Source organism: Lolium rigidum, chromosome 4 (assembly GCF_022539505.1).
Source record: "Lolium rigidum isolate FL_2022 chromosome 4, APGP_CSIRO_Lrig_0.1, whole genome shotgun sequence".
NCBI classification, from domain to species: Eukaryota; Viridiplantae; Streptophyta; class Magnoliopsida; order Poales; family Poaceae; genus Lolium; species Lolium rigidum.
The window spans coordinates 125,522,663-125,594,751 of NC_061511.1; the positions used below are offsets into that span (position 1 = coordinate 125,522,663).

The 72,089-nt window shown below is 46.2% G+C and overlaps 2 protein-coding genes and 1 non-coding gene across 5 annotated transcripts; 1 reads left to right on the forward strand and 2 right to left on the reverse strand.

Annotated features, from left to right (window-relative positions):
• Positions 1-15,658: 15,658 nt before the first annotated feature.
• On the forward strand, positions 15,659-20,975 carry LOC124705553 (probable methyltransferase PMT8). 3 transcript variants are annotated; one of them, XM_047237260.1, is made up of 8 exons: positions 15,659-15,697; positions 16,610-16,975; positions 17,072-17,236; positions 17,541-17,723; positions 17,841-18,435; positions 19,057-19,169; positions 19,261-19,481; positions 20,276-20,975. In XM_047237260.1, exons 2-8 carry the CDS (start codon positions 16,721-16,723, stop codon positions 20,592-20,594), a joined length of 1,851 nt encoding a protein of 616 aa, XP_047093216.1. In that variant the 5' UTR covers positions 15,659-15,697; positions 16,610-16,720; the 3' UTR covers positions 20,595-20,975. The 3 variants fall into 3 exon arrangements, with proteins under 3 accessions (XP_047093216.1, XP_047093214.1, XP_047093215.1); XM_047237258.1 differs by lacking the exon at positions 15,659-15,697 and adding an exon at positions 16,193-16,532; XM_047237259.1 differs by lacking the exon at positions 15,659-15,697 and adding an exon at positions 16,193-16,514.
• A 405-nt stretch (positions 20,976-21,380) lies between these two features.
• LOC124705554 (putative pentatricopeptide repeat-containing protein At3g23330) lies at positions 21,381-24,702 on the reverse strand. The gene is made up of 2 exons (XM_047237261.1): positions 21,940-24,702; positions 21,381-21,814 (listed from the first exon to the last, which is right to left on the reverse strand). Exon 1 carries the CDS (start codon positions 24,637-24,639, stop codon positions 22,426-22,428), a length of 2,214 nt encoding a protein of 737 aa, XP_047093217.1. The 5' UTR covers positions 24,640-24,702; the 3' UTR covers positions 21,381-21,814; positions 21,940-22,425.
• A 649-nt stretch (positions 24,703-25,351) lies between these two features.
• Positions 25,352-25,425, reverse strand: TRNAN-GUU. Its single transcript has one exon. It is a non-coding gene; the product is annotated as a tRNA-Asn (tRNA).
• Positions 25,426-72,089: the final 46,664 nt, after the last annotated feature.

Consider the following 72,089-nt stretch of genomic DNA (forward strand, 5'->3'; position numbering starts at 1 on the left):
GGTGATTATGCTTCGACCGACATGATCTGCAACAAGTCGCTAATGTCGCATCCGTGGTGGATCATCAAGGCAGCGTGCAACAAATTTCATGGCCACTATGAGAAGGTCAGAACGAGGAAGGAGAATGGCAGGACCATGGTGGACTACGTAAGTGCCTCTCCCATCCTCTGAACATGTCAATTCGATATTCACGTATTGATGCAATGCCATATTATTTGCTAGATGTATGACACGCTCACCATGTATAAGGACGACAACGAGGACAATGATTTCGTGTTCATGCATTGCTTCAAGAATCTCCAAGGTGTGAAGAAATGGGACAAGGTCCGGCTCACTCTCAAAGTACCGGCGATGAGGAAGATGGATCGCTCCCCTCCACGGCGCCCTCGACCTATCTCCCAATCGGCAACAAGAAGGCCAAGGCCGAGAGGAATGGAGCATCATCATTGGCCGGATTTGATGCTACCATTGGGAAGATGGTTTCATATTTTTCCTCCAACAACAAAGAGAGGGGTGAAAGGGACGTCGCCATGTGGAGGGCCATGTTGGACAAGCAAGATGTAAAGTTGGGGCTTGAGGGGGAGAAGGTGGAAGCCGGTGATGAGGGTTAACCTCGGCAATCCCATGAGTATGGACTTGGGTATTAAAGAGAGAGAGAGCTAGTGGTTTCGAAGATTTGTTAGACAAACTAGATATCCGAAGAAAAGTAGATTGAAGGCTAAAGTCGCCGAGATTGTACTGGAATTATGGTTTGCAACAATGTGTGGTGTTACAGGTATTTCGATGCCCACCTCGGTGGCTCCTCCCAGCCCTTATATAGTGGGATAGGTCTCAGAGTCCATCCCCAGGTCGGTTACGATGACATATCTCGGTTTACCCGATTTGGCTAATACTTACCTAATTTCATCTAGTTTCTAGTCTTGGACTCTTCTTGGGCTTCATGGGATTTGTACTATCTTTCTTGGATCTGCGGCAGGGTTGATAAATATCGAGTACCCAATATGCTATACCCATGTCAGTCGGTAAAGTTGTGGTTGAGGGGGAGAAGGTGGAAGCCGACATGATGAAGGCCACGAATGAACACATTGCAATGGCCAAGATGACGCAAAGAAACCAAGATCTTGATGGCATACATGTCGGGCATCGATCAATATGCAAGAGCATGACACGAGATGTACCGCGAGTGCATCGGCAAGGTGATGGTTGCCCAAGCGTCGGTGGAAATGACGACCATGGCAACATCAGCAGCCACGGCGACATCGACGTGCATGGCAGCGGCAACACCACTGGTGATGAGGTCTAAGACCCCGTTTGTGGCCCGATTTTGCGGTTGACCCGAAATCCAAGGAGGGAGAGAGGGAGAGCGTGAAGAACATGATGAACACGAAGAACACGAGGAACTCACGCATGCACACCAACCCGATACAACCGATACTTACCCTCGTGGCTCGATGGACCACGCCAATAGAATCAACTCGGAAGAGACGCGAAGTAGAATCCCGGAGTGAGAGATCGGTGAGGGAGATGAATCAAGGAGTGGGAGAGAGAGTGGGTAGCACTAGAATCTCACACTCACAAATCCATACATCCATCAAGGGTTGCCTTGGATACAAAGGGGATGAAACCCTAGGGAGATAAAGCTCAAAGTCATCTCTAAGCCTAAATCATGTCTAAGGGGTAAAGGGGATGACCTAGGTGCTTATATAGGGGTACAAGGCGACTTGGGTCGAAAAGGTACGCGGTTGGTCGACTCGGGCCGTTTCCGGTCGAGTCTGACCCGTGAAATCCGGTCAGACCGGGTTTCAACCGGGTTGTAGACCGGGCAGCCTGGTGCAGGGGCCGGTCAACCGGCCGCCAACCGGGAAGTTCGCAAAAGTTTCCCGGTTTGGCGCCGGTACGACGCCGGTTGTGGATCCGGTCGGGGCCCGGTCCGACCGGCCCCGGGACCGGCCTGTCCGGCCCGGGGCCCGGTTGGCCGGCCTCTGGACCAGGCCGGGCCTCTTCCTCCCGCCTCTTCTTCCTCTTCCTTCTTCTCTTCTTTCCTTCTTCTTCTTCTCTCTTCCTTGCACCATGGGAGTTCCTTCTCTCCGGTTCCTCGATGACTCTTGTACCTAATGACATGTAACACACCGACATGAGGTAGCATTCCATCCAAGGTATTGACGAGGTCGAGTGTCGAGAGGAAGGAGTTCACCTTGACAAATATGGCGGGGGTTTGTGTTGTTGGTCCACTTGGGGGACTCCTTGGCCATGGTGTAGCGTCGATGATAGGCGGGGTTGCGCTTGTTGGTCCACTTGGGGGACTCCTTGGCCATGGTGTAGTGTCGATGATAGGCGGGGCTACATCATCTCCCCCCCTTGGGGAAGAGTCATCCTCGACTCTTGTTCCTCCTCACCGACGGTGTAGTCCATGACGCTTGTCCCATGTTGTGGTAGAGGGATAAAGTCGCGGTCGAAGTAGAGCTTGGGGAAAAACAACTTGCGAAAGGAAAGCTTGTGCATGCCAAATTTGTGATCGGCGAACAAAAGGCTCTCAATAAAACACGAAGCATCAAGTCGTTTCTCCAAGAGGCATTTGGCAAAAATGGGAACCAAAAGAGTGTTGATGTATCCAAAATGTGGTAGGGCAAAAATTTGTGCATGTAAGAGTTGTAAGGTGTCAAAAATGTGTGGTGTAGCATTGTCCCAAACAAGTGGAACAAACAAAAGGCAAGTGTCGGCGGCAAAATTTGAGGCAAAATTGTTATGTGCAATGGCAAAGCGATGGAGACTTCGAACTTGGGAGAGTATGGTTGGCTTGAGCCGAGCGTGAATATCCTCAAGTGTCAAAGGATCCATTTCAAATGCCATAGATAAAACGAGAAATCCAAAGACGAGCAACTTTTTGTGTGACATGTGGCACAAGATGCATAAGGTGTCTCTCACATGTATGACATGGTCCTTGAGATTCTCGGAGTGTATGATGATAACATCAAGACATACAACAACCATTGTGCCAACAAGATGTGTGAAGCTATGTTGCATAAGAGGCCAAAGAGGTGACGAGGAATTGGGCCAAATCGGAAGCTCGACAAGACAAGCCGAAAACACACGAGGGCGAAAGCTTTTGGGAACATACCCTTTGGTGTGAATCCCATGGGTAAGGCCCTTGTTGGGGTAGCTCTCAATTGCGCGTTTCGTCAACTCATGTTCCGTGGTGGTGGAAACGGTCGTCCGTGTACCTACACATGGAAGAAGCAAAACAAAAAAGCGTGTGTGCATGGTAGAGGAACACATCATCCATCATGATGTTCCATGTCTTGTGCACATCACCATTTGTGTCAATCAAGATAGTATGAAATGCATGGCGATGGTGCATATGACAAGAAGGTGTATTCATGGCATGTGGTAACTCATGATCATCAAAAGTAGAGAAGGCTATGGGGGCCATCTCATGGACAATGAAATAAGCATTTTTGCATACCAAGCATAAGAAAGAGCAATTGTTCACAATCTTGGATGCAAGGATCATGGAATAGTGCAAACATTTTGGGCAAAGCATGTTCAACATGTTATCATTGTTGTCGACAACCCTATGTAAAGAGCAAGTGTTCATCAAGGGTGGCACAACACAAGTATTATTGATGTCTACGGGTGCTTCTATTCTTGTAGACAGTGTTGGGCCTCCAAGAGCAGAGGTTTGTAGAACAGCAGCAAGTTTCCCTTAAGTGGATCACCCAAGGTTTATCGAACTCAGGGAGGAAGAGGTCAAAGATATCCCTCTCATGCAACCCTGCAACCACAAAGCAAGAAGTCTCTTGTGTCCCCAACACACCTAAGAGGTGCACTAGTTCGGCGAAGAGATAGTGAAATACAGGTGGTATGAATATATATGAGCAGTAGCAACGGCACCAGAAAAGTGCTTTGCCCAGGACAGTAAACAAGCAGTAGTAACGCAGCAGTAGTAACGCAGCAGTATTTAGGAACAAGGCCTAGGGATTATACTTTCACTAGTGGACACTCTCAACTTTGATCACATAACAGAATAGATAAATGCATACTCTACACTCTTTTGTTGGATGATGAACACATTGCGTAGGATTACACGAACCCTCAATGCCGGAGTTAACAAGCTCCACAATTCAATGTTCATATTTAAATAACCTTAGAGTGCAAGAAAGATCAACACGATTAAACCAAGTACTAACACAGCATGCACACTTGTCACCTTCACACTATGTAGGAGGAATAGATCACATCAATACTATCATAGCAATAGTTAACTTCACAATCTACAAGAGATCATGATCATAGCATACGCCAAGTACTAACACGGATGCACACACTGTCACCATTACACCGTGCAGGAGGAATAAACTACTTTAATAACATCACTAGAGTAGCACATAGATAAATTGTGATACAAAACACATTGCAATCATAAAGAGATATAAATAAGCACTTCACTATGTCATTCAACAGTGAATAAGTATTCTGTGAAATATAGCCTAAGAGACCCACACGGTGCACACACTGTCACCTTTACACACGTGGGACAAGGAGTCTCCGGAGATCACATGAGTAAAATTCACTTGACTAGCATAACGACATCTAGATTACAGGCATCATCATATGAATCTCAATCATGTAGGCAGCTCATGAGATTATTGTATTGAAGCACATAGGAGAGAGATGAACCACATAGCTACCGGTACAGCCCCGAGCCTCGATGGAGAACTACTCCCTCCTCATGGGAGCAGCAGCGGTGATGAAGATGGCGGTGGAGATGGCAGCGGTGTAGATGGAGAAGCCTTCCGGGGGCACTTCCCCGCTCCGGCAGGGTGCCGGAACAGAGACTCCTGTCCCCCGGATCTTGGCTTCGCGATGGCGGCGGCTCCGGAAGGTTTTCCGTATCGTGGTTCTTCGCATCGGGGGTTTCGCGACGGAGGCTTTAAGTAGGCGGAAGGGCAGCCTCGGAGGGGGCCCAGGGGCCCACACCATAGGGCGGCGCGACCCCCTCCGGCCGCGCCGGGTGTGGTGTGGGGCCCCCGTGGCTTCTCTCGGCGGCTCTCGGGTGTTCCGGAAGGCTCCGGGAAAAATAGGGACCCGGGCGTTGATTTCGTCCAATTCCGAGAATATTTCTTTACTAGGATTTCGGAACCAAAAACAGCGAAAACAGAACCGGCCCTTCGGCATCTCGTCAATAGGTTAGTTCCGGAAAATGCACGAATATGACATAAAGTGTGCATAAAACATGTAGGTATCATCAATAATATGGCATAGAACATAAGAAATTATCGATACGTCGGAGACGTATCAAGCATCCCCAAGCTTAGTTCTCGCTCGTCCCGAGCAGGTAAAACGATAACAAAGATAATTTCTGAAGTGACATGCCATCATAACCTTGATCATACTATTTGTAAACATATGTAATGAATGCAGCGATCAAAACAATGGTAATGACATGAGTAAACAAGTGAATCATAAGCAAAGACTTTTCATGAATAGTACTTCAAGACAAGCATCAATAAGTCTTGCATAAGAGTTAACTCATAAAGCAATAAATCAAAGTAAAGGTATTGAAGCAACACAAAGGAAGATTAAGTTTCAGCGGTTGCTTTCAACTTGTAACATGTATATCTCATGGATAATTGTCAACATAGAGTAATATAACAAGTGCAATATGCAAGTATGTAGGAATCAATACACAGTTCACATAAGTGTTTGCTTCTTGAGGTGGAGAGAGATAGGTGAACTGACTCAACATAAAAGTAAAAAGAATGGTCCTTCAAAGAGGAAAGCATCGATTGCTATATTTGTGCTAGAGCTTTTATTTTGAAAACATGAAACAATTTTGTCAACGGTAGTAATAAAGCATATGAGTTATGAAAGTTATATCTTACAAGTTGCAAGCCTCATGCATAGTATACTAATAGTGCCCGCACCTTGTCCTAATTAGCTTGGACTACCGGATCTTTGCAATGCACATGTTTTAACCAAGTGTCACAATGGGGTACCTCCATGTCGCTCGTACAAAGGTCTAAGGAGAAAACTCGCATTTTGGATTTCTCGCTTTTGATTATTCTCAACTTAGACATCCATACCGGGACAACATGGACAACAGATAATGGACTCCTCTTTAATGCATAAGCATGTGGCAACAATTGTTATTCTCATATGAGATTGAGGATATATGTCCAAAACTGAAACTTCCACCATGAATCATGGCTTTAGTTAGCGGCCCAATGTTCTTCTCTAACAATATGCATGCTCCAACCATTAAGGTGGTAGATCTCTCTTACTTCAGACAAGACGGACATGCATAGCAACTCACATGATATTCAACAAAGAGTAGTTGATGGCGTCGCCGAAGCATGGTTATCGCACAACAAGCAACTTAATAAGAGATAAAGTGCATAAGTACATATTCAATACCACAATAGTTTTTAAGCTATTTGTCCCATGAGCTATATATTGCAAAGGTGAATGATGGAATTTTAAAGGTAGCACTCAAGCAATTTACTTTGGAATGGCGGATAAATACCATGTAGTAGGTAGGTATGGTGGACACAAATGGCATAGTGGTTGGCTCAAGGATTTTGGATGCATGAGAAGTATTCCCTCTCGATACAAGGTTTAGGCTAGCAAGGTTATTTGAAACAAACACAAGGATGAACGGTGCAGCAAAACTCACATAAAAGTCATATTGTAAACATTATAAGACTCCACACCGTCTTCCTTGTTGTTCAAAACTCAATACTAGATGTTATCTAGACTCTAGAGAAACCAAATATGCAAACCAAATTAGCAAGCTCTAAGTGTTTCTTCATTAATGGGTGCAAAGTATATGATGCAAGAGCTTAAACATGAGCACAACAATTGCCAAGTATCAAATTATCCAAGACATTTTTAGAGTTACTACATGTAGTATTTTCCAATTCCAACCATATAATAATTTAACGAAGAAGAAACTTCGCCATGAATACTATGAGTAGAGCCTAAGGATATACTTGTCCATATGCTACAGCGGAGCGTGTCTCTCTCCCACAAAGTGAATGCTAGGATCCATTTTATTCAAACAAAACAAAAACAAAAACAAACCGACGCTCCAAGCAAAGTGCATAAGATGTGACGGAATAAAAATATAGTTTCGAGGGAGGAACCCGATAATGTTGTCGATGAAGAAGGGGATGCCTTGGGCATCCCCAAGCTTAGATGCTTGAGTCTTCTTGATATATGCAGGGGTGAACCACCGGGCATCCCCAAGCTTAGAGCTTTCACTCTCCTTGATCATATTGTATCATACTCCTCTCTTGATCCTTGAAAACTTCCTCCACACCAAACTCGAAACAACTCATTAGAGGGTTAGTGCACAATAAAAATTAACATGTTCAGAGGTGACACAATCATTCTTAACACTTCTGATCATTGCATAAAGCTACTGGACATTAATGGATCAAAGAAATTCATCCAACATAGCAAAAGAGGCAATGCGAAATAAAAGCAGAATCTGTCAAAACAGAACAGTCCGTAAAGATGGATTTTATTAGGGCACCAGACTTGCTCAAATGAAAATGCCCAAATTGAATGAAAGTTGCGTACATATCTGAGGATCACTCACGTAAATTGGCTTAATTTTCTGAGTTACCTACAGAGAATTAGACCCAGATTCGTGACAGCAAAGAAATCTGTTTCTGCGCAGTAATCCAAATCTAGTATTCACTTTACTATCAAAGACTTCACTTGGCACAACAAAACTCAAAACTAAGATAAGGAGAGGTTGCTACAGTAGTAACCAACTTCCAAGACACAAATGCAAAATAAAATTACTGTAGCAAAATAAACTCATGGGTTATCTCCCAAGAAGTTCTTTCTTTATAGCCATTAAGATGGGCTCAGCAGTTTTAACGATGCACTCGCAAGAAATAGTATTTGAAGCAAAAGAGAGCATCAAGAGGCAAATTCAAGACACATTTAAGTCTAACATGCTTCCTATGCATAGGAATCTTGTAAATAAACAAGTTCATGAAGAGCAAAGTAACAAGCATAGGAAGATAAAACAAGTGTAGCTTCAAAAATTTCAGCACATAGAGAGGTGTTTTAGTAACATGAAAATTTCTACAACCATATTTTCCTCTCTCATAATAACTTTCAGTAGCAACATGAGCAAACTCAACAATATAACTATCACATAAAGCATTCTTATCATGAGTCTCATGCATAAAATTATTACTCTCCACATAAGTATAATCAATTTTATTAGTTGTAGTGGGAGCAAATTCAACAAAGTAGCTATCAAATATAGGAGGCATATTGTAAACATAATCAAATTTATCCTCCTTAACAGGCGGTAACAAAAGACTACTATCATTATAATCATCATATATGGGAGGCAAAGTATCATCAAAGTAAATTTTCTCCTCAATGCTTGGGGGACTAAAAACATCATGCTCATCAAAGCCAGCTTCCCCAAGCTTAGAATTTTCCATATCATTAGCAACAATGGTATTCAAAGTGTTCATGCTAATATGTTCCATGGGTTTTTTAATTTTCGCATCAAACCATCCATGTCTTAAATCAGGAAATAGAATAAGAAGCTCATTGTTGTCCATTATGCCAAACTAGTGTAAACAAGAAACAAAAAGATGCAATTGCAGGATCTAAAGGAAATAGCTTCGAGTACTTACAACGGCGAGAATAGCTTAGTAGCCGAGATCCGGAGTGTGAGTACCTTTTACCTTTCCTCCCGACAACGGCGCCTGAAAAGTGCTTGATGTCTACGGGTGCTTCTATTCTTGTAGACAGTGTTGGGCCTCCAAGAGCAGAGGTTTGTAGAACAGCGAGCAAGTTTCCCTTAAGTGGATCACCCAAGGTTTATCGAACTCGGGGAGGAAGAGGTCAAAGATATCCCTCTCATGCAACCCTGCAACCACAAAGCAAGAAGTCTCTTGTGTCCCCAACACACCTAAGAGGTGCACTAGTTCGGCGAAGAGATAGTGAAATACATGTGGTATGAATATATATGAGCAGTAGCAACGGCACCGTGAAAAGTGCTTTGCCCAGGACGAGTAAACAAGCGTAGTAACGCAAGCAGTAGTAACGCAGCAGCAGTAACGCAGACAGTATTTAGGAACAAGGCCTAGGGATTAGACTTTCACTAGTGGACACTCTCAACTTTGATCACATAACGGAATAGATAAATGCATACTCTACACTCTTTGTTGGATGATGAACACATTGCGTAGGATTACACGAACCCTCAATGCCGGAGTTAACAAGCTCCACAATTCAATGTTCATATTTAAATGACCTTAGAGTGCAAGAAAGATCAACACGACTAAACCAAGTACTAACACAGCATGCACACTGTCACCTTCACACTATGTAGGAGGAATAGATCACATCAATACTATCATAGCAATAGTTAACTTCACAATCTACAAGAGATCATGATCATAGCATACGCCAAGTACTAACACGGATGCACACACTGACACCATTACACCTTGCAGGAGGAATAAACTACTTTAATAACATCACTACAGTAGCACATAGATAAATTGTGATACAAAACACATTGCAATCATAAAGAGATATAAATAAGCACTTCACTATGTCATTCAACAGTGAATAAGTATTCTGTGAAATATAGCCTAAGAGACCCACACGGTGCACACACTGTCACCTTTACACACGTGGGACAAGGAGTCTCCTGGAGATCACATGAGTAAAATTCACTTGACTAGCATAACGACATCTAGATTACAAGCATCATCATATGAATCTCAATCATGTAGGCAGCTCATGAGATTATTGTATTGAAGCACATAGGAGAGAGATGAACCACATAGCTACCGGTACAGCCCCGAGCCTCGATGGAGAACTACTCCCTCCTCATGGGAGCAGCCAGCGGTGATGAAGATGGCGGTGGAGATGGCAGCGGTGTAGATGGAGAAGCCTTCCGGGGCACTTCCCCGCTCCGGCAGGGTGCCGGAACAGAGACTCCTGTCCCCCAGATCTTGGCTTCGCGATGGCGGCGGCTCTGGAAGGTTTTCCGTATCGTGGTTCTTCGCATCAGGGGTTTCGCGACGGAGGCTTTAAGTAGGCGGAAGGGCAGCCTCGGAGGGGGCCTGGGGGGCCCACACCATAGGGCGGCGCGGCCCCCTCCGGCCGCGCCGGGGTGTGGTGTGGGGCCCCTGTGGCTTCCTCCGGCGGCTCTCGGGTGTTCTGGAAGGCTCCGGGAAAAATAGGGACCTGGGCGTTGATTTCGTCCAATTCCGAGAATATTTGTTTACTAGGATTTCTGGAACCAAAAACAGCAGAAAACAGGAACTGGCCCTTCGGCATCTCGTCAATAGGTTAGTTCCAGAAAATGCACGAATATGACATAAAGTGTGCATAAAACATGTAGGTATCATCAATAATATGGCATAGAACATAAGAAATTATCGATACGTCGGAGACGTATCAATTATCATAATCATTATCATTGCAAGCAAGCGGGGAAAAAGTGAAACTCTCATAGCATGGCATGGTCATGGTATCACAAGCAATCAATTCCACATGATCAACAATGTTATCAAGCAAAGCATCACATGGGAAAGTGAAAGTAGCATGTGAAGTAGCAAATGGATCATCGAGATCATGCATGCACTCAAAATTCATCATGTCCACTAGTGGGATCATGGCATCATCAACACCTATGTTGTTACCTTTGGAGGCCGACTCATTTGAGGTAGGTGTTGTGGAAGTAGGAGGATCCATGTGGTCGACATGTCCGTCTTGAAGCAAGCATGGTGGGATATCATCATCTTCATGCACCATGTACATCTTCTCCATGATCGGGAACTCGTCCTCCAGGGAACCTAGTGCAACATAAGAAGACACAAACGAGGGAGAGGTTAATGTGTTAGCAAAAGCGATGTCCTCCATGGACCTATCATCTACCTCTCTCAACTCACTTTGTGTATCACTCATGTCCTCCAAATGGAAGCACTCAAACTCACATATGGGGTGGGAGTCACTCAACTCACTATCACTCTCACTCAAGTGGGCAAGGTGGCTCTCATGCTCACATGGGATTGGTACCAACGCATCGATCAAGCATATAGGAGTAGGCTCGGCTTTCTCATCTCCATGCGCCTCCTTGGTTGAAGGGAAGTTCCCATGCTCAACCATCTCAACTCCATCGCCTCCCAAGTCGTCCTCCATCGTGGGCGCCGTAGTGTCGCGGAGAGCTAGGCTCGGATCCACATCATCCGTGAGTTGACCTTGTTGATCTTCATCTTGAAGTGTGAGCGCTAAAGGCTTCTTGGTGGCTTGTGCTTGTAGCTTGTCGAAGTAGAGCGTCTTGGCGCTTGGCGTTGTGCATTGCCATGCCACGTGACCCTTGGCCTTGCACACCTCACATAGGAGATTGGGACATTCCCGTGGAGGGTGGCCTTGTTGCTTGCACTTGTAGCATCGGCGTCCATAGGCATGTGACGAGGTAGGGGCCATTGTGGTGGTGGCACAAGAGGTGGAAGTCGCCTCATGAGGAAGGTATGCGCGATGTGCACTTGCCATCCTTGGAGTGGTAGACACCGAATGATGGTGTTTGTCGTCTTCATGTCGAGGATCTCGTCTTCGTGCATCATCACCATGGCTTGAGTGGTGTCGTCGAAGATCCGTGGAAGATGTTGGTCGATGGCGATCATGAAGTGGCTTGTGGCGGTGAAGCTCATGTGGTGACGTATGTCGATGTAGACCATGAGGTGGTAGTGGTCGACGACTAGCATGAGATGGTGTGAGTCGATGACGGTCCTTGCCATGCCGAGATGATGGCTCATGCGACTTGGCATGTTGCTTGCGGCGCCTTGTGGAGCTTGGAGAAGAGTGTCGATGACGATCATGTTGTGGACGCTCTTGATGCTCCATATGATGTACTTGAAGTCGACGATCTTGTGCATAAGCACTCTCATGGTGGCGCCTAGTGGAGCTCGGAGAAGTGTGTCGATGACGCTCATGATGGGGACGCTCTTGATGATCCATATGATGGTGCCATCGTGGAGGTCCTCTATCTTCATATGTAGCTCCATTGGCCAAGTAGGTGACTAGGTGAGGCTCCGCCATGGTGTCGATGTCGTAGGCGTGGCGTTGCTCCACCATGTCGTCCATGCTTGATGAGCCATTGTCGATGTAGAGCTCGTCGAAGTCGTCCTCAAGGTGGTGCTCTACCATGTCGTCCATGTCGATGATGCTTGGGGAGCCATGGTCGATGTCGAGCTCCTCGATGTCGGAGATGTCGGTGATGCTTTCGGAGCCATAGTCGGAGTAGAGCTCCACATGTTCCTCCACATCCGCGGTACTTGAAGAGGTATCCTCCTTGAAGTGCTCCATGTACTCCTCCGTGTCGTCTTCGTCGCTATACATGTTAGCACGACAATATCTATATGGTGTATGTGAGTGGAAGAACACTACCTCGCAACCTTACCGTGGTATGACAAGATTGGGGTGATCCAACAAACCGAGAGTTAGAACAATTGTATCGGGCACTCACACAAAGACACACGCAAAAGCTAGCAAATATGGTGGTAGGTGAGTGTGGTGGAAAGCCAAAAGACGAAATCCGAAATCAAGTGTATTGTCAAGAGTGGGTGAAATCCAAAGAAATCAAATGTCAAAGCGATGATCACTATAAACACGGAAAAGATGTGGAACACACACACGGGATAAGCGGGGTTAGTGCAACCAAAAGTGAGCGGAAAAGTGTATGTAAGGATGCTCGGTGTCACACTAACACAAGGAGAGGCAAAGCTTTGGTTGCAAATGGAGAGACAACTAGATTCACACGCGACCTCTCTTCTCTTTCTCTCTTTTGCTTAAAAGCTTTTTCTCTTTTTGTATTTGGTGGCACTTGCACTCTTTTGTATCTATGGTGGCACTTGCACTCTTTTGTATGTATGATGGCACTTGCACTCTTTTTGTGCTTTTCTTTCTTTTTCACGCTCTATGTTAGCGTTAGCTCGCTCTTGCTATCTTGCCACACGAGTTTTGCTTAGAAGCTTGACTCCACACTACACACACACCTCACAATCGGGGCCACGTGCAATGTCTCGCAACACTTGGTAAGCAATGCTCGATAGGATAGATCGCAAAAGAAGAGGGGTTACAAGGGGAATGCAAGTTATACCTAAGATGTTAGGCGGTGATGAACACACAACTTGCGATGATGGCGGTGATGTCAAGAGTACGGTTGCAAGTCCGGGTGCCGAGGATGTCGTCGCTTGCTTCGGAGCCGCGGGTTAGTTTCACAAACAAGGCACTCAAACCGGAACAAGCAAACACAAGTTAGCGGAAGAAAAGGGTCAAAGTAGCTTGGCGGTGGTGGCGGTGGTAAGCCGGTGGTGGATGGTGTCGATGCTCTTGCGGTTGCGGCGGTGGTTATGGGGCCGCGGTGGTGTGTACCGGTGGTTTGGGGGTTGACGGAGCTTGCCGGTGGTGGAGAGGAGTGGTGGTGGTCGGCGGTGGTGGTGGAAGTGGTGGCGCCCGGTCTGGGGCCCGGTCTGGCCGGGTCTGGGGCCGGCTGGTCCGGTTGGCGACCGGTCGACCGGGTTCTGGGCTGTCTGGTCCGGTTGGCGACCGGTCGACCGGGTTCTGGGCTGTCTGGTCCGGTTGGCGACCGGTCGACCGGGTTCTGGGCTGGCCCGGCCGGTCTGTGGCCCGGTCAACCGGTGCTCAACCGGACAGCTCATTTTCTCTCTCCTGTTCTTGAGCAAAACCAAGCCAAATCGACCAAATCGAAGGGAAACGATGGAATTGGAGGCTAATAGTTGGGAAATAGTAGATCAAGCACAACAACATCGAATCCATGGACCAAAACCACTCAAAACGCAACGAAATCGCAGATCCGTCCAAAGGCAAATTAGGGCTATTTTTAGGGAATTTTTTGGAAATTTTTTAGAGACGAAATTGGGTGGGTGGAGGGTCAAATCCGCGGAAACCAAAGGCTGCTGATACCATATGATGAGGTCTAAGACCCCGTTTGTGGCCCGATCTTGCAGTTGACCCGAAATCCAAGGAGGGAGAGAGGGAGAGCGCGAAGAACACGATGAACACGAAGAACACGAGGAACTCCCGCACGCACACCAACCCGATACAACCGATACTTACCCTCGTGGCTCGATGGACCACGCCAATAGAATCAACCCGGAAGAGACGCGAAGTAGAATCCCGGAGTGAGAGATCGGTGAGGGAGATGAATCAAGGAGTGGGAGAGAGAGTGGGTAGCACTAGAATCTCACACTCACAAATCCATACATCCATCAAGGGTTGCCTTGGATACAAAGGGGATGAAACCCTAGGGAGACAAAGCTCAAAGTCATCTCTAAGCCTAAATCATGTCTAAGGGGTAAAGGGGATGACCTAGGTGCTTATATAGGGGTACAAGGCGACTTGGGTCGAAAAGGTACGCGGTTGGTCGACTCGGGCCGTTTCCGGTCGAGTCTGACTCGTGAAATCCGATCAGACCGGGTTTCAACCGGGCTGTAGACCGGCGGCTCGGTGCGGGGGCCGGTCAACCGGCCGCCAACCGGAAGTTCGCAAAAGTTTCCGGTTTGGCGCCGGTACGACGCCGGTTGTGGATCCGGTCGGGGCCCGGCTCGACCGGCCTCGGGACCGGCCTCGTCCGGCACTGGGGCCCGGTTGGCCGGCCTCGGACCGGCCGGGCCTCTTCCTCCCGCCTCTTCTTCCTCTTCCTTCTTCTCTTCTTTCCTTCTTCTTCTTCTCTCTTCCTTGCACCATGGGAGTTCCTTCTCTCCGGTTCTCGATGACTCTTGTACCTAATGACATGTAACACACCGACATGAGGTAGCATTCCATCCAAGGTATTGACGAGGTCGAGTGTCGAGAGGAAGGAGTTCACCTTGACATATATGGCGGGGTTTGTGTTGTTGGTCCACTTGGGGGACTCCTTGGCCATGGTGTAGCGTCGATGATAGGCGGGGTTGCGCTTGTTGGTCCACTTGGGGGACTCCTTGGCCATGGTGTAGTGTCGACGATAGGCGGGGCTACATCAACTGGTGACGGCGGAGTCAGCGATGAGCATGGACAAACCGGAGATCGTGGAGCTGCCGATGGTCAAGGAGCCGGATGTGATAGAGGTGCTCACACCATTCATTGATCTATTTGGCCATGAAGCACAAGTTACCTTTATTTTTTTGTAGCCGGACTATGATGGCGATTTGGTGGCCGGATGTGTTGACCGACCCGGACTTTAAATGGCTATTTCAAAACTTGACTTGCATTTCATTTTCTACTGTGAGTTTCAATTTAGTTTGAACCAAAAAAATTATTGGGGCTATTATGGTATTGGCATCAAGGGAGCTACTCTCGGTACCACCAATAACGCTGGGCGGATGGCGCTGCCGACGCAAGGTGCATCTTCTCACCACGACGCGCACGGCACGGGCACATTCCCTCCGCTTGCTAATAAAACAGCGCCTCGTGTACCGTGGCCTGTTCATAAATAAAGTGGTTAACACGCGCTTGCTAATTATCTCTCGGATCTTACTGGTGCCACCATTAACACGAGCCACCAAGACTGAAGCCCTTGCCTGCTTCGCTCTTTCTCTCTCAGCTCCCCGCAAGTCGAGGCCTTCCGCTCCGCTGCCCCGCCCCGCCCCGCGACCGGAGCCGACGAGCGCCTGCGGCGGCAGCGGCGCACGGGATCCGCGCGAGGGTGCGTTGCTTCTCCCCCCCATAGCATTCTGCTCGCCCCCCCCCCCCCCCTCTCGCTCTCCCCGTCGATGCGCTGGTGGGGGCTGGCTCGACCTCAGCCCCGCCGTTGCCATGTCTGGTTAACTTCCCAGAGGAACGGCGGCAGGCTAGTAGCCAACTGAAAGCGCGCGGATTTTGGGGGCTTTGCGCGCTCCGTGTCGCGTCTGGTGGGATTCGCGTTTGGGTTTTTCTGCTACTAGTTCGTTTCTATTCGTCGCGTTTGTTAGGATTTATTTGGCTGGTTGTTTTGGACGAGAACTCGGGGGATTTTTAGCCCGCTGCTGCTGGCCTCGCGCCGGACGCACTCAGCCGTCTTCTCCGAGTGCCAGTGGAGCGGTGGTACTAGCGGCAGTGCCCGTCGCTGTCCTTCACGCTGCTCGCGTTTCCATTGGGTCGTCAAATCGAAGCTTTTTCTTTCTTTCCGGCTTATGCTTGGCTGCCTAATCCAGTCGCTTCGCGCGAGAGCTTGTGCGTGCTGATGAACCGAATTCCAAGCCACTGGAGACCGCCCCGCAGATCAGAATCTGCGAGTAAAATACTCCAGCTTTACTTAAAGTACTAGCAAGTGCTGCTCTTTCCTCTTCGTGATCTGCCCCCCACTTCACTCTTTACGACTGCCGCTCGCCCGCCTACCATTGGAGGGCACGGGAAGTTTGCATACTTATTCGGGGAATTTTCATCCTCCGTCTCGCACCAGTCTGGGGATTTGGGTGGGAGCATTTAACTCGTCCCAAGGATTTCAGTTCTTGTGGGGCTTCCATCTTCCTTCCCCCCTTCCGGTGCCTATCTCAGTTTTGGTTCGCTTCCTTCAACTGCCTTGGCTTTCTGCTACATAGTTATAGTGGTCTAATGGCTTCTTTTTGGTTTCCTGCAGATCCCTGCATCCAAGAACGCTACAATTGCTCCGCTCCTTTATGAATCTTGAGGACAGTCTATACTAGAGTGGAACTACTAGTGCTAGGATTAGGATTTGGGATCCTTCGAGATGAGGGGGAGAAATGACGGGGGGCAGAGCAAGAGGCCCATCGTGCTGTTCTGCGTCATGGTTGCGTGCCTCTGCCTCCTCTTCCTCTATTTCTCGGGCTCCAACGGAGGGCAGGCCGGGAGCGCGGCGCTGGAGTACGGGACCAAGTTCACGCGGTCGCTCGGATGGGGCAGCGATGCGGATGGCGACGATGGCTTAGACGAATCAATCTTTGGGACCGGCGAAGCAAGTGATGTTAAGCTCAAGAGCTTCCCTGTGAGTGTTCAGAACCAGTAATCAGTTGTCTGTCGATAATCTGTGCTATATGTGTTTATATAACTGTGAATGTCTTTTCTTCCCTTTGGTGCGTAGGCATGCGATGACCGGCATTCTGAGCTGATTCCCTGCTTGGATAGGAATTTGATATTTCAGATGAGGTTGAAGCTGGATTTAAACCTGATGGAGCACTATGAGCGGCATTGCCCTCCTCCTGAGAGGCGCTTTAATTGCCTGATTCCCCCGCCACACGGCTATAAGGTTCACAAGATTATCCTTTTTTTTTTCTTGTCATCTCTTTACAATATTTGGGTTCTGTCGCGGGGTAACAATGTTGCTGGTGTTGGGTTCACACACTAATCATTTCAACCATAATTTCAAGATAAACCACTTAATTTTGTGATCATACATCATGTGGTGAAGAATATGTCATATGCCCGTAGATGTAGTTGGCATGTACCTGCTGTGGAGCTGGACCTTCTATTACCTCCTGCTGACCTATGGTTCTGTTTAACTAGACCTTGACTAAGCCACCACATTAGAGTCATGAAACTTTGTTTTGCAGGTTCCCATAAAATGGCCAAAAAGTCGTGATATAGTGTGGAAAGCAAATATTCCTCACACTCACCTTGCAAAAGAGAAGTCAGACCAGAACTGGATGATTGATGCAGGTGAAAAAATTAAGTTTCCAGGTGGTGGAACGCATTTTCATAATGGAGCTGACAAGTATATAGCAAACATTGCAAATGTAAGTATGTTTGCACGTCTTCAAAACAATGCTCCGCTAAAAATACGCTACACATATTTGAGTACCATGCACTGTCGAGCTTCACTGTTGTGATTCATCTCTTCTACTATTTGACAGATGCTAAACTTCAAAGATAACATTATAAACAATGAGGGAATGCTTCGTACAGTTCTTGATGTTGGCTGTGGAGTTGCTAGTTTTGGAGGATATCTTCTTTCGTCTAATGTCATCGCCATGTCTTTGGCACCAAACGATGTACATCAGAACCAGATCCAATTTGCTCTTGAAAGGGGGATACCTGCATATCTTGGTGTTCTGGGAACAAAAAGGCTTCCATACCCCAGTAGATCGTTTGAATTAGCCCACTGTTCCCGTTGCAGGATCGACTGGCTTCAAAGAGATGGAATTCTTATGCTTGAACTAGATAGATTACTCAGGCCTGGAGGTTATTTTGCATATTCATCTCCGGAAGCATACGCACAGGATGAGGAGGATCGTAGAATCTGGAAAGAAATGAGTTCCCTTGCAGAAAGGATGTGCTGGACAATTGCAGAGAAAAAAAACCAGACAGTTATTTGGGTCAAGCCTCTGAACAATGATTGCTACAGAAGTCGGCCGCATGGTACAAATCCACCTCTATGCAAAAGCGGTGATGATCCGGATTCAGTATGGGGAGTGACAATGGAAGCTTGCATTACTCCATATCCAGAACGTGAGTGATTGTCCTATTCCAGTCTTTGGTTGCTTCCTTTTGTTGCTTACCTACTGGCTGGATACTCGATATTGTCATGCTTTTCTAGTGCTTTTTTGCTTACTTCAACCTAGTTGGCAACGTTAGATTAATGTTGAACTCTTAGTGAGTATTGGAGAAGATATTTTGAGTCATAGAAACATCAGCTGTTGGTATAGAATCAATCAGGAATGGACACAATGATATCTGATAATGAGATGTTATTTACCTGCTCACTGCACCCACTAGGATAAGATTCAAATATATTCTGCTGCTCAGCGACCATATGTAGTGCAAAGGATATTCCGTTTATCTTGTATTAGGGCCATGTTGGAATATCCTTTGCACTACATGTATCAAATATATTCAGGTAATGTTGGAATCTGGGAATCAAAATAATAACCAAGTTGATTACACTAAAGGGGGTAATGGGATGGTTTATGATCATTTAGAGCAGAATGAACGTAGCCTTCTGATCTCCACTCCCCCATACTTGTCAGTAATAGAAACACATGGAGATATACCATTTCTTTTCTTTTTCTTCACTACATTTTGCAGCTAATTTGCATCTCAGCGAAGTAACGATTGACTGTATATTTGCAGAAATGCACAGGGATGGAGGAAGTGGATTGGCTCCTTGGCCTGCTCGATTAACAACCCCACCTCCCCGTCTCGCTGATTTGTATGTTACAGCTGACACGTTTGAAAAGGATACAGTAAGTTGATCTTATTATCATCTAGTGTCTTCAGAATTTCGTTGGGTGCTAACAACTCAGCAAGGATCACTGACAAAATCTTTTTGTACAGGAAATGTGGCAGCAAAGAGTAGATAATTACTGGAACTTGTTGAGCCCGAAGGTAAAACCAGACAGTATTAGAAACATCATGGACATGAAAGCAAACTTTGGATCATTTGCTGCTGCTCTCAAGGAAAAGGATGTATGGGTGATGAATGCTGTGCCCCATGATGGACCAAGCACTCTTAAGATTATCTATGACAGAGGGCTCATAGGCTCTAATCATGACTGGTATGCCTCAGTTCACATAAGGGATTTCCATTTGAGATGAATGGTGTCTTAGGGCCATGGTCTTGTTAGATACATAAATTTAGTACTTGCAAGGAGCTTCTAATTTTTGTGTCCGCAACGCATTAATAAGGTTTTATCATGTGCTAAAAATAAGGCATTATAGTTGAAACAGTGCTGCTAACCTTGTTCAGCAATGGCTGAGGTGCTCATGTACCATTAAAACACTTAGGATAAAACCCTCCATTGCTCTGGTAGGGAATATTCTCCACTATAATTTACCCCTTGTATTGTATGAGTGACACCCCAATAAGTTCCAGGAAAGAACCTTGTGAGATCAGTAGGTCCATTATGCTATGGTGCTACCTGCCCAGCTTTCATCTCAGATATGCTGCTATCAAAACAAAATTGGTTGGGTTGGTTTGGCCAATACTGCTAACATATTGGGTCCTTTAGGGTCTTATTTCTGAAAGCATACACCAGTACACTGTTGCACTTTAGCACTTCCATTCGTTGTAGTGCTACTATGCACTTACTAAGTTTAGTCATATGACACACACAACTGGAAGCCCTTCTCTAGGCTTTCAAGACATACGATTAGTTTCCACGATAATATAGGAATGGTGAATACTCTTGAGTTACCAACTCATTTTTCTCGACCAGGTGAAGGGTTCATGATTTCTCTGCAATGTTATCATCAATTGTTTGCAATTTTGTGTGTGGTGAATTATACAGTTTCGGATTGTTGCTAGCAAGTTTGTTGACAGTTGTACTTAAATACAATGATGTATTTGCAGGTGTGAGGCATTCTCTACTTATCCTCGAACATATGATCTTCTGCATGCGTGGACAGTCTTCTCGGACCTTGATAAAAGAGGTTGCAGTGCTGAAGATCTGCTCCTTGAAATGGACCGCATCCTCAGGCCAACTGGTTTTATCATTGTGAGAGACAAGGCCCCTGTCATTGCATTCATCAAGAAGTATCTTAATGCACTTCACTGGGAGGCAGTAACTGTTGTGGATGCTGAGTCCAGTTCGGAATCCGAGGAGAATGAAATGATATTCATAATCCGGAAGAAATTGTGGTTACCAGGAGGCTCGCAGGACTCCACGTAATGTTGTCTTTTGAGTTTCTTTGGCACCATCAGCATCTGCAGCTCAGAAGCCAAGAAGCAAGCTCAGCTGCTCCCTCCAAATACACAATTCAGTATTGCTGCTCCAGAAATAGAATTTCTAGTCCCCTACCCACGTGAAGATAGATTATTTTTCAGCATATGGCAAAGCATCTAGAAGACTAAGCTCAAGCCTCTTCTTTTTTGTCTCTACAGATTCTGTGATGTCAGTTGATGTTCGTTCTCTAGCATGGTTAGGAAATAAAGCCTTTTAAATGTTCAGCTTCAGTTAGGTGCTTCTGGTCTATTTGTTAAAGTGTTATTTTGTAAACAGATCTGGTGTTTATTGTAAGAAGCGAAAATTTGTAAACATATTTTGGACCAATGAGGTTTAGCCTGGGATAGAGGTCTCAAGACTGCTGGAGTCTCATCCCTGAGGAATGTACTGCAGGTTTGTACCGAAGAAGAGTGGTGCTTCTGATGTATATGTTCCCTCTTTGTGTCTTTCTCTACGGATAGATACATCAGGCAATAATATCACCTAGCAGGTAACACAGATAGAAGATGAAGAGAGAATAGGTAGAAAATTAGTTAGGGTCTCTTTGTTTGCAAAATTCTAAAAATATAGGGATAAGAAAAACATAAATTATGATGGCATATACTACCATAGTAAATCCTACAGGAATTAAAAAAACAATAATTCGTAACATAACCTAGGCATGACATGGTTGTCACAAGAACAAACGAATTTTTATATGGGGCTGATTCGATGGAAAATTTCGTTCTAGAATGAATAAAAAGTACTCCCTCTGTCCTATAATATAAGATCTTGTTTGGTCTGTTGGATTGGAAACCATAAGAATTTTCATATGAAATTCCTTTGAACCAAAGACCGTGTAGCACATAGAAAAGCACAACTCACCATATTCTTTGTTTTTTTGAACAGCGAGATTGATTGCTGGGATATCAATGTTATTACAAGCATGCACGATTAGCTCCGATGAGCATGAAACAACTGGACCATGCGACATCCCCACAACTCAACTATCTCCTATTAAGGTGTAACCTCACTGGATCAAATCCCGGGAATAACAGTATTGGTGAACCAGTTGGCACTTCTCAAGTTATGTGATAAACAGAGTTGCTGGCAAATTATGCGTGACACTGTTCCCCTCTTGACCCAGGCAAAAGATCCATTACCTCATGAATCTTCCTGTGAATTCCCTATCATCAAAAATTTCTTTATTTGAGCATGGATAGGCTGGAAAACTGAAGAACAATCAGTCTCAACAAAGTAGGCTAGTAAATATCAAGCGAGTCAACATTTCGGCCCTCCCTGCACTAGTCACCGTATCAATAATGGCTAGAAACTGCAAACCTTGAAGTACAGTTGTATATCAGACAGACGGATGCTTACATAGCATATTCCGTGCTAGGGTTACCTGCTTTCCATCCAGACCATCATCTACCTGTAACTGAAGAAATGAATGACTATCCTCGCCACCATCATCAACAAGCTATCAGTGATATGAGCCAATCATGAAGTACATATGCATTGCTTTTACTGGATATCCGTGTAACATATATCTTCACTTCCTTTAACCTTCAACATAGTTCTGGCCATTGCCCCTTTTCCCCTCGGATCTTGGCAAAAGCTGCAGGCTTTCAGCCTCCCATAAACCACACCATATTTGAGCCCAGGGGTTCAATATGGCTCTCTTTTCTTTTTGACGGTCAAGATGGTGTCACTGATTGCCCTTATCACCCATATCAGATATTGCTGTAGTTTTTCATGGTCTATGAGCCAGTATTTTCGTGGCAAACCAACTCTTCATTTACCACATATCTCCACAGCTGCATGAGCCATCGTTGAAATGGTGATAGGTGCAACCATCTGAAATCAATATCTCCCGGTTCTTATCTCTTGAGATAAATTTGATTGAGGAATGACATTCTTTGCACATTCGAAAGTTCTTCAAGATCCGTATCGGTTCATGACCACACATGGAAATAAGTCCATAGCACACCGCAATCCGTTCGGTGTGGTGGCATGACAATGGATCAACTTCTACATTGCAATAGGGCTCATTGTCTTGAGGGGCATACCCAGACTGTTCCATCCTACTAGCCACGTCCTTCCATGTACTCAAAATATTCTCAAAATTAGGATGAGACAAATCTCCAGCCTCAAAAGAATCCACACTTGTGCCGAGATATAGCCAGCTACATTGTCTCTCGACATGCAACCCTTGCTCTGTCATAGCATCCCTCACAGATTCAGTTGAATCCCACAAACCATTGTTGGCATATATATTGGAAAGCAGCATGTAGTTTGAAGTGTTATTTGGTTCAAGCTCAAAAAGAGATTTTGCAGCCTTAGCCGCAACCTCCAAATTTGAGTGAAGCTTACAAGCTTTGAGAACAGTAGACCATAGGCATGCATCCAGCTCATGTGGCATCTTCTGGATAAGTTCTAGTGATTCCTCCAATAAACCAGCTGTTCCCATGATGTCAACCATGCAGGTGTAGTGTTTTAAAGTTGGTTTTATGCCATATAAATCTTCCATACTGTAGAAATAGTCCCGGGCTTCTTCCATGGAACCTTCTTGCTTACAAGCTGAAAGAAGTATGATGAAAGTAACAGGATCCGGTTGAATTCCAGATTGTTCAAGTGTTCTGAACAATTCTTTAACATCTCTGGGCATCCTATGAAGCAAGTAGCAACACATCATTGCATTCCATACTGCTACATCCTTTTCACCACAGCGCTCAAAAATAAACCTAGCATCCTCAATCTTACCACATTTCCCATACATATCTATTAGTGCACTTGTAAGAGTATCTGGATAACCATGAGGCCAGTTTTTGTGTATGTAACCATGCAGTTCTCTCCCATACCCCAACGCCATTGTCATTCCAGAGGACAAAAGAGCTATCTGCACTGTAACCAAGTTAGGAAGTAAATCAGAGTCGAGCATTTCATAGAATAGTTTCAAAGCAACTTCTGGCTTCTTGTTATGCTTGTAAGCTGCTAGCAGACTATTCCATGTGACAACATTCTTATTCCTGATTCCCTGGAAAACATTAGCAGCAGATACCATGTCACCAGCTTTACCATAAAGGTCAACCAATTTGCTGGAAACAAATATGTTTGACGTCAAACCACTCCTTAGAGCATAACAATGTACTTGCTTCCCGAGACGATCTAACTTGAGGTCTGTCAATAGGGAGAGGACACTAGTAAGTGTAGTACTGTTTGGCTGAATGGGGCCGCTATTATCAAGAAATGTCCAGTACTTTGCATCTGCAGTGTTCAAGAGCTGCATGTATCTGAAAACTTCCAGTGCATCAGCACAGAGGCCAAACTGATAAAACCCGGATATTAAAGCGTTCACTGATATCACATTAGGCTTCAAGCTGGCATTGATCATGGCTGCTAATAGTTCATTTGCTAGTTCTTTCTGGCCTGCTCTAGCATACGCAGCAATGAAGATGTTATACGTGACAGTGTCGGGCTTCAGTCCATCCTGCTGCATCAAGTTAAAAGCTTCACACGCCTTGTCCATCCTCCCATCACTCATATATGACTGAATCAACTCATTCCATACAGTGACGTTCCTCTCCCCATCAATGGCAGAGAACACGCTTCTCGCGTAAGCAGACTCCCCGCACTCCGAGTACATGCCGATCAAAGAGGAACCTATGTAGACGTTCAATTGGATTCCGCAGCGTACGACGTAAGAATGCAGCTGCTTTCCGACGCCCAGCGCCATGAGGCCGGTGCAAGCAGGGAGTATGCTAGCGACAGTCACTGCGTCGGGCATCTCAGTCTCGCACATCTCCAGGAAGATGTCGAAGGCCTCATCGTAACGCGCGTTCTGCACACAGCCGGAGATGATGCAGTTCCAGGAACTGACCCGCGGCTTGACGCCCCTGAGCCGCATTTCGTCGAACAGATCCAGCGCAGCGGCAATGTCACCGTTTCTGGCGAACCCGGAGACAAGCGTGTTCCATGAAATCACGTCAGGCTGCACGCCGCTGGCCTGCATGGATTGGAAGAGCTCGAAGGCATGGTCGAGCTCCCCGGCGTTGGCGTGGGCGCCCACGAGAGCGGTCCATGCGACGACGTCGGGTTCGGGGAGGGACGCGAACGCGGCGCGCGCGGCGCCGACGTCCCCGAGCGTGGCGTACATGGCGACGACCGCGTTCCCCACCACGGCGTCGTCCGCGAGCGGGGGCCCGGCCTTGGCGGCGAGCGCGTGCGCGGCGGCGGCGAGGCGGGGCGCGCCCGCCCCGGCGCAGGCGCGGAGCACCTGCGGGAAGAGGAACCTGTCGGGCGAGGCCCCCGCGGCGCGCATGGCCGCGAACGCCTCGCACGCCGCGCGCCAGCGCCGCGCCCGCACGCATGCGCCAATCTCCTTGGCGTAGGCCGCGGCTGCGTGTCGCGCGCGCTGCGGCGGGGCATGGCGGCTCTGGGGAGCCCCGTCGAGCAGCCGGTGCGCGTGGGTCGGGGCCTGGAGCGAGCAGCGCGGCGAGAAGACGCCGCGGGGAGACGGGGACGGCAGCATGGTCGTCGCCATTTCTTTATGGCGTCAGTGCACTGTGCTCAGTTGGGCATTCGCAAATGGTAAGGAAGAGAGAGAATCTGTGCGTGTGGACCATGGAGGTTGGGTCTTATGGGCCAAAAGTGAAAATAACGGAAATACAGCGTGGCGTAGCCCAAGAGGAAGCCGGGCCAGAAAAAAGAAGGAAACAAAATTTCGCTAGAAGGAGGGCTTGAACCTCCGACCTTGTGGTTAACAGCCACACGCTCTAGCCAACTGAGCTATTCCAGCTTTTGTTTGTTAAACAGGCTTAACATTATATAACAGTTAACGTACTAGCTTTTCCAAAAATGATTGTATGCAGGTGGTGGATACTATGAAAATGGTGGTTTTAGTTAATAATGCTTTTAGTTCTAATAATAATTCTTGTACTTGGATTGATGAACCCGCGACTTTCAAAATTAACAAGCTCGCAAATGATGTAATTGTGTCATGTTATCAATAAAGCATACCAAATGGCTTTTCTCTCAAAAAAAATACTACTTCCTCCGATCCATATTATTTGTCTCTACTATGGATGTATTTATAAGTAACATGTGTCTACATACATTCATATTATTGAAAGTTAATATGAACCAGAGGGAGTAGCTTCTCCAAAAGTAGTTTACGGCTTGGAACCTAGAGGATGTGCACACGGTTAAGACTTTCTAAACCCAAGGCTTATCTTTTTGTTGTGTATTTCTCATGTCATGGAGGGAGTGTTATATAAGCTTCGTTTAATATCCCAAACCAAACCAAAATGTACTTTTAGGCTCTAACCAAATATATTGAACAATATTGGAATTATGTATTTTAAAAATTATAAAAGTAATATTTGAACAAAGTTTAGAGAAAATATAAAATAAATACATAGATAATCAATAAATTATCCTTAAAATTTCACGTGCCACAAAAAGATTATGATAAATCCGTCATTTCGATCAAATGTTCTCCAAGAGCCCCCACCCTAGAGTTGTCACGGTTCACCTTTGATCCTCTCATCTTCTACGATCATGTTAAGGAGGGGATCACACATGTCATGATGTCACACAGTGTCTTCTTGTCCCCAAAAGTGAGTAGTCCATGAACAATTGGAAACCTGGCTTCCAACCCTCTTAATGTCCACTCGGTGTCCTTCATCGTTGATTCTTGAGCATTGGAAAAAGTGGGAATTCTTCCTACCTTGAGGGTTTGGAATTTTCTTCACAAGGGCGAACGAAGCCAGTAGATGCCATAAGTTACGCGGTGGCTCATAGCATAGTAATGTACATTGACACTGAAGTAGCATGTTGGAGCTTCCTAATTTTGCTAGACTTGCATACATATATATATGTGATATTTGCAATACATTTATGTCACTATGAGATCGAAGCATCCAAAGTAACAATGTCAAATCAATAGATCCTTGAGGCAAAAACTTTGAGAATGATAGTTGGATACTTGCATGTCCCCCACTGATACGTCTCAAACGTATCTATAATTTCTTATGTTCCATGCTACTTTTATGATGATACTCACATGTTTTATACACACTTTATGTCATTATTATGCATTTTCCGGCACTAACCTATTGACGAGATGCCGAAGAGCCGATTCGTTGTTTCTGCTGTTTTTGGTTTCAGAAATCCTACAAAAGAAATATTCTCGGAATTGGACGAAATCAACGCCCAGGGTCTTATTTTTTCACGAAGCTTCCAGAAGACCGAAGGGATTACGAAGTGGGGCGACGAGGCGCCGCCACCATAGGGTCGCGCGGCCTGGGTGGGGCCCACGCCGCCCTATGGTGTGGGCCCCCCGCGCCGCCTCCGACTCTGCCCTTCCGCCTACTTATAGCCGTCGTCGCGAAAACCCCAGTACCGAGAGCCACGATACGGAAAACCTTCCAGAGACGCCGCTGCCGCCAATCCCATCTCGGGGAATTCAGGAGATCGCCTCCGGCACCCTGCCGGAGAGGGGAATCATCTCCCGGAGGACTCTTCATCACCATGATCGCCTCCGGATTGATGTGTGAGTAGTTCACCCCTGGACTATGGGTCCATAGCAGTAGCTAGATGGTTGTCTTCTCCTCATTGTGCTATCATGTTAGATCTTGTGAGCTGCCTATCATGATCAAGATCGTCTATTTGTAACGCTACATGTTGTGTTTGTTGGGATCCGATGAATATGGAATACTATGTTAAGTTGATTATCAATCTATCATATATATGTTGTTTATGTTCTTGCATGCTCTCCGTTGCTAGTAGAGGCTCTGGCCAAGTTGATACTTGTAACTCCAAGAGGGAGTATTTATGCTCGATAGTGGGTTCATGCCTCCATTGAATGCGGGACAGTGATGACGAAAGTTCTAAGGTTGTGGATGTGCTTGTTGCCACTAGGGATAAAACATCAATGCTTTGTCTAAGGATATTTGTGTTGATTACATTACGCACCATACTTAATGCAATTGTCCGTTGTTTGTAACTTAATACTGGAAGGGGTTCGGATGATAACTCTGAAGGTGGAATTTTTAGGCATAGATGCATGCTGGATAGCGGTCTATGTACTTTGTCGTAATGCCCCGATTAAATCTCATAGTAGTCATCGTGATATGTATGTGCATTGTTATGCCCTTTCTATTTGTCAATTGCCCAATCGTAATTTGTTCACCCAACATGCTATTTCTTATCGGAGAGACACCACTAGTGAACTGTGGACCCCGGTCCATTCTTTTACATCTGAAATACAATCTATCGCAAACTCTGTTCTTTACTGTTCTTCGCAAACAAACATTATTTTCCACACCATACGTTTAATCCTTTGTTTACAACAAGCCAGTGAGATTGACAACCTCACTGTTAAGTTGGGGCAAAGTATTGTGATTGTGTTGTGCAGGTTCCACGTTGGCGCCGGAATCCCTGGTGTTGCGCCGCACTACACTCCGTCACCAACAACCTTCACGTGTTCCTTGACTCCTACTGGTTCGATAACCTTGGTTTCATACCGAGGGAAAACTCGCTGCTGTACGCATCACACCTTCCTCTTGGGGTTCCCAACAGACGTGTGTCAACTACCACGCCAATTGCAAGGATTTTTCTGGCGCCGTTGCCGGGGAGATCAAGACACGCTGCAAGGGGAGTCTCCCACATCCAATCTCTTTACTTTGTTTTTGTCTTGCTTTACTTTATTTACTGCTTTGTTTGCTCTCTATATTAAAAATACAAAAAATTAGTTGCTAGATTTACTTTATTTACTGTCTTGTTTGCGTTCTCTATATTAAAAACACAAAAAATTAGTTACTTGCATTTACTTTATTTAGTTTGCTTTATTTACTACTGCTAAAATGGGTACTCCTGAGAATACTAAGTTGTGTGACTTCACTAGCACAAATAATAATGATTTCTTATGCACACCCATTGCTCCACCTGCTGCTACAGCAGAATTTTATGAAATTAAACCTGCTTTACTAAATCTTGTTATGAGAGAGCAATTTTCACGGTGTTAGTTCGATGATGTTGCTGCCCATCTTAATAATTTTGTTGAACTTTGTGAAATGCAAAAGTATAATGATGTAGATGGTGACATTATAAAATTAAAATTGTTTCCTTTCTCCTTAAGAGGAAGAGCTAAAGATTGGTTGATATCTTTGCCAAAGAATAGTATTGATTCATGGACTAAATGTAAAGATGCTTTCATTGGTAGATATTATCCTCCCACTAAAATTATATCTTTGAGAAGTAGCATAATGAATTTTAAGCAATCGGATAATGAACATGTTGCTCAAGCATGGGAGAGAATGAAATCTTTGGTGAAGAATTGCCCTACCCATGGACTGACTACTTGGATGATCATCCAAACCTTCTATGCAGGATTGAATTTTTCTTCGCGGAACCTATTGGATTCAGCTGCTGGAGGTACTTTTATGTCCATCACCTTAGGCGCGGCAACAAAGCTCCTTGATGATATGATGATAAATTACTCTGAATGGCACATTGAAAGGGCTCCACAAGGTAAGAAGGTAAATTCTGTTGAGGAAACCTCCTCCTTGAGTGATAAGATTGATGCTATTATGTCTATGCTTGTGAATGATAGATCTAATGTTGATCCTAATAATGTTCCTTTAGCTTCATTGGTTGCTCAAGAAGAGCATGTTGATGTGAACTTCATTAAAAATAATAATTTCAACAACAATGCTTATAGGAATAATTCCGGTAACAACTATAGGCCATATCCTTCTAATAATGGTAATGTTTATGGTAATTCTTACAACAATAATAGGAGTGTACCCCCTGGTCTTGAATCCATGCTTAAAGAATTTATTAGTACACAAACTGCTTTTAACAAATCTGTTGAAGATCGAAAAGCTTGATAAAATTGATGTTCTTGCTTCTAAGGTTGATAGTCTTGCCTCTGATGTTGATCTTTTAAAATTGAAAGTTATGCCTAATGAAGATAAAGATATTAAGTCATTTGCTACAGCAAACGCCATCCAAGTTCAAATTAATGAAAATATTAGATTGATGGCTGAATTGCATGCTAGGTGGGAAAGAGAAGAAAATGCTAAAGAGAATAATGTAGCTAAAGTTTGGACTATTACCACCACTAGTAATGATAATGCTTCACATGTTGCTACACCCCCTACTATCAATGGTAAAATAATTGGTGTTGGCAATGTTTCTACTCCTAGTGCAAAGCGTGCAAAATTGCCTGAAACTGCTAAAACTGCTGAAACTGCTGAAATTGTTTGTGATAAAACTGCTGAAATTTTTCAAAATATTGGGGACAATGATCCCATTGTTGTAGATCATAATGGTTTAGATTTTGATGATTGTCACATCTCTGAAGTTATAAAGTTCTTACAAAAACTTGCTAGAAGTTCAAATGCTAGTGCTATAAATTTGGCCTTTACAAAACATATTACAAATGCTCTCATAAAAGCTAGAAAGGAGAAACTAAAACTTGAAACTTCTATTCCTAGGAAGTTAGAGGATGGTTGGGAGCCCATCATTAAGATGAAGTTCAATGATTTTGATTGTAATGCTTTATGTGATCTTGGTGCAAGTATTTCTGTTATGCCTAAGAAAATCTATGATATGCTTGACTTGCCACCATTGAAAAATTGTTATTTGGATGTTAATCTTGCTGATAATGCTATAAAGAAACCTTTGGGGAGGATTGATAATGTTCGCATTATGGTTAACAATAACCTTGTCCCCGTTGATTTTTTTGTCTTGGATATTGAATGCATTGCATCTTGTCCCATTATTTTGGGAAGACATTTTCTTCGAACTGTCGGTGCTATTATTGATATGAAGGAAGGTAATATTAAGTATCAATTTCCTCTCAAGAAAGGTATGGCACACTTCCCTAGAAAGAGAATTAAGTTACCTTTTGATTCTATTATTAGAACAAATTATGATGTTGATGCTTCATCTCTTGATGTCACTTGATTCACACTTTCTGCGCCTAGCTGAAAGGCGTTAAAGAAAAGTGCTTATGGGAGACAACCCATTATTTTACTTCTGCACTTTTGTTTTATATTTGAGTCTTGGAAGTTGTTACTACTGTAGCAACATCTCTTTATCTTTATTTTATTGCATTGTTGCGCCAAGTAAAGTCTTTGATAGTAGGGTTGATACTAGATTTGGATTTCTGCGCAGAAACAGATTTCTTGCTGTCACGAAATTTAGCAGCCCCGTCTGTAGGTAATATAGAAAAATCTGCCAATTTACGTGCGTGATCCTCAGATATGTACGCAACTTTCATTCAATTTGAGCATTTTCATCTGAGCAAGTTAAGTGCCCCAGAAAAATTCGTCTTTACGGACTGTTCTGTTTTGACAGATTCTGCCTTTTATTTCGCATTGCCCGTTTTGCTATGTTTGATGGATTTCTTTGTTCCATTAACTTTCAGTAGCTTTGTGCAATGTCCAAAAGTGTTAAGAATGATTATGTCACCTCTGAATATGTGAATTTTCGATTATGCACTAACCCTCTAATGAGTTTGTTTTGAGTTTGGTGTGGAGGAAGTTTTCAAGGGTCAAGAGAGGAGGATGATACAATATGATCAAGAAGAGTGAAAAGTCTAAGCTTCGGGATGCCCCCGTGGTTCATCCCTGCATATTTTAAGAAGACTCAAGCATCTAAGCTTGGGGATGCCCAAGGCATCCCTTCTTCATCGACAACTTATCAGGTCACCTCTAGTGAAACAATATTTTTATTCCGTCACATCTTATGTGCTTTACTTGGAGCGTCTATATGTTTTTGTTTTTGTTTTTGTTTTTGTTTGAATAAAATCGGATCCTAGCATTCCTTGTTTGGGAGAGAGACACGCTCCGCTGTTGCATATGAACAGATGTGTTCTTAGCTTTACTTTTAATGTTCATGGCGAAGGTTGAAACTGCTTCGTTCATTGTTATTATGGTTGGAAACAGAAAATGCTTCATGTGGTAATTGGTATATTATCTTGAATAATTTGATACTTGGCAATTGTTGTGCTCATATAGATCATGTTTAAGCTCTTGCATCATGTACTTTGCACCTATTAATGAAGAACTACATAGAGCTTGTTAAAATTTGGTTTGCATGATTGGTCTCTCTGGAGTCTAGATATTTTCCGGTGAGGTGTTTGAACAACAAGGAAGACAGTGTAGAGTCTTATAATGCTTGCAATATGTTCTTATGTAAGTTTTGCTGTACCGGTTTATACTTGAGTTTGCTTCAAACAACCTTGCTAGCCTAAGCCTTGTATTGAGAGGGATTACTTCTCGTGCATCCAAATCCTTGAGCCAAAAACTATGCCATTTGTGTCCACCATACCTACCTACTACATGGTATTTCTCTGTCATTCCAAAGTAAATTACTTGAGTGCTACCTTTAAAATTCTATTCTTTGCCTTTGCAATATATAGCTCATGGGAAAATAACCTTAAAAACTATTGTGGTAAAGAATATGTAGCTTATGTGTCTTATTTCTTATAAGGTTGCTTGTTGAGCGGTAACCATGTTTCTGGGGACGCCACCAACTATTACACCTTTGTTGAATATCATGTGAGTTGCTATGCATGTTCGTCTTGTCTGAAGTAAGGGTGATTTATCATGATCAAATGGTTTGAGTATGCATATTGTTAGAGAAGAACATTGGGCCGCTAACTAAAGCCATGAATCATGGTGGAAGTTTCAGCTTGGACATCAATCCTCAATCTCTTATGAGAATATTACCTGTTGTTGAATGCTTATGCATTAAAGAGGAGTCCATTACCTGTTGTCTATGTTGTCCCGGTATGGATGTCTAAGTTGAGAATAATCAAAAACGAGAAATCAAATGCGATCTTTCTCCTTAGACCTTTGTACAGGCGGCATAGAGGTACCCCTTTGTGACACTTGGTTGAAACATATGTTATGCAATGATAATCCATGTAAATCCAAGCTAATTAGGACAAGGTGCGAGCACTATTGGTAATCTATGCATGAGACTTGCAACTTATAGGATGTCTTATACATAACACATATGATTTATTACTACCATTGACAACATTGTTTCTATGTTTTCAAAATGAAAAGCTCTAGCACAAAAATAGTAATCCATGCTTCCCTCTGCGAAGGGCCATTCTTTTACTTTATTGTTGAGTCAGTTTACCTACTTCTTTCTATCTTAGAAGCAAACACTTGTGTGAACTGTGTGCATTGATTCTTACATATTTACCTATTGCACTTGTTATATTACTTTGTGTTGACAATTATCCATGAGATAAACATGTTGAAGTTGAAAGCAACTGCTGAAATTTATATCTTCCTTTGTGTTGCTTCAAAACTCTCTACTAAGAATTTATTGCTTTATGAGTTAACTCTTATGCAAGTCTTATTGATGCTTGTCTTGAAAGTACTATTCATGAAAAGTCTTTGCTATATGGTTCAGTTGTTTACTCATTGTCTTTACCATTGCTTCGAATCGCTGCATTCATCTCATATGCTTTACAATAGTATTGATCAAGATTATGATGGCATGTCACTTCAGAAATTATCCTTCTTATCGTTTACCTACTCGAGGGCGAGTAGGAACTAAGCTTGGGGATGCTTGATACGTTTGTTATCACCAGAATTTAACCAAGTCTGGAGTTGGGCCGTGATTAAATGGGCTTAGAGGATATGCACGGAAGATATTCCTGAACCGGCCTTTTACAAGAAGTTTGGGCTAGACTGCCCGTGTATCTGTAAATTATAGTAGGTTACGTGTCGGTTAGAATTAAGAGATAGAGTTTAGCTCGTACACGGTTGGGTTTATTCCCAAGTTAGAAAGTCTACGGACTATAAATATGTATCTAGGGTTATTGAGAAAGGAGGACGATCACGTTCACAACAAATCAATCTAGGCGCATCGCCACCCCTTGTTTCGAGGGTTTCTCCCGGGTAAGCAACATGCTGCCTAGATCGCATCTTGCGATCTAGGCAGTATCAGTTTATTCGTTGTTGGTGTTGCTCGTGCTGAAGCCTTTTTGATGGCGAGAAACACCCTTATCTTAGGTGTTTTGGGGCTGATGTCGATGTTTTCACGATACACTTGTTTAGCTACGCTGCCCCTCGATATCTAGCTGCCCTTACACCTATCTTAGGTGTAAGGGCGATATCTTGCTTTATCTTTGTCTAGTAGATCCAATCTGTTATAGTCGTTCCTTGTTCTACAGGGATCAGTTTGATATCTGCATGGTTAGGCCTTACAAACGGGTTGAACGATCCGGGAGTGCGTAAGGTGTGGTTTATTAAGCCCTAAAGGGATTGTTCCGGGGATCAACTTCATGTTGGTTTTTAGGCCTCGTTAGGGCTGGTTTTCCATCATCTTACGTATCTGCTAGGCTCAATCACGAGTAGGATGTTCCTGTTATGCGGTGAAAACCCTAGACTATCGTAGATTAGTTTAGCTTGATATAGATATAGCATGATCCCCATGTCATTATAAATCTAACATGAACCATGGGGCAATCGGCTCTTTGAGCCGATCCACAGGGCAACCTAAGAGCCGATCGGGGCTCGTATTTAATGTTTACGTGTTTGCCATGCAGGAAACTAGTCGAAGCAATCCATCACCTTCCTGACCAGGTATAGGTCAGGTGGCACGCCCTCGCGAACACCAGGACGTGTGCCAGAAGGCATTGCGGGCCGTTGCCCGAGGGACCAGGGTCCACCGCAGTCCTGGGAGCCTCCCGGCTCTACGGTGTTGCCCGTCGCTACTCGCCGGTGGGTTTCTGACAGCAACAACGTCTCAAACGTATCTATAATTTCTTATGTTCCATGCTACTTTTATGATGATACTCACATGTTTTATACACACTTTATGTCATTATTATGCATTTTCCGGCACTAACCTATTGACGAGATGCCGAAGAGCCAGTTGATGTTTTCTGCTGTTTTTGGTTTCAGAAATCCTACAAAGGAAATATTCTCGGAATTGGACGAAATCAACGCCCAGGGTCTTATTTTTCCACGAAGCTTCGAGAAGACCGAAGGGATTACGAAGTGGGGCGACGAGGCGCCGCCACCATAGGGCCGCGCGGCCTGGGTGGGGGGCCCGCGCCGCCCTATGGTGTGGGGCCCGCGCGCCGCCTCCGACTCTGCCCTTCCGCCTACTTATAGCCTTCGTCGCGAAAACCCCAGTACCGAGAGCCACGATACGGAAAACCTTCCAGAGACGCCGCCGCCGCCAATCCCATCTCGGGGGATTCAGGAGATCGCCTCCAGCACCCTACCGGAGAGGGGAATCATCTCCCGGAGGACTCTTCATCACCATGATCGCCTCCGGATTGATGTGTGAGTAGTTCACCCCTAGACTATGGGTCCATAGCAGTAGCTAGATGGTTGTCTTCTCCTCATTGTGTTATCATGTTAGATCTTGTGAGCTGCCTATCATGATCAAGATCGTCTATTTGTAATGCTACATGTTGTGTTTGTTGGGATCCGATGAATATGGAATACTATGTCAAGTGATTATCAATCTATCATATATATGTTGTTTATGTTCTTGCATGCTCTCCGTTGCTAGTAGAGGCTCTGGCCAAGTTGATACTTGTAACTCCAAGAGGGAGTATTTATGCTCGATAGTGGGTTCATGCCTCCATTCAGGGACACAAGGCATTCTGAACGTGTATCTAACCGTAGGCCGAAAGACGATCCCAACAACATTCTTCATCGTCGACAGCAAGAGCACCTACGCTGTCTTGCTAGGAAGGGATTGGATTCACGCCAACTGCTGCATTCCATCTACAATGCACCAATGCCTAATACAATGGGATGGAGACGACGTGGAAGTCGTGCATGCAGATGACTCGATCGAGGTCTCAATAGCCGGCATGAACATTTGGGACTCGGAAGACCAAGAGCCGCTCTCCGGAATCAGTTTGGACGGGCTGTGATTGCATCGAGGTGACAAAAACGGGGTGAGGCTGGTCTTATCCACCGGCCCGATAGAGTAGCAAGAGCAACATCCATCGACATACGTGGCAAGGCCGATCCCTGCGATCGGCCCCAAAAATAAAAAGCAAGGATCTCACTTCAAACATGTCACGTAGTCGTGGTCGGAAGACTCCCTCCTGTAAGGGAGCACATACAAGTTGTAAACCTTCATTGAGCAATTCAATCAACATGGAGGCCGATTCCAGCAATCGGCCAAAATTATCCTCGCCATACGTTCTGCTTGTGCTCAACGTCGACTTAACAGGCGATGGAAAGCTAGGGTATGGGTTTACGTCGGCTGATGAGCTAGAAGAGATTGACATTGGTCCTGGGATAAGCTATGACCAACAATCATCAGCAAGAGCCGATATCTTCAATCACTTGAAAGATTCGGCTCGGGGGGGCACCTAATATGGAATAATGGACAATAAAATATGGGGGCCGATGCACGAAATCGGTCAGTAAAAAAAACAAATAGTACAGCCGATGCACAGACATCGACTTTAGAACTAAGGAACAAAAAGCCGATGCACATCCATCGACTCTAGAGTACAAGCTCAATAATGCAGTTTTCAGATTACACAGGGAGACTCTACTGAAGGAACATCTCAAGGGCATGGAGGGCATCAACACGAACACGATCCACCTCGGCGATCTCGGCCTCATCATCTTCGTCTTTGCCTGCCACCAGCTGCTTGTTCAAGGTGCGGATTTCGGCCAGATCAGTCTTCAGTTCAGCTTTGAGGCCTTCTGCTTCCTCGAGGGAGTGGGCGATAAGAGCTTCCTTAGCTTGGATGAGCTGTTTGGTTGCCCGAACCTTCTCTTCAAGGGCCTCCAACTCTTTGCGCAAGGTCGCCAGTTCAGCAGTACTGACAGAGGTGTCAGTTTTGGCGTCCAAAGCTGCCTTTTTCTCATTAAGCCGTTGGCATTTGTCTGCAATATCGGCTTTCAACGGAAGCCGGGCATGGCGCAGGTCGATTCTCTGACGAGCCAATTTCACCCTTGACTCGTAGGCGACGAGTCACAACCGGCCGTAGTTTCACCTGCAGCATCACCGGGAGTGAGGCTGGATGTCTTCCGAATGCTCTTCACCGCCTCGGAGTCTTCAACCAATGTCTCAATGGAGGAGGAGAGCAGGGCCTTGAGATGCTGGAGTTGACCATGTGTAGCGCTGGGTCCCGGCTCTTCGCTTGCTTTAGCAGTAGCCGGTTCGATGGATTCAGGGTCAAATGTTAGCAAGCTTGAGAGGTCATAACCCTGACAAACAACAAGAAAAACGTCAGGAGACAGCAAAGGAGAAGGGTAGAGCTAAGGGAAAGTATTGTACCTCTCCTAAGACCAGAGGAACAGCCGATGAAGAGGTGATCGGCTCTTGTGTTTCTGCTGTGGGCTTGGCCAAGTTGGCCACCTTGTCAGCTACACCTTTAGAAGTTGCTAGGTCCAGGGTGGCGGATGGCATTGGTACCTCCTCGACTTCCCCACTGGAGGCGTCATCAGTCTGCAAAGGGAATGGTTAGCCGATAAGAACAGCAATGGGTTAGCATGAAATATGAGCCAAGGAGAGTATGGAGGGGATTACGTTCGAAATCTCCTGGTTTGATGAAGAGGCTTGCGGTTCCTTGCGAGCTCTCTTGATGCATCGGCTCTTTGTGCGTAGACTGCCCCGCCTCGCTTTGATGGGAGTTTGGGAGACAGCGGAGTTCGGGGGCTGACCTTTTCTTGGAAGCCGACGGTGGCAAGTCCGGCTGGCTCGCGTGGTGGTTTTCCCAGAGTTGCCCGAGCTCGAGTCCCTTCGACTGGACTGTGTATCCTCACTGGAGTTTTCTTCAGTGGAGGTCTGTAAAAGAAATACAAGCAGGCTGCAGAAGCCTAGAAGGATAAATGAAATCAGCAACTTACGTGCAAATTTTCTTGAGCTGGAGTAGGGCTTTGGCGCTTCAAAGTCTTCCTGGCAGCTACCTTCCTCACTGCTGTTCTCGCCTTGACTGAGGCTCGGGGGGCAGCTGGCCTAGAAGACACTCTGCTTTTGGAAGCCGATTTTGGTGTCATCGGTTGGCTCTGCATCACAACCTTTTTCAAAGATGGTGAGTTTTTGCAGAAGAGGACCACCGGAGCTAGTGGGAGGAATCTGAAAGGGGAGCCGTCATCATCTACAGGATCTGGACCGTCTTGTTGCTGCAAGGAGACAGAGCAAGGTTATAAAAGGAAATCATTGTAAGCCACGTCAAAATAATTTGTGAGTAGTGGTACCTGTTCTGCAGGGATGTCATATTCAGCATCAAGTTGTTTCAGCAATGGTCCCAAAGCTCTCCTGAAGGCATGAGTCTTCCACATTGACCACCAAGTCTCAAAACCATCGGTTGATGAGGTGAAAGAGAGGTTGTGAGGAATTGGGATGGCTAGAGCGTCAAAGAAGGAATAACACCTCTGACTGGTGAGGACATCAGGTAGCTCAGCTCTGCTCTCTGTCAGGTGGTGCAGAAAGAAATGGGGAGAGACCTGTCCGAGACCAAGTTGCCGGGCTGCTACGACCGGCTGATAAGACTCATAACCAGGTTTGATGATCCTGTTTGAGGTGCTCATGCCAACTGGAAGGAAGCAGGGACGGATCATGATGGAATACAATTGCCGAGTGCTCGAGCGTCATCGGCAAAGCTATCTAGCCCGAAGAAGACCTGGATTTTCAAAATTTTCGGACTCCGTATAAGGAAAGAAGAGAGGATTGTCCAGGCCTTGGTAGAAAGTTCGAACCACTCGATGCTCCCTTTGAAGGTCGGCTTTGCTGCCCGGAAGGCTATATAGAGCTTGGCCGTAGCTAGTGCATCGGATCTGCCTCCCATTAGTATCTGGGAAGGTGCAAGTAGCCAAAGGTGGAAAGTTTGGGGTCTGGTTTTGGAAGTACAGCTGAGCCCATAGCTGAATAAACCACTAGGGGCCTCCTGTTTTGACTGTCTTTTGGGAGAACAGTTTAACAGACATTAGCTGGAGATATCTATAGACCTCTCCAAGAAACAGTTTGCCAATGCCAAGCTGAGTGCCTCTGGCAAGTTCATAGGCCAAGGAAAGGTAATTCTTGGTTGGAGCAAGTGAAGGACCACAGAATATGAAGTGTTCCAACCAGAAATTCGGGAAGGCCGTGTGTTCTTTCTCTGTTACAGGGCCTTTGTTTTTCATGTGGCGCCGAAGGTAAGCACCCCAGTTTGTGCACTCTGTTTTGGAAGAAAGCGTGAAGGGGACCTTTGGCAGCCTAAAGGCAGATGGGCTTGGGGATGCAATGTCTACACCAGTGATCATGGCCACATCTAGTAAGGTTGGTGTCATGGGGCCATGACCAAACATAAAGCAATTCAAAGCATCAGACCAAAAATAGCCGATGGTTTTCAGAAGGTTTTCATGTTTCTCAAGGGGAGACAGTGATAAAGCTAAAGCATCGGTTATTCCTGCGGTTTCCCAGGTGGCTTGGTGAGTTTTGGAGATTCTATTGTACCATGAAACCCAATCTTCAGGAGGATTAGGCCAGGCTCGTAAGCAGTTGGCCCAAGAAGTTAGATCTAGGTTCTGGTTCACGAAGGGGATTCTATTGGCCTCGCATGAAATTAAGTGGGCAGGACTCTCGGTAGAACGAGGACCAAGACAAAGAGAGTTTGGAAGAGAAGGATGCGGCAGCGAGAATGTCCGATACCTAGAAATTAATGACGGAATGAGACGTTAATTCAGATGTTTGTTGTTAATTCTAGCACTATGTTCAGACAGCGAGGAGCGGTTGAGGATTACCTTCAGGCCGGAGACCGTAGCGTTGGCGTTGGATGATTCCGTCATTGGGTTCGCTGCGAAGATGAGCCTGCGCGATTAAGATCTGAGGTTCGCGGGGCCGTGAGTTGGATCTGTTCGAGCGACGATTTAGGGATCTGAGTGTTGCTCTTTCAGATAAGTTGCAGGTTACCGTTTGAATAGGCAACTGAGTTGGCCTTACTCGCGTTTTATGGCAAAGGCCGATGCGCTGCCATCGGCTCTTGGTGCGTTGACTTGCTTTGACAATCGGCAAAATTGATAAGAAAGCAAAATCGGCTTAGAAATATTTTCTTCATTAATAAAGGGGCTTTACAGAGAAGAGCCGATTGCTCAAGGAAGAAAGAACAAAAGCCGATTACTACTACTAGTAGTCCTATACTAGTAGTCCCTAATCTAAGGGTCGTTGCTGCCCTCGTCGTCGTCGTCGCTGCCGCCGGCGCTGCTGCTGGCGGGCTCCTCGTCGCTGCCCCCGTAGCCCTCTACGGGAGCCTCTTCCTCGTCGTCGTCGTCGTCGTTGTCCGACCCGGCGCGGAAGCGCTTCGCCGGAGGAATCGTCGTCCTCCTCTTCTTCCTCCTCGTCGGAGGAGGTGAAGTCGTCCCACGAGAAGCGGTCATCCTCGCTCCCCGCCTCCAGTTCCCCGTCGACAAGGAACTGGAAGTCATCCTCTCCGTCGGTCAAGGACTTGTCGTCCTCGGACCGGAGGGAGGAATCATGGGACTCGATGTCCCACTTCTCCGGGGCGCGGAGGTCGTACGCCGCCAGCGAGTCCCACTCCGGCGTGGGCTCACGGGAGGAAGAAGATAAGGAGGAGAGACCCGATGAGGCAGAGGAGGAGGAGGAGGAAGACATGGCTACAGAGGAAGGGGTTTTTTTGCCGACGGCTAGTACGGAGCAAGAGGATGAAGAGGCGAACTGCTCGGCGCGGTTAAATAATGGGGATATAGTGGAGATTTAATGTTGCAGCGGTTTCCGAGGAAGTGGTGCCAAGAACTGTCAAATCGTGCAGAGAAGTTGAGAAGGCAAGGCATCATGATGAAGGATACTCGCGACGGTTCCGCTCTCGCACGACGTGACCCTACGAAGCGAGAAAAACGAGTGGTTTTGAAATTATCATTGCCAAAACCAGGGGGCATGTGTTATCACCAGAATTTAACCAAGTCTGGAGTTGGGCCGTGATTAAATGGGCTTAGAGGATATGCACGGAAGATATTCCTGAACCGGCCTTGTACAAGAAGTTTGGGCTAGACTGCCCGTGTATCTGTAAATTATAGTCGGTTACGTGTCGGTTAGAATTAAGAGATAGAGTTTAGCTCGTACACGGTTGGGTTTATTCCCAAGTTAGAAAGTCTACGGACTATAAATATGTATCTAGGGTTATTGAGAAAGGAGGACGATCACGTTCACAACAAATCAATCTAGGCGCATCGCCACCCCTTGTTTCGAGGGTTTCTCCCGGGTAAGCAACATGCTACCTAGATCGCATCTTGCGATCTAGGCAGTATCAGTTTATTCGTTGTTGGTGTTGCTCGTGCTGAAGCCTTTTTGATGGCGAGCAACACCCTTATCTTAGGTGTTTTGGGGCTGATGTCGATGTTTTCACGATACACTTGTTTAGCTACGCTGCCCCTCGATATCTAGCTGCCCTTACACCTATCTTAGGTGTAAGGGTAGTATCTTGCTTTATCTTTGTCTAGTAGATCCAATCTGTTATAGTCGTTCCTTGTTCTACAGGGATCAGTTTGATATCTGCATGGTTAGGCCTTACAAACGGGTTGAACGATCCTGGAGTGCGTAAGGTGTGGTTTATTAAGCCCTAAAGGGATTGTTCCGGGGATCAACTTCATGTTGGTTTTTAGGCCTCGTTAGGGCTGGTTTTCCATCATCTTACGTATCCGCTAGGCTCAATCACGAGTAGGATGTTCCGGTTATGCGGTGAAAACCCTAGACTATCGTAGATTAGTTTAGCTTGATATAGATATAGCATGATCCCCATGTCATTATAAATCTAACATGAACCATGGGGCAATCGGCTCTTTGAGCCGATCCACAGGGCAACCTAAGAGCCGATCGGGGCTCGTATTTAATGTTTACGTGTTTGCCATGCAGGAAACTAGTCGAAGCAATCCATCACCTTCCTGACCAGGTATAGGTCAGGTGGCACGCCCTCGCGAACACCAGGACGTGTGCCAGAAGGCATTGCGGGCCGTTGCCCGAGGGACCGGGGTCCACCGCGAGTCCCGGGAGCCTCCCGGCTCTACGGTGTTGCCCGTCGCTACTCGCCGGTGGGTTTCGACAGACAACACATTTCGGCACGCCGGTGGGACACTCTACAACAACCACTACGTCGACATCCGCAGCAACCATGTCAAAAGCCGCCGATGAGGTGGTGGGCGAACCCGATCACGTACGCGGATCTGCCGGAGGAGCACAAGAAGAAGTACGATGAGATGAAAGCCATCTTGGAAGCCGATCTCATCGGCTCTTTCATGAAGACCCGTTCACATGGCATCGGATGGAAAGGGTTCTCCCCGAAGGTGCTCTCGATGAAGTAGACCTCTCTACCTCTTCGAGAGGAACGCACCGCAGCTCTACGCCGGGAGATTAATTACATGGTGGCTCATTCTCTACACCGCCATTCCGAGAGCTTGGTGAACGCTTTCGAGCGCGTTGCGGTCCGAGTGGTCCGAGGAGATCATGAAGCATCGTACTCTCCGTCGGGACCTACCCTGGGGACTCACCAGGGAGAAATACCGCTCCAGATTAGACCGCCACTGCCATTCGCTCTTGCAGCGCCAGAGCCGCCGGGTTCACCGGCGTACGTCGTCTACAAGGTTGGAGGCGATCCGAGCGATTGCCAATTCCTATATGAGCCGCCTAAGGAGATCCCACATGGATACGTGTGCACATACGTGCCGGACTGCAATGCCTTAGCACGCACGAACCAGATTGCACCAGCAGGGATTTCTGGAGAAGACGCTGACAAACAAGCATGGCTAGCTAAATATGCCACCGGAACGAGTCATGAGAGCTCGGTCCCTACAGCTAATACCATGGAACAGATCAGCACCATCTTGAGAGACCAGTTCGGCATCTTGCCGAAGAGGAAAACAATCGGCTATTCCAAGCCGTACCCCGACGAGTACGATCTGATCCCGCTGCCACCCAAATATCGGCTCCCTGAATTCTCAAAATTCAATGGAGCAGAAGGGTCTAGCTCGATAGAGCACGTGAGCCGATATTTGGCACAGCTGGGCATGATTTCAGCGTCAGTTACGTGTGAGATTTTTCGCACAATCTCTCACGGGATCAGCCTTTGGGTGGTACACCTCGTTGCCACCAAACTCAGTCCGGACGTGGAAGCAACTGGAGGAGCAGTTTCACGTGCAATATCACTCAGAAGCTACCGAGGCCGGCATTGCCGATCTAACACAGGTGCGGCAGAAGCGGGGAGAAACAGGTGTCCGAATACATCCAACGTTTCGAGACTCGTCGGGAACCGATGTTATTCGGTTCGTTTATCTAAGAAAGAAGCAAACGAACCGGCAGCATTGGGCCTCGCAACGCCGATCAAGGATCCGGCTTTCCAAGCGCAGTACGATTCACCGTCGCACATGGTACGTGAAACTCACATTGTATGAGCAGCGGCACCCCGAATTGTACCAAGACAAGTTCGAGGCGTCCGGTAGGCCCGGTCGAGATGGAAGAAGCCGAAGATCCTGCACCGGACACTGGAGGTGGCTGTAGCTGAATGGGCTCGGGGGGCAAATCCCGTGTCCTGCAAATGGGTAAAACCACAAGGGCCTGTAAGACGGTTTGACTTCGATTTGAGCAAAGCTGAGCAGATTTTCGATCTATTGCTTAAGGAGAAACAGCTGAAGTTACCCGAAGGCCATAAAATCCCTACAGCACAAGAAATGAACGGGAGGCCGTACTGCAAATGGCATCACTCGTTCACCCATACCACCAATGATTGCAAGGTGTTTCGTCAGCAGATCCAAACGGCGATAGAACAAGGCCGACTGCTCTTTGGGAAGTTTGCCATGAAAGTGGACACACATCCGTTCCCTGGCGTCAACATGGTGGAACCCAATCACTCCGTGAGGCGTCGGCTGGATTTCTCGTTCGACGTCAACATGGCAGGGCCTGTTGTTATCACCGGAATTTGACCGAGTCAGAGGTGGGCCGCGATCAAGATGGACTTGAAGACATATATATAGAAGAAATACGTGAATCGGCCTTTCATGCAAAGTTTGGGCTAGTTTGCCCTTGTATCTGTAACATATTAGATTACGTGTCGATTAGAAGTTAGAGTTTTACCCGTGCACGGTTAGGTGCACGCTTGAGTTAGAAAGTCCCCTGGACTATAAATATGTATCTAGGGTTTATGGAATAAACAACCAACGTTCAACACAAACAAATCTCGGCGCATCGCCAACTCCTTCGTCTCGAGGGTTTCTCCGGTAAGCACCATGCTGCCTAGATCGCATCTTGCGATCTAGGCAGCACAAGCCTGCCTCGTTGTTCATGCGTTGCTCGTGCTGAAGCCTTTTTGATGGCGAGCAACGTAGTTATCTTAGATGTGTTAGGGTTAGCATTGTTCTTCGTATCATATGCTGTCGTAGTGCAACCCTTATACATCTAGCCGCCCTTACACCTATCTTAGGTGTAGGGGCGGCACCCCGCTTGATCATAGTTTAGTAGATCTGATCCGTTACGGTTGCTCCTTGTTCTGCAAGGATTAGTTTAATATCCGCATTAGTTAGGCCCTACAAAGGGTTGGAGGATCCAGCGGCGTGTAGGGTGACGTTTGCTAGCCCTAGAAAGGATGTTCCGGGATCAATCTCGTGTTGGTTTTTAGGCCCTGTCTAGGATGGGCTTACGGTCACCGTGCGCGAGCGCGAGGCCCAATCGTGGGTAGGATGATCCGATTATGCGGTGAAAACCCTAAATCGTCGTAGATCTCATTAGCTTTATCTTGATCAAGCAGGACCACCATATATTCGGACACCTTGTACGAATCATGGGTGGATCGGCTCTTTGAGCCGATTCACAGGATAACCTCAGAGCCGATCGAGGCTCGTATTTAATGTTTACGTGTATGCCATGCAGGAAACTAAGAGAGGCATCATCCAACACCTTCGTACAGGTCAGGTGGCACGCCCTTGCGATAGCATCGGACGTGTGACCAGGAGGCTTTGTGGGCCGTCGCTCTGAGGGACTAGGGCCAGCCGCAGCCCTAGTTGTTCCCGGCTCTACTGTGTTGCCCGTCGCTGCCCGCCGGTGGGTTTCTGACGTCAACACATTCTGGCACGCCCGGTGGGACCACCTTCGACATCCACCACATCGCCATCTACATCCGAGATGGCGGAAAGCACTCCGGTCAAGTACGAGGATCTGCCTGATGAACTCAAGAAGAAACATGACGAGATCAAGGCAACCCTCGAAGCCGAACTCATCGGCTCTTTCCACAAAACCCGCTCCCATGACATCAGCATCAACATGGTAGAACTTGGGTATCGCCCTGGTAGGGGTAGCAATGAGGGCAGCTGCTCTCATAGCAAGAATGAAGAGGGAGCCGATCCACGCAACCGGCTCCGACAACGCCACAAGGTCCCGGTGATGATCAAGATGGAGGCCGATTCTAGCGATCGGACCGTATTATCCGCGCCACCGGCTCTCCCGATGATTTGGCGTCGACCTCACAGGTGACGGAAAGCTGGGGTATGGGTTCACCTCGGCTGACGAGCTAGAAGAAGTCGATATCGGCCCTGGGGACAAGCCTCGGCCAACTTTTATCAGCAGGAAGTTAGACCCACGGCTCGGGAGTCGGATGATTGCTCTATTGAAAGAATACCCGGCATCGCTTTGCATGGGACTATACGAGAGATGCCTGGGTTAGACAGAGCATCATTGAACATCGGCTCCCCCTTAAGAAAGGATTTCGGCCGTTCCAACAACGAGCTCGTCAGATGAAGGCCGAAATCCTGGAAGAGGTCAAGAAAGAGATCGAGAAGATGTTGGCCGCAGGGTTCATCAGGCCGTGCAGGTATGCTGAATGGATCTCCAGTATCGTGCCTGTAGAAAAGAAGGACGGCCGGTGGCGTGTGGCTATCGATTTCCGAGATCTTAACAGAGCCACTCCAAAAGATGAGTATCCAATGCCTGTGGCGGAGACATTGATCAATGCGGCTGCTGGCCACAAGGTTTTAAGCTTCATGGATGGCAACGCCGGCTATAACCAGATCTTCATGGCTCCGGAAGATATACACAAGACCGCATTCGAGTACCGGGGGCAGTGGGCTTGTTTGAATATGTGGTCATGACCTTCGGGTTGAAGAATGCTCGGTGCAACATATCAAAGAGCCATGAACTATATATTTCACGATCTGATCGGCAAGTTAGTGGAAATCTACATCGATGACGTGGTAGTCAAGTCCGTCTCCATGGAGGGACACTTGGGAGATCTGCGACGCGTCCTAGACCGAACGCGGAAGTTCGGACCGAGAATGAACCCAAAGAAGTGTGCCTTTGGTGTGACGGCCGGTCAGTTCCTAGGATTTCTGGTTCATGAGCGAGGAATTGAGATCGGCCTGAAAAGTCAGGAGGCAGTGCGTACCATGCAGCCGCCCACCACGAAGAAGGAACTCCAACGCCTTATCGGCAAGATCAACTTCGTCCGACGATTCATCTCTAACCTGTCAGGACGGACAGAGCCGTTCATGGCGTTGGTGAAGACTAAGTCTGATGACGAGTTTCACCAGGGGCGGAACGGCAGCAGGCGTTTGATGAAATTAAACGGTATCCGACAACGCCGCCCGTGCTAGTTCCGCCCCAACAAGACAGGCCGTTCTACATCTACTTGTCGCAGTGGCCGACACGTCCATCGCCTCGGTGGTGGTGCAACTCTACGAGGGCGTTGAAAAGGTCGTTTTTACCTCGGCAGGAAGGATGTTGGACGCGGAAACGAGGTATCCTGAGGTCGAGAAACTGTGCCTCTGCCTGTTCTTTACCTGCACCAAGCTGCATCATATCCTTTTGACGGCAGAAATCTTCGTCATATGCAAGTCAGACTTTGTCAAGCACATGCTGTCGGCCCCTGTGTTGAAGGGCCGACTGGGTAAGTGGATGTTTGCGTTGTCGGAGTTTGATCTCTGGTACCAGCCTGCGAAAGCAGTCAAAGGGCAAGCGTTGGCCGATCTCATAGCTGAGCGAATCAGTACCAATATAGCAGCACTATCCATACGTGCTTGGGCTATGTTCTTCGATGGATCGGCTTGCGACGATGGTTGTGGCATCGGCATTCTGCTCGTGTCGCCTATGGGGGCAGAGTACTCTTTCTCCATCAGATTATCTACCCCTTGCACCAACAATGTGGCAGAATATGAGGCGAGACGTAAGGGGATGGAGTTGCTATTAGAAGCCGGAGCGAAGCGGTGGAGCTTTTGGAGACTCCAAGTTGGTGATTAACCAGCTCACGGATGAATACAAGTGCGAGAGTGAATCGCTTTTCCCATATTGGATGGAATGCCGCGAGTTGATGACACAGTTTCGGTACATCAACTTTAATTGGGTCCCAAGAGCCCAAAACACCGAAGCCAACAATCTCGCACAAATGGCGTCCGGCTACATAGATATACCTGAAGGGTCGGAAGTCCGAGTGCAGTTCTCGGAACAGGATGATTGGAGAGCCGAGATCTTCAATTACTTAAAAGATTCGGCTCGGGGGCACCTAAACGGATAAGATACAAAGCCATGAAGTACGTCCTCATAGGAGACGATATGTTCTACAGACGTTGGAAGGGTTACTACTCAAGTGCACGGGACCAACCGAGTCTAATCGGCTCTTACATGAAGTGCACGAAGGCGCCTGTGGAACTCATCGGCCGGCTCACAAGATGAAGTGGCTAGTCGGGCGCTCGGGGTTTTATTGGCCCACCATTCTTGAAGACTCGCTTCAATTACTACAAGGGGTGCCAAGCATGCCGGATGTTTGGGAAGATTCGGATGGTACCAGCATCGGCGATGAACCCTATCATCAAGCCTTGGCCGTTCCGAGGGTGGGGCATGGATATGATCGGCAAAATCCATCCCGCGTCGAGTAAAAAACATGAATGGATTTTGGCCATCACGGACTATTTCACTAAGTGGGTGGAAGCCGTCCCTATGAAGAAGGTGAAATCGAAGATGTGATTCGAGTTTGTGAAAGAACACGTGATTCATAGGTTTGGGATTCCCCAAACCATCACGACCGATGGAGGTTCGGTCTTTGTTTCTAAAGAATTCAGGAAATTCTCGCGATGACATGGGGATTAAACCGATCCGATCATCTCCGTACTATGCTCGGGCTAATGGACAAGCTGAAGCGTCCAATCGAGCCTAATCAAGGCTGATCAAGAGAAAGATTGACGAGAACCCTAGGGATTGGCATGAGAAGTTATCAGAAGCATTATGGGCCTACCGCATGTCGTGCCATGGAGCTATAAAGACTTCGCCGTACCAGCTTGTCTATGGACATGAAGCCGTATTACCTTGGGAAATTACGGCTGGATCAAGGCGTGTCACGTTTCAGAATGATCTGACAGCGGAAGAATATGCAGCTTTGATGAGTGACACTATTGAGGACGCGACAGAACTTAGGCTTTGGTCATTAGAGAAGATTAAGGAGAACAAAGCCAGGGTAGCTCGTGCCTACAATAAGAAGGTTAGACCAAAAGAGTTTCAAGTCGGTGATCTAGTATGGGAAAGTCTGTGTTGCCATTAGGAACCAGAGACAAGGCATATGGCAAGTGGTCTCCTAATTGGCACGGTCCGTATAAAGTCGTCCAGGCCTTGAAGGGTAATGCATACATGTTGGAAGAATTGGATGGACAGAAGTTCCCAGTAGCCGTCAATGGTCAACACCTCAAGAAGTATTTCCCAAGCATGTGGGATGATGGGCAGTAAGGTATGGAGGCCGATTTTAAATCGGCCAGTAAAAAAAAAATGAAACCCACAGCCGACGCGCAGACATCGACTTAAGAAGACATACAGAGATAACAGTATGAAAATATAGCCGATGTATAGGCATCGACTTCAGAATAACAAAGCCGATACGCTGATATCGACTCTAGAGGAATAGGCTCAAATTAACAAGTTAATGGAATCGGTTCAATGCGAGATTGATGAAGAGTTCAAGCTGATGGTTTGGACGAGGTTTAGGCCTAGTAAGACCTGTTGGACCGTATGGGTGAGCGACGGCTTGGCCCCAGATTGCAATGCGAGCCAATGTCCTGCTATCGGCTCTCCGTACGGCGACCCCATTCAACGATCGGCAAAGTCAACAAGGAGGCGAAATTGATTGAGGAATATTTTCTTCATTAATAGAGGGATTTCTTACAAGCGAAGAGCCGATTGCTCGAGGGAGAAGAGGGCAAAAGCCAACTACTACTACTGATCCCTAATCTAGGGGCCATTATTGCCCTCGTCGTCGCTGCCTCCGGCGCAACTACTGATAGGTTCTTCATCAAAGCTTCCGTGGCCTTCTACGGGAGCCTCATCTGCCTCACCATCGTCATCGCTGTCGTCGTCCCACCAGGTGCGGAGGCGCTTTGCTGGTGGGTACCCTTCAAGGGAGTCATCGTCGTCCTCCTCCGCTTCTTCCTCGGAGGAGGGATTTGTCATCTTCCGACCAGATGGAGGAATTATGTTCCTCTTTGTCCCACGACGTCGAGGCGAGGATGTCGTGCGCCGCCAACGAGCCCCACTCCGGCGTCGGCTCGCGAGAGGAGGGAGAATCAGAGGAGACCGATGAGGTGGAGGAGGAAGGAGAGGAGGACATGGCTATGGGAGATTGGGGGTTTTTGGGTGCCGATGGCCAGAACAGGGCATCATGATGAGAAGTGCTGCGACGGTTCTGCTTTACCATGACATGACCCGACGAAGAGGAAAACAGGATGATTTTGGAATTGTTAATTCCAAAACCAGGGGGGCATGTGTTATCACCGGAATTTGACCGAGTCAGAGGTGGGCCGCGATCAAGATGGACTTGAAGACATATATATAGAAGAAATACGTGAATCGGCCTTTCATGCAAAGTTTGGGCTAGTTTGCCCTTGTATCTGTAACATATTAGATGATTAGAAGTTAGAGTTTTACCCGTGCACGGTTAGGTGCACGCTTGAGTTAGAAAGTCCCCTGGACTATAAATATGTATCTAGGGTTTATGGAATAAACAACCAACGTTCAACACAAACAAATCTCGGCGCATCGCCAACTCCTTCGTCTCGAGGGTTTCTCCAGTAAGCACCATGCTGCCTAGATCGCATCTTGCGATCTAGGCAGCACAAGCCTACCTACGTTGTTCATGCGTTGCTCGTGCTGGAAGCCTTTTTGATGGCGAGCAACGTAGTTATCTTAGATGTGTTAGGGTTAGCATTGTTCTTCGTATCATATGCTTGTCGTAGTGCAACCCTTATACATCTAGCCGCCCCTACACCTATCTTAGGTGTAGGGGCGGCACCCGCTTGATCATAGTTTAGTAGATCTGATCCGTTACGGTTGCTCCTTGTTCTGCAAGGATTAGTTTAATATCCGCATTAGTTAGGCCCTACAAAGGGTTGGAGGATCCAGCGGCGTGTAGGGTGACGTTTGCTAGCCCTAGAAAGGATGTTCCGGGGATCAACCTCGTGTTGGTTTTTAGGCCCTGTCTAGGATCGGCTTACGGTCACCGTGCGCGAGCGCGAGGCCCAATCGTGAGTAGGATGATCCGATTATGCGGTGAAAACCCTAAATCGTCGTAGATCTCATTAGCTTTATCTTGATCAAGCAGGACCACCATATATTCGGACACCTTGTACGAATCATGGGTGGATCGGCTCTTTGAGCCGATTCACGGAGATAACCCGAGAGCCGATCGAGGCTCGTATTTAATGTTTACGTGTATGCCATGCAGGAAACTAAGCGAGGCATCATCCAACACCTTCCCGACCGGTATAGGTCAGGTGGCACGCCCTTGCGATAGCATCGGACGTGTGACCAGGAGGCTTTGCGGGCCGTCACTCTGAGGGACTGGGGCCAGCCGCAGCCCTAGTTGTTCCCGGCTCTACTGTGTTGCCCGTCGCTGCCCGCCGGTGGGTTTCTGACGTCAACACCTGTACGCCCCAATGGCAAGGACAAAGAAGAAAGCAGTCACTCCCGCGGAAAGGAAAAGGAGGAGGCCGATCCACGCGACCGGCCCCGATATGATGACAGACGGTACCTCATCGAGGAACAAGTGAGAAGTGTGCGATATCAACAACCACTCTCCACGCATCTCCTTAACAAATATGAGTATCAGTATGACCGACGTCGGCAGTGCGACAGAAATGACGAAAGAGATCATCGGTCTGATGTAGACAATAGAAGGTACCGTCGGCATGACAGAGACGACGAAGGACATGAGCACCGCGCTAAGGAGAGGTCAAGGGAGCAGGAAGACGCGGATAGACACTGGGACTGTCCCTTCTTTAAACACTGCTGGGATTCAGGAATGAGCCGAATGCCCACAATCGACAACTGCCTGGAGTGTAGACGCCGGAAGAAGGGTGCAGGTGAAGTTTCAGTTTTCAAGCGTCTAGGGCCTCTCCCGCCACAGAACAAACGAGTTGAGTCATCTCAAAATGAAGACTTTGAGGAGTCAGAAGATGAAGAAGAGGACAGATATCACCGGCCAAGGTGGTGCCCTGATGGACTCAGCCACTCCCAAAAGCGTAGGGTTCAGCGGCTACGTAGCCTGGAACAGGCCGAAGCGCAACACTTGCACACTTTGAGGAAAGTGCGGCCCGATCTAGCCGTGAAAATTCAGCAGACTTTGGACGAGGAGAATTGTCTACCAAAGAAAGTTTGGCGACCCAAGCAAGTAAAAGCCGATGTGAGTACATCGGCTGGCACGAACATGGTGTTCATACTTCCATCAGAGTTTCGTGCCACAGGAGCTGAAGAAGTGCCGATAGCGCAGTTTGACTACGGTCCACGGCCAGTCATCTTTGAAAAGCCACGTGAGAAGGGCTACAAACACATGAAGGCCCTGTACCTAAAAGGTTATATCAATGGGCAGCCTGTCGGCAAGATGTTGGTTGACACGGGAGCGGCGATCAATATAATGCCATATTCCATGCTACGACGTTTGGGACGCTCTAGCGCGGACTTGATCAAGACCAACGTCACACTAAACGACTTCAACGGCCAAGCATCAGGGACGCAGGGCGTCCTGAACGTGGATCTAACCGTAGGCCGAAAGACCATCCCAACAACGTTCTTCATCGTCGACAACAAGAGCACCTACGCTGTCCTGCTAGGAAGGGATTGGATTCACGCCAACTTCTGCATTCCATCTACAATGCACCAATGCCTTATACAATGGGATGGAGACGACGTGGAAGTCGTGCATGCGGATGACTCGATCGAGGTCTCAATAGCCGGCATGAACATTTGGGACTCGGAAGACCAAGAGCCGCTCTCTGGAGTCAGTTTGGACGGCTGTGATTGCATCGAGGTGACAAAAAACGGGGTGAGGCTGGTCTTATCCACCGGCCTGATAGAGTAGCAAGAGCAACATCCATCGACATACGTGGCAAGGCCGATCCCTACGATCGGCCCCAAAAAATAAAAAGCAAGGATCTCACTTCAAACATGTCACGTAGTCGTGGTAGGAAGACTCCCTCCTGTAAGGGAGCACATACAAGTTGTAAACCTTCATTGAGCAATTCAATCAACATGGAGGCCGATTCCAGCAATCGGCCAAAATTATCCTCGCCATACGTTCTGCTTGTGCTCAACGTCGACTTAACAGGCGATGGAAAGCTAGGGTATGGGTTTACGTCGGCTGATGAGCTAGAAGAGATTGACATTGGTCCTGGGATAAGCTACGACCAACAATCATCAGCAAGAGCCGATATCTTCAATCACTTGAAAGATTCGGCTCGGGGGCACCTAATATGGAATAATGGACAATAAAATATGGGGGCCGATGCACGAAATCGGTCAGTAAAAAAACAAATAGTACAGCCGATGCACAGACATCGACTTTAGAACTAAGGAACAAAAAGCCGATGCACATCCATCGACTCTAGAGTACAAGCTCAATAATGCAGTTTTCAGATTACACAGGGAGACTCTACTGAAGGAACATCTCAAGGGCATGGAGGGCATCAGCACGAACACGATCCACCTTGGCGATCTCGGCCTCATCATCTTCGTCTTTGCCTGCCACCAGCTGCTTGTTCAAGGTGCGGATTTCGGCCAGATCAGTCTTCAGTTCAGCTTTGAGGCCTTCTGCTTCCTCGAGGGAGTGGGCGATAAGAGCTTCCTTAGCTTGGATGAGCTGTTTGGTTGCCCGGACCTTCTCTTCAAGGGCCTCCAACTCTTTGCGCAAGGTCGCCAGTTCAGCAGTACTGACAGAGGTGTCAGTTTTGGCGTCCAAAGCTGCCTTTTTCTCATTAAGCCGTTGGCATTTGTGCGCAATATCGGCTTTCAACGGAAGCCGGGCGTGGCGCGGGTCGATTCTCCGACGAGCCAATTTCACCCTTGACCTGTAGGCGAGACGGAGTCACAAGCGCCGAGTTTCACCTGCGGCATCACCGGGAGTGAGGTCGGATGTCTTCCGGAATGCTCTTCACCGCCTCGGAGTCTTCAACCAATGTCTCAATGGAGGAGGAGAGCAGGGCCTTGAGATGCTGGAGTTGACCATGTGTAGCGCTCGGTCCCGGCTCTTCGCTTGCTTTAGCAGTAGCCGGTTCGATGGATTCAGGGTCAAATGTTAGCAAGCTTGAGAGGTCATAACCCTGACAAACAACAAGAAAAACGTCAGGAGACAGCAAAGGAGAAGGGTAGAGCTAAGGGAAAGGATTGTACCTCTCCTAAGACCAGAGGAACAGCCGATGAAGAGGTGATCGGCTCTTGTGTTTCTGCTGTGGGCTTGGCCAAGTTGGCCACCTTGTCAGCTACACCTTTAGAAGTTGCTAGGTCCAGGGTGGCGGATGGCATTGGTACCTCCTCGACTTCCCCACTGGAGGCGTCATCAGTCTGCAAAGGGAATGGTTAGCCGATAAGAACGACAATGGGTTAGCATGAAATATGAGCCAAGGAGAGTATGGAGGGGATTACGTTCGAAATCTCCTGGTTTGATGAAGAGGCTTGCGGTTCCTGGCGAGCTCTCTTGATGCATCGGCTCTTGGTGCGTAGACTGCCCTGCCCCGGTTTGATGGGAGTTTGGGAGACAGCGGGTTCGAGGGCCGACCTTTTCTTGAAGGCGACGGTGGCAAGTCCGGCTGGCTCGCGTGGTGGTTTTCCCGAGTTGCCCGAGCTCGAGTCCCTTCGGCCGGATCGTGTGTCCTCACCGGAGTTTTCTTCGGTGGAGGTACGTAAAAGAAATACAAGCGAGGCTGCGAAGCCTAGAAGGATAAATGAAATCAGCAACTTACGTGCAAATTTTCTTGAGCTGGAGTAGGGCTTTGGCGCTTCAAAGTCTTCACGGCAGCTACCTTCCTCACTTCTTGTTCTCGCCTTGAGCGAGGCTCGGGGGCAGGCGGCCTAGAAGACACTCTGCTTTTGGAAGCCGATTTTGGTGTCATCGGTTGGCTCTGCATCACAACCTTTTTCAAAGATGGTGAGTTTTTGCAGAAGAGGACCACCGGAGCTGGTGGGAGGAATCTGAAAGGGGAGCCGTCATCATCTACAGGATCTGGACCGTCTTGTTGCTGCAAGGAGACAGAGCAAGGTTATAAAAGGAAATCATTGTAACCCACGTCAAAATAATTTGTGAGTAGTGGTACCGTTGCTACGGGGATGTCATATTCAGCATCAAGTTGTTTCAGCAATGGTCCCGGAGCTCTCACGAAGGCATGAGTCTTCCACATTGACCACCAAGTCTCAAAACCATCGGTTGATGAGGTGAAAGAGAGGTTGTGAGGAATTGGGATGGCTAGAGCATCAAAGAAGGAATAACACCTCTGACTGGTGAGGACATCAGGTAGCTCAGCTCTGCTCTCTGTCAGGTGGTGCGAGAAGAAATGGGGAGAGACCTGTCCAAGACCAAGTTGCCGGGCTGCTACGACCGGTCGATAAGACTCATAACCGGGTTTGATGATCCTGTTTGAGGTGCTCATGCCAAGCTGGAAGGAAGCGAGGGACGGATCATGATGGAATACAATTGCCGAGTGTTGGCGTCATCGGCAAAGCTATCTAGCCTAAAGGATATCTGGATTTTCAAAATTTTCGGACTCAGTATAAGGAAAGAAGAGAGGATTGTCCGAGGCCTTGGTAGAAAGTTCCGAACCACTCGATGCTCCCTTGAAGGTCGGTTTGCTGCACGGAAGGCTATATAGAGCTTGGTCGTAGCTAGTGCATCGGATCCGCCTCCCATTAGTATGCGGGAAGGTGCAAGTAGCCAAAGGTGGAAAGTTTGGGGTCCGGTTTTGGAAGTACAGTGAGCCCATAGCTGAATAAACCACCGGGGGCCTCCTGTTTTGACTTGTCTTTTGGGAGAACAGTTTAACGGACATTAGCTGGAGATATCTATATACCTCTCCAAGAAACAGTTTGCCAATGCCAAGCCGAGTGCCTCGCGGCAAGTTCATAGGCCAAGGAAAGGTAATTCTTGGTTGGAGCAAGTGAAGGACCACGAGAATATGAAGTGTTCCAACCGGAAATTCAGGAAGGCCGTGTGTTCTTTCTCCGTTACGGGGCCTTTGTTTTTCATGTGGCGCCGAAGGTAAGCACCCCGGTTTGTGCACTCTGTTTTGGAAGAAAGCGTGAAGGGGACCTTTGGCGGCCTAAAGGCGGATGGGCTTGGGGATGCAATGTCTACACCGATGATCATGGCCACATCTAGTAAGGTTGGTGTCATGGGGCCATGACCAAACATAAAGCAATTCAAAGCATCGGACCAAAAATAGCCGATGGTTTTCGAAGGTTTTCATGTTTCTCAAGGGGAGACGAGTGATAAAGCTAAAGCATCGGTTATTCTCGCGGTTTCCCGAGTGGCTTGGTGAGTTTTGGAGATTCTATTGTACCATGAAACCCAATCTTCAGGAGGATTAGGCCAGGCTCGTAAGCAGTTGGCCCAAGAAGTTAGATCTAGGTTCTGGTTCACGAAGGGGATTCTATTGGCCTCGCATAAAATTAAGTGGGCAGGACTCTCGGTAGAACGAGGACCAAGACAAAGAGAGTTTGGAAGAGAAGGATGCGGCAGCAGAATGTCTGATACCTAGAAATTAATGACGGAATGAGACGTTAATTCAGATGTTTGTTGTTAATTCTAGCACTATGTTCAGACAGCGAGGAGCGGTTGAGGATTACCTTCAGGCCGGAGACCGTAGCGTTGGCGTTGGATGATTCCGTCATTGGGTTCGCTGCGGAGATGAGCCTGCGCGATTAAGATCTGAGGTTCGCGGGGCCGTGAGTTGGATCTATTCGAGCGACGATTTAGGGATCTGAGTGTTGCTCTTTCAGATAAGTTGCAGGTTACCATTTGAATAGGCAACTGAGTTGGCCTTACTCGCGTTTTATGGCAAAGGCCGATGCGCTGCCATCGGCTCTTGGTGCGTTGACTTGCTTTGACAATCAGCAAAATTGATAAGAAAGCAAAATCGGCTTAGAAATATTTTCTTCATTAATAAAGGGGCTTTACAGAGAAGAGCCGATTGCTCAAGGAAGAAAGAACAAAAGCCGATTACTACTACTACTAGTCCTATACTAGTAGTCCCTAATCTAAGGGTCGTTGCTGCCCTCGTCATCGTCGTCGCTGCCGCCGGCGCTGCTGCTGGCGGGCTCCTCGTCGCTGCTCCCATAGCCCTCTACGGGAGCCTCTTCCTCCTCGTCGTCGTCGTCGTCGTCGTCCGACCCGGCGCGGAAGCGCTTCGCCGGAGGAATCGTCGTCCTCCTCTTCTTCCTCCTCGTCGGAGGAGGTGAAGTCGTCCCACGAGAAGCGGTCATCCTCGCTCCCCGCCTCCAGTTCCCCGTCGACAAGGAACTGGAAGTCATCCTCTCCGTCGGTCAAGGACTTGTCGTCCTCGGACCAGAGGGAGGAATCATGGGACTCGATGTCCTACTTCTCCGGGGCGCGGAGGTCGTACGCCGCCGGCCGAGTCCCACTCCGGCGTGGGCTCACGGGAGGAAGAAGATGAGGAGGAGAGACCCGATGAGGCGGAGGAGGAGGAGGAGGAAGACATGGCTACAGAGGAAGGGTTTTTTTTGCCGACGGCTAGTACGGAGCAAGAGGATGAAGAGGCGAACTGCTCGGCGCGGTTAAATAATGGGGATATAGTGGAGATTTAATGTTGCAGCGGTTTCCGAGGAAGTGGTGCCAAAGAAGCTGTCAAATCGTGCGAGAGAAGTTGAGAAGGCAAGGCATCATGATGAAGGATACTGCGACGGTTCTGCTCTGCCACGACGTGACCCTACGAAGCAGAAAAACAGAGTGGTTTTGAAATTATCGTTGCCAAAACCAGGGGGGCATGTGTTATCACCAGAATTTAACCAAGTCTGGAGTTGGGCCGTGATTAAATGGGTTTAGAGGATATGCACGGAAGATATTCCTGAACCGGCCTTGTACAAGAAGTTTGGGCTAGACTGCCCGTGTATCTGTAAATTACAGTAGGTTACGTGTCGGTTAGAATTAAGAGATAGAGTTTAGCTCGTACACGGTTGGGTTTATTCTCAAGTTAGAAAGTCTACGGACTATAAATATGTATCTAGGGTTATTGAGAAAGGAGGACGATCACGTTCACAACAAATCAATCTAGGCGCATCGCCACCCCTTGTTTCGAGGGTTTCTCCCGGGTAAGCAACATGCTGCCTAGATCGCATCTTGCGATCTAGGCAGTATCAGTTTATTCGTTGTTGGTGTTGCTCGTGCTGAAGCCTTTTTGATGGCGAGCAACACCCTTATCTTAGGTGTTTTGGGGCTGATGTCGATGTTTTCACGATACACTTGTTTAGCTATGCTGCCCCTCGATATCTAGCTGCCCTTACACCTATCTTAGGTGTAAGGGCAGTATCTTGCTTTATCTTTGTCTAGTAGATCCAATCTGTTATAGTCGTTCCTTGTTCTACAGGGATCAGTTTGATATCTGCATGGTTAGGCCTTACAAACGGGTTGAACGATCCGGGAGTGCGTAAGGTGTGGTTTATTAAGCCCTAAAGGGATTGTTCCGGGATCAACTTCATGTTGGTTTTTAGGCCTCGTTAGGGCTGGTTTTCCATCATCTTACGTATCCGCTAGGCTCAATCACGAGTAGGATGTTCCGGTTATGCGGTGAAAACCCTAGACTATCGTAGATTAGTTTAGCTTGATATAGATATAGCATGATCCCCATGTCATTATAAATCTAACATGAACCATGGGGCAATTGGCTCTTTGAGCCGATCCACAGGGCAACCTAAGAGCCGATCGGGGCTCGTATTTAATGTTTACGTGTTTGCCATGCAGGAAACTAGTCGAAGCAATCCATCACCTTCCTGACCAGGTATAGGTCAGGTGGCACGCCCTCGCGAACACCAGGACGTGTGCTAGAAGGCATTGCGGGCCGTTGCCCGAGGGACCAGGGTCCACCGCAGTCCTGGCAGCCTCCCGGCTCTACGGTGTTGCCCGTCGCTACTCGCCGGTGGGTTTCTGACAGCAACAACGTCTCAAACGTATCTATAATTTCTTATGTTCCATGCTACTTTTATGATGATACTCACATGTTTTATACACACTTTATGTCATTATTATGCATTTTCCGGCACTAACCTATTGACGAGATGCCGAAGAGCCGATTGATGTTTTCTCGCTCGTTTTTGGTTTCAGAAATCCTACAAAGGAAATATTCTCGGAATTGGACGAAATCAACGCCAAGGGTCTTATTTTTCCACGAAGCTTCCAGAAGACCGAAGGGATTACGAAGTGGGGAGACGAGGCGCCGCCACCATAGGGCCGCGCGGCCTGGGTGGGGGGCCCGCGCCACCCTATGGTGTGGGGCCCGCGCGCCGCCTCCGACTCTGCCCTTCCGCCTACTTATAGCCTTCGTCGCAAAAACCCCGCATCGAGAGCCACGATACGGAAAACCTTCCGGAGACGCCGCCGCCACCAATCCCATCTCGGGGATTCGGGAGATCGCCTCCAGACACCTCGCCGAGAGAGGGAATCATCTCCCGGAGGACTCTTCATCACCATGATCGCCTCCGGATTGATGTGTGAGTAGTTCACCCCTAGACTATGGGTCCATAGCGGTAGCTAGATGGTTGTCTTCTCCTCATTGTGCTATCATGTTAGATCTTGTGAGCTGCCTATCATGATCAAGATCGTCTATTTGTAATGCTACATGTTGTGTTTGTTGGGATCCGATGAATATGGAATACTATGTCAAGTGATTATCAATCTATCATATATATGTTGTTTATGTTCTTGCATGCTCTCCGTTGCTAGTAGAGGCTCGGCCAAGTTGATACTTGTAACTCCAAGAGGGAGTATTTATGCTCGATAGTGGGTTCATGCCTCCATTGAATGCGGGACAGGTGACGAGAAAGTTCTAAGGTTGTGGATGTCTTGTCGCCACTAGGGATAAAACATCAATGCTTTGTCTAAGGATATTTGTGTTGATTACATTACGCACCATACTTAATGCAATTGTCTCGTTGTTTGCAACTTAATACCGGAAGAGGTTCGGATGATAACCTTAAGGTGGACTTTTTAGGCATAGATGCATGCTCTGGATAGCGGTCTATGTACTTTGTCGTAATGCCCCGATTAAATCTCATAGTAGTCATCGTGATATGTATGTGCATTGTTATGCCCTCTCTATTTGTCAATTGCCCAACCGTACTTTGTTCACCCAACATGCTATTTCTTATCGTAGAGACACCACTAGTGAACTGTGGACCCCGGTCCATTCTTTTACATCTGAAATACAATCTACCGCAAACTCTCGTTCTTTCTTGTTCTTCGCAAACAAACATCATTTTCCACACCATACGTTTAATCCTTTGTTTACGAGCAAGCCGGTGAGATTGACAACCTCACTTTTAAGTTGGGGCAAAGTATTGTGATTGTGTTGTGCAGGTTCCACGTTGGCGCCGGAATCCCTGGTGTTGCGCCGCACTACACTCCGTCACCAACAACCTTCACGTGTTCCTTGACTCCTACTGGTTCAATAAGTTTGGTTTCATACTGAGGGAAAACTCGCTGCTGTACGCATCACACCTTTCTCTTGGGGTTCCCAACAGACGTGTGTCAACTACCACGCCAACATCACCCACCATGCCATGTTGTAAGATATTTATTTGTCTTCGGATACATACAATCGATGCTCTGAGGAATCCCTGGCCAACCTATAGCTTATCCCACTCCAAAAAGCTTTGTAGTGTGATGTCTGGAAGGTCACACATCGTGTGTAGCTACTTTTCAAAAGTAAGAGTATTGAATACACTGTGGAGTTGATTGGCAATGGTTTTATTGCCTCCTAGTACCTTCACTCAAATGTACATATAAGTTGTCTTTAAATCCTAAAAAAGTTCAAATAAAAGTGATTGTAGTTGATAAGTTGTGAATGAGTAAAGTAAACGAGACGGTGCAAATGATAGTATGATGATTAGGAATATCAATTTTTTCTTTTATATATGTTTGTGTGTGGCAATGCTACTTAAATGGATGCTCCGATAAGCAGTGTTTCACATCCCTCATAACCACTACTTTATCCCATCGCACGTCACACAGTTCTAGTAATAAAGGGTCTCCCTATGGTTATGGTCATATGTATTGGTCCTTGTGATCCTAGTATATACATGATTGACAAAGGCGACGGACTGTTGTCACATGTACGTCCATGTACCGCCAACCATATACAACTATGATTCTTACCAGCGTCCCTTAGGCAAATATTGCATGGTCGACAACATGCAACATTGTTGATAAGAACCAACGCACTTCATAGTTATTAGTAAACCAACAAAAAAATAATTTTATAATTTGGTTAGGGTTTCTCCACCTCCCCGAGAAGAAATGGATCTAATCACACATGGAGGCAAATAACATCAAGATACATCTTAAATGTATCTAATTTTCCAAGCACTTTGCTCAATCATTTGCTCCGGAATCTCACTATACTTTGATGAAAACTGCTGAATCTGATGCTGGTTTTAGCAAAGTCTTTCTTTTGTCAAGTTTTCGCAGGAAATAAAATCGAGGAAAAATACCAGGAAAGTTTTTCATGAAAAGGAAGGACCTGGAGCGTTGGCTAACGAGAGGGGATCCACGAGGCCCAAACAAGGCCAGGTGGCGTGATACGTTGCAAACGTATCTATAATTTTGGTTGATCCATGCTTGTTTTACACCAATTTCTATATGTTTTGTTTACACTTCGTGGCACTTTTATGCATTTTTCGGAACTAACCTATTAACAAGATGCCGCAGTGTCAGTTCTCTGTTTTCTGCTGTTTTGTATTTCAGAAAAGTTGTACAGGAAATATTCTCGGAATTGGACGAAACAAAAACCAAAGTTGCTATTTTACTGAAACGAAGACGGAGTCCATAGGAGAGACGGAGGGGGCCCAGGAGCCGGCCAAACCACCCCTAGGTGTGGCGTGGCCTTGGCCCGCGCCTAGGCATGGTGTGGGCCACCCAGGCGCACACCGACCTTGCCCTTCCGCCTATAAATTGCCTCCGACGCGAAAACCCTGAAACATCCAGCCTCCGTCCACGAAAAGTTCCGGCGCCGCCGTCATAGTCCAGATGAGTTTCGGGGGTCAGAAGTTCCTGTTCCGGCACCCTGCCGGGACGGGGATTGACCCCCGGAGCCATCTCCATCGACTCCACCGCCTCCACTTCGACTCCATGATGGTTCGTGAGTAGTTCCCCTGAACTAAGGGTTCTCGGTTGTACCTAGTTGGTACTCTCTCTCACATGTACTTCAATACAATGATCTTATGAGTTGCCTTACATAATTGAGATCCATATGATGTAATCGGTGATGTGTTTGTTGGGATCCGATAAATTGAGGAATTGTGATCAGATTATTCATCATATTATCATACTACTGTAATTTAAGATCTTTCATGCTCTCCGGTACTTGTAGTTACCTTGATCAAGTAGTTGCATGTATCCCCAAGAGGGAGTATTTATGCTTGATAGTAGGTTCATGCGTCTAGTTTTCTGGAAGAGTGACAATAACTTCTAAGATTGTAGATGTGTTGTTGCTACTAGGGAGAAAACAACTGATACGTCTCCGACGTATCGATAATTTCTTATGTTCTATGCCATATTATTGATGATACCTACATGTTTTATGCACACTTTATGTCATATTCGTGCATTTTCTGGAACTAACCTATTAACAAGATGCCGAAGTGCCGGTTCCTGTTTTCTGCTGTTTTTGGTTTCGAAATCCTAGTAACGAAATATTCTCGGAATTGGACGAAACAAAGACCCGGGGGCCTATTTTTCCACGGAGCTTCCGGAAGACCGAAGAACATACGAAGTGGGGCCACGAGGTGGCGACACCACAAGGCGGCGCGGCCCGGGGGGCCGCGCCGCCTATGGTGTGGCCCCTCGTCCGGCCCCGACTCTGCCCTTCCGCCTACTTAAAGCCTCCGTCGCGAAACCCCGATGCGAAAAACCACGATACGGAAAACCTTGCGAGACGCCGCCGCCGCCGATCCCATCTCGGGGGATTCGGAGATCTCCTCCGGCACCCTGCCGGAGAGGGGATTCATCTCCCGGAGGACTCTACACCGCCATGGTCGCCTCCGGAGTGATGAGTGAGTAGTTCACCCCTGGACTATGGGTCCATAGCAGTAGCTAGATGGTTGTCTTCTCCTCATTGTGCTTCATTGTTGGATCTTGTGAGCTGCCTAACATGATCAAGATCATCTATCCGTAATACTCTATGTTGTGTTTGTCGGGATCCGATGGATAGAGAATACCATGTCATGTTAATTATCAAGTTATTACATATGTGTTGTTTATGATCTTGCATGCTCTCCGTTATTAGTAGAGGCTCGGCCAAGTTTTTACTCTTAACTCCAAGAGGGAGTACTTATGCTCGATAGTAGGTTCATGCTCGCATTGACACACGGGACGAGTGACGAGAAAGTTCTAAGGTTGTGTTGTGCTTGTTGCCACTAGGGATAAAACATTGGCGCTATGTCCGAGGATGTAGTTGTTGATTACATTACGCACCATACTTAATGCAATTGTCCGTTGTTAGCAACTTAATACTGGAGGGGTTCGGATGATAACTCGAAGGTGGACTTTTTAGGCATAGATGCGGTTGGATGGCGGTCTATGTACTTTGTCGTAATGCCCAATTAAATCTCACTATACTTATCATGTCATGTATGTGCATTGTTATGCTCTCTCAATTTGTCAATTGCCCGACTGTAATTTGTTCACCCAACATGCTTTTATCTTATGGGAGAGACACCTCTAGTGAACTGTGGACCCCGGTCCATTCTTTAATAATGAAATACAAATATGCTGCAATACTTGTTTTTACTATTTTCTCTGCAAACAATCATCTTCCACACAATACGGTTAATCCTTTGTTACAGCAAGCCGGTGAGATTGACAACCTCACCTGTTTCGTTGGGGCAAAGTACTTTGGTTGTGTTGTGCGGGTTCCACGTTGGCGCCGGAATCTCGGTGTTGCGCCGCACTACATCCCGCCGCCATCAACCTTCAACGTGCTTCTTGGCTCCTCCTGGTTCGATAAACCTTGGTTTCTTTCCGAGGGAAAACTTGCTGCTGTGCGCATCATACCTTCCTCTTGGGGTTGCCCAACGAACGTGTGAAATACACGCCATCAAGCTCTTTTTCAGGCGCTCGTTGTCGGGAGATCAAGACACGCTGCAAGGGAGTCTCCACTTCTCAATCTCTTTACTTTGTTTTTGTCTTGCTTTATTTTATTTACTACTTTGTTTGCTGCATTATATCAAAACACAAAAAAATTAGTTGCTAGTTTTACTTTATTTACTGTCTTGCACTTTATATCAAAAACACAAAAAAATTAGTTACTTGCATTTACTTTATCTAGTTTGCTTTATTTACTACTGCTAAAATGGCCAACCCTGAAAATACTAAGTTGTGTGACTTCACTAGCACAAATAATAATGATTTCTTATGCACATCTATTGCTCCACCTGCTACTACAGCGGAATTCTTTGAAATTAAACCTGCTTTACTATGTTATGCGAGAGCAATTTTCTGGTGTTAGTTCTGATGATGCTGCTGTCCATCTCAATAATTTTGTTGAACTATGTGAAATGCAAAAGTATAAAGATGTAGATGGTGACATTATAAAATTAAAATTGTCTCCTTTCTCATTAAGAGGAAGAGCTAAAGATTGCTTGCTATCTCCGCCTAAGAATAGTATTGATTCATGGACTAAATGCAAGGATGCTTTTATTGGTAGATATTATCCCCCTGCTAAAATTATATCTTTGAGGAGTAGCATAATGAATTTTAAACAATTGGATAATGAACATGTTGATCAAGCTTGGGAAAGAATGAAATCTCTGGTTAAAAATTGCCCAACCCATGGATCGACTACTTGGATGATCATCCAAACCTTCTATGCAGGACTAAATTTTTCTTCGCGGAACTTATTGGATTCAGCTGCTGGAGGTACCTTTATGTCCATCACTCTTGGTGAAGCAACAAAGCTTCTTGATAATATGATGGTTAATTACTTTGAATGGCACACGGAAAGAGCTCCACAAGGTAAGAAGGTAAATTCTGTTGAAGAATCCTCTTCCTTGAATGATAAGGTTGATGCTATTATGTCTATGCTTGCAAATGATAGGACTAATGTTGATCCTAATAATGTTCCATTAGCTTCATTGGTTGCCCAAGAAGAACATGTTGATGTAAACTTCATTAAAAATAATAATTTCAACAACAATGCTTATCGGAACAATTCTAGTAATAACTATAGGCCATATCCTTATAATAATGGTAACGGTTATGCTAATTCTTATGGGAATTCTTACAACAATAATAGGAATACACCCCCTGTACTTGAAGCCATGCTTAAAGAATTTATTAGTACACAAACTCGCCTTTAACAAATCTGTTGAGGAAAAGCTCAATAAAATTGATATTCTTGTTTCTAGAGTTGATAGTCTTGCCTCCGATGTTGATCTTTTGAAATCGAAAGTTATGCCTAATAGGGATATTGAAAATAAAATTGTTACTACAACAAATGCCATCCAAGTTAGAATTAATGAGAATATAAGATTAATGGCTGAACTGCGTGCTAGGTGGGATAGAGAAGAAAATGAAAAACTAGCTAAAAAGGAAAATGTAGCTAAAGTTTGGACTATTACCACCACTAGCAATGCTAATGATTCATATGTTGCTGCACCTCTTACTATCAATGGTAAAATAATTGGTGTTGGCAATGCTTCCACTCCTAGTGCAAAGCGCGCAAAATTACCTGAAACTGCTAAAACTGCTGAAACTGCTTGTGATAAAACTGCTGAAATTTTTTCCAACCTTGGGGATGATAATCCCATTGCTTTAGATTGTAATGATTTAGATTTTGATGATTGCCATATCTCTGAAGTTATAAAGTTCTTACAAAAACTTGCTAAAAGTCCCAATGCTAGTGCTATAAATTTGGCTTTCACAAAACATATTACAAATGCTCTCATAAAAGCTAGAGAAGAGAAACTAAAACTTGAAACTTCTATTCCTAGAAAGCTAGAGGATGGTTGGGAGCCCATCACTAAAATGAGAGTCAAAGACTTTGATTGTAATGCCTTGTGTGATCTTGGTGCAAGTATTTCGTTATGCCTAAAAAAGTCTATGATATGCTTGACTTGCCACCATTGAAGAATTGTTATTTGGATGTTAATCTCGCTGATAATGCTAAAAAGAAACCTTTGGGGAAAGTTGATAATGTTCATATTATGGTTAACAATAACCTTGTCCCCGTTGATTTTGTTGTCTTGGATATTGAATGCAATGCATCTTGCCCCATTATATTGGGAAGACCTTTTCTCCGAACCGTTGGTGCTACTATTGATATGAAGGAAGGTAATATTAAATATCAATTTCCTCTCAAGAAAGGTATGGAACACTTCCCTAGAAAGAGAATTAAGGTACCTTATGATTCTATTATTAGAACAAATTATGATGTTGATGCTTCATCTCTCGATGTTACTTTAGTTACACTTTCTGCGCCTAGTCGAAAGGCGTTAAAGAAAAGCGCTTATGGGAGACAACCCATGTTTTTACTACAGTATTTTTGTTTTATATTTGTGTCTTGGAAGTTGTTTACTACTGTAGCAACCTCTCCTTATCTTAGTTTTGAGTTTTGTTGTGCCAAGTAAAGTCTTTGATAGAAAAGTAAGTACTAGATTTGGATTACTCGCGCAGTTCCAGATTTCTTTGCTGTCACGAATCTGGGTCTATCTCCCTGTAGGTAGCTCAGAAAATTACGCCAATTTACGAGCATGATCCTCAGATATGTACGCAACTTTCATTCAATTTGAGCATTTTCGTTTGAGCAAGTCTGGTGGCCTAATAAAATCCATCTTTACGGACTGTTCTGTTTTGACAGATTCTGTCTTTTATTTCGCATTGCCTCTTTTGCTATGTTGGATGAATTTCTTTGATCCACTAATGTCCAGTAGCTTTATGCAATGTAAGTGTTAAGAATGATTGTGTCACCTCTGAACATGTGAATTTTTATTATGCACTAACCCTCTAATGAGTTGTTTCGAGTTTGGTGTGGAGGAAGTTTTCAAGGATCAAGAGAGGAGTATGATGCAATATGATCAAGGAGAGTGAAAGCTCTAAGCTTGGGGATGCCCCGGTGGTTCACCCCTGCATATATTAAGAAGACTCAAGCGTCTAAGCTTGGGGATGCCCAAGGCATCCCCTTCTTCATCGACAACATTATCAGGTTCCTCCCCTGAAACTATATTTTTATTCCGTCACAACTTATGCACTTTGCTTGGAGAGTCGGTTTGCTTTTGTTTTTTTTGTTGTTTTGTTTGAATAAAATGGATCCTAGCATTCACTTTATGGGAGAGAGACACGCTCCGCTGTAGCATATGGACAAATATGTCTTTAGGCTCTACTCATAGTATTCATGGCGAAGTTTCTTCTTCGTTAAATTGTTGTATGGTTGGAATTGGAAAATGATACATGTAGTAAATTGCTATAATGTCTTGGATAATTTGATACTTGGCAATTGTTGTGCTCATGTTTAAGCTCTTGCATCATATACTTTGCACCCATTAATGAAGAAATACTTAGAGCTTGCTAATTTGGTTTGCATATTTGGTTTCTCTAGAGTCTAGATAACATCTAGTATTGAGTTTTGAACAACAAGGAAGACGGTATGGAGTCTTATAATGTTTACCATATGTCTTTTATGTGAGTTTTGCTGTACCGTTCATCCTTGTGTTTGTTTCAAATAACCTTGCTAGCCTAAACCTTGTATCGAGAGGGAATACTTCTCATGCATCCAAAATACTTGAGCCAACCACTATGCCATTCGTGTCCACCATACCTACCTACTACATGGTATTTATCCGCCATTCCAAAGTAAATTGCTTGAGTGCTACCTTTAAAATTCCATCATTCACCTTTGCAATATATAGCTCATGGGACAAACAGCTTAAAAACTATTGTGGTATTGAATATGTACTTATGCACTTTATCTCTTATTAAGTTGCTTGTTGAGCGATAACCATGTTTCTGGGGACGCCATCAACTATCCTTTGTTGGATATCATGTGAGTTGCTATGCATGTCCGTCTTGTCTGAAGCAAGAGAGATCTACCACCTTCATGGTTGGAGCATGCATATTGTTAGAGAAGAACATTGGGCCGCTAACTAAAGCCATGAATCATGGTGGAAGTTTCAGTTTGGACATATATCCTCAATCTCGTAAGAGAATAATAATTGTTGCCACATGCTTATGCATTAAAGAGGAGTCCATTATCTGTTGTCCATGTTGTCCCAGTATGGATGTCTAAGTTGAGAATAATCAAAAGCGAGAAATCCAAAATGCGAGCTTTCTCCTTAGACCTTTGTACAGGCGACATGGAGGTACCCCATTGTGACACTTGGTCAAAACATATGCATTGCAAAGATCCGGTAGTCCAAGTTAATTAGGACAGGGTGCGGGCACTATTAGTATACTATGCATGAGACTTGCAACTTGTAAGATATAATGTACATAACTCATATGCTTTATTACTACCGTTGACAAAATTGTTTCATGTTTTCAAAATAAAAGCTCTAGCACAAATATAGCAATCGATGCTTTCCTCTTTGAAGGACCATTCTCTTTACTTTTATGTTGAGTCAGTTCACATATTTCTCTCCACCTCAAGAAGCAAACACTTGTGTGAACTGTGCATTGATTCCTACATATTTGCATATTGTACTTGTTATATTACTCTATGTTGACTATTATACATGAGATATACATGTTACAAGTTGAAAGCAACCGCTGAAACTTAATCTTCCTTTGTGTTGCTTCAATACCTTTACTTTGATTTATTGCTTTATGAGTTAACTCTTATGCAAGACTTATTAATACTTGTCTTGAAGTACTATTCATGAAAAGTCCTTACTTTATGATTCACTTGTTTACTCATGTCATTACCATTGTTTTGATCGCTGCATCCACTACATATGTTTACAAATAGTATGATCAAGGTTATGATGGCATATCACTTCGAAATTATCTTTGTTATCGTTTTACCCGCTCGGGACGAGCGAGAACTAAGCTTGGGGATGCTTGATACGTCTCCGACGTATCGATAATTTCTTATGTTCTATGCCATATTATTGATGATACCTACATGTTTTATGCACACTTTATGTCATATTCGTGCATTTTCCGGAACTAACCTATTAACAAGATGCCGAAGTGCCGGTTCTCGTTTTTTGCTGTTTTTGGTTTCGAAATCCTAGTAACGAAATATTCTCGGAATTGGACGAAACAAAGACCCAGGGGCCTATTTTTCCACGGAGCTTCCGGAAGACCGAAGAACATACGAAGTGGGGCCACGAGGTGGCGACACCACAAGGCGGCGCGGCCCGTGGGGCCCGCGCCGCCCTATGGTGTGGCCCCCTCGTCCGGCCCCGACTCGCCCTTCCGCCTACTTAAAGCCTCCGTCGCGAAACCCCCGATGCGAAAAACCACGATACGGAAAACCTTACCGAGACGCCGCCGCCGCCGATCCCATCTCGGGGGATTCGGAGATCTCCTCCGGCACCCTGCCGGAGAGGGGATTCATCTCCCGGAGGACTCTACACCGCCATGGTCGCCTCCGGAGTGATGAGTGAGTAGTTCACCCCTGGACTATGGGTCCATAGCAGTAGCTAGATGGTTGTCTTCTCCTCATTGTGCTTCATTGTTGGATCTTGTGAGCTGCCTAACATGATCAAGATCATCTATCCGTAATACTCTATGTTGTGTTTGTCGGGATCCGATGGATAGAGAATACCATGTCATGTTAATTATCAAGTTATTACATATGTGTTGTTTATGATCTTGCATGCTCTCCGTTATTAGTAGAGGCTCTGGCCAAGTTTTTACTCTTAACTCCAAGAGGGAGTACTTATGCTCGATAGTGGGTTCATGCCTGCATTGACACCCGGACGATGTGACGAAAGTTCTAAGGTTGTGTTGTGCTCGTTGCCACTAGGGATAAAACATTGGCGCTATGTCCGAGGATGTAGTTGTTGATTACATTACGCACCATACTTAATGCAATTGTCCGTTGTTAGCAACTTAATACCGGAGGGGGTTCGGATGATAACTCTGAAGGTGGACTTTTAGGCATAGATGCGATTGGATGGCGGTCTATGTACTTTGTCGTAATGCCCAATTAAATCTCACTATACTTATCATGTCATGTATGTGCATTGTTATGCTCTCTCTATTTGTCAATTGCCCGACTGTAATTTGTTCACCCAACATGCTTTTATCTTATGGGAGAGACACCTCTAGTGAACTGTGGACCCCGGTCCATTCTTTAATAATGAAATACAAATATGCTGCAATACTTGTTTTTACTATTTTCTCTGCAAACAATCATCTTCCACACAATACGGTTAATCCTTTGTTACAGCAAGCCGGTGAGATTGACAACCTCACTTGCTTCGTTGGGGCAAAGTACTTTGGTTGTGTTGTGCAGGTTCCACGTTGGCGCCGGAATCTCCGGTGTTGCGCCGCACTACATCCCGCCGCCATCAACCTTCAACGTGCTTCTTGGCTCCTCCTGGTTCGATAAACCTTGGTTTCTTTCTGAGGGAAAACTTGCTGCTGTGCGCATCATACCTTCCTCTTGGGGTTGCCCAACGAACGTGTGAAATACACGCCATCAACAACAATGTTTTGTCTAAGGATGATTATATTGTTTACTTTACACACATTACTTATTTGTTGTTTGCAACTTAATACTGGAAGGCGTTCGGATGATAAGCTGAAGGTGGATTATTAGTCATACATGGAGTTGGATTACGGTCTATGTATTATGTTGTAATGCCCAATTAAATACTACAGTAACCTTCATCTTATCATAGCATGCATTGTCATGCCCTCACAATTATCAATTGCCCAACTGTATATTGTTCACCCAACACATGTTATTTGGAGAGTTACCACTAGTGTAGATAGCTGGGAACCCCGATCCTTCTGTCATCATCATTGCTCTACGGTCAACTCCGCACTGGAATACTTTACAGTGCCTCTCCTCTGTGCTGCTACTACTGTGTTACTATTGTCACGGCTCTCATATTACTGCTGCTTTCACATCACCCCTGTTACTAGTGCTTTTCTAGATGTAGCTTAATTGACAACTCCGTTGTTAAGACTTATAAGTATTCTTTACCTCCCCTTGTGTCGAATCAATAAATTTGGGGTTACTTCTCTCGAAGACTATTATGATCCCCTATACTTGTGGGTCATCAAGACTATTTTGTGGCGCCGTTGCGGAGGAGCCATAGCTCTACTCATAAGTTCACCTGGGGAGTAAACTTTACCTGTCTCTCTATTATTATTTTTTTGTCTTGTCTAGTTTATTTGTGCTTAATTTATTTCTGTTTAGTTGTGTTTTGTTTAGTTTACTTTTGTTTAGTTTATTTTTATCATTTTTTATTTTTATTATATACTCAAAAATCCATAAAAATTTGAAAAACCAAAAATCTAAAAATCTAGTTTATTTTGCGACTTATCTTGCTGGACTTTCACCCATCACGCTACGTACCCAAGGTGATATTGGTATAATTTTGTGTGCTCAACCAAGTTTGTCAAATGGATGGTCGGGACAAGTCGAGGTTTAACCTTTAAATGGATGGTGAGTGACAAACAACGGAAATTAATTTGGAGTACTAGAGCGTCGATCAAGATGATGATTCATTTTTGGCGTTTCGCTCAAGACTGTCTTCTCAATGGATTACAACTCTGTAAGTGGCAGATGCCGGAGATCGACGCATGTTTCTTTTTGGGGCGAATAGGGCATTGATCATGCCATGCTTTACATGCCAGTTCGCCCGTGTCATGTGGAGGGAAGCCAAGAAACACGTCTAACAACACCTTGATTGTAAAGGCTTCGCCTCGAACCGTTAGTGGCTCTTCGACTTCCTTGGGTGGGCCAACGAGTTGCAAGCTATAACTTTAGCAGTAAGCTTCTGGCACATTTGTAAGCACACCAAAACTCGAAATTCAGTTGATAAGCCTAATTTAAAGCGCACATTTGAGAAGATTTTTTCCCTACCTTGATGTGATAAGATTGCATATGTTCAAACAATCCTCGACCACTAGGTGTGATTCCAAGTACCCAACTCCTAAATGGACTATGTTGCCGTTGGGAGTTGTCGTCGCTAATTCATATGCATTAATCTTTGAGGCCGAGGGAAAGATGGGGCAAACATTGCCATTCTCGATCACACTAGAGTCTGTGTGGCAGCCTGCCGACACCTGCTCCAGGGCCTCGTGCCCTAGAAGACGCCGAAGTCTTGGCTCTCTGTCGTGCAATTGTTCTGGCTTGGGAGGAAGGGTTTGACAAGGTAATATTTGCAACAGACCTTCTACCCTTGGTTTAGCGGTGATGGATAGATCATCTACCTACATATTGGTTAATGGCATAAGGCCATAACCAACTCCTTGCCATCGGTTCTTTCATCCATACACCAGTGGAGGCAGGGGACCAACATGGCATGCCCCCTAAGAGCACCTCCAGCCGTCTCCCCGACGAGGCCCCCGACAGCCCTTTTTTCATCCGGACGACGTTATTCGGCCTAGCCGCGCCCCCGGTGTTGTGGGTATACTTCATGGGTGTACCATAGACAGTGCTTAGATCCGGCAAGCCCGGGTGGCCCACAGACGGTGATGGTGGCATATGGCCCATCGGGCGGCCCAGTTGTTGTAGATCAAGATGGATGAAGTCCAGCTCAGGAACAAGGAGCCGGATCCACCGACCAACTCTGGAAGCCGGATCCGGCCTAGCCCATTAGGGGTAGTCGGATCCAATACAACATATAAGGAAAGGCGGATCCTTGATGTGCACGACAATGTAACGTACCGTAGTTAGACAACTTGTATTCCGGCTAGGACTCTCATGTAAACCCTAGATCTGTGCGCCTTTATAAGCCGGATCCTGGGAGACTTAGAGGCACAACCACAACTCATTGTAACAACGCGAAAGCACCCAGATAATTCCAGATAAGCAGCAATAGACCATGTCA

Coding starts and splice junctions, on each gene's coding strand:
- LOC124705554 (XM_047237261.1), bottom strand. CDS start 24,639: ATGCAGGCCAGCGGCGTGCAGCCTGACGTGATTTCATGGAACACGCTT.
- LOC124705553 (XM_047237260.1), top strand. CDS start 16,721: ATGAGGGGGAGAAATGACGGGGGGCAGAGCAAGAGGCCCATCGTGCTG. Junction 18,436..19,056: donor CATTACTCCATATCCAGAAC/GTGAGTGATTGT, acceptor GTATATTTGCAG/AAATGCACAGGGATGGAGGA. Junction 19,482..20,275: donor ATAGGCTCTAATCATGACTG/GTATGCCTCAGT, acceptor ATGTATTTGCAG/GTGTGAGGCATTCTCTACTT.